The sequence below is a fragment of the Lissotriton vulgaris genome, chromosome 6, assembly GCF_964263255.1.
Source record: "Lissotriton vulgaris chromosome 6, aLisVul1.2, whole genome shotgun sequence".
NCBI classification, from domain to species: Eukaryota; Metazoa; Chordata; class Amphibia; order Caudata; family Salamandridae; genus Lissotriton; species Lissotriton vulgaris.
The window spans coordinates 394978905-395050993 of record NC_141694.1 but is presented as its reverse complement, the minus strand read 5'-3'; positions in this window follow the sequence as shown (position 1 = coordinate 395050993).

Sequence of the window (72089 nt, the reverse complement as noted above, 5' to 3'; positions counted from 1 at the left end):
TGTTACGTACCGGGCGACAGCAATTGAATTATCCGCTACGTACGGAATATCCATGATAGCATTCCACATAGAGAGAATAACCGGATTGTACTCATTTATATATTTTGATTCTTCACCTCTTCTCAAATTGTAGGTATTTTTGTGAAACTTTCTAGTGATGGTATGTCTCATAGATGACATAAAACTGTTTACTCTTCCCTTGGATATTGCAGGACGTGGAAATCCAAAACAACATTTTGTATAAAACTCTTCCCTAGGCTTGTACTTTCGTCGACAGTATTTTCCTCATTGGTGGCTTTGGAATCGTAAGACTTGTTGTCTTATGTCTTCAATGAAGGACAAAACAGTATTGTCGGAATCAGTTCCGAATTTGGGGGCATCCTTGATCCATATCAGCATATGTATATGAGGAACACCTCGAGCTTGATACTCCTTTCTCCAAAAGAAATCCACAAATTCTCCAAGAGGAGTATTCTTTTATTGCAAATAAAAGACATCATAGCTTCAAATCTATGATTAAAATGCCTGCATACATTAACAGGATCCAAAGAGCACATTTCTCCAGGTGTCTTGTATTCAATATTTTTTATATTCAAATTTGCCTCTCGAGGACATTCATATAAATCATCCCAAGCATATTCAGCACAGCTTAGGGTAAGGAACCACGTAGGAGTTCCTAAGTTCCTTAGCATACATTTAAGTTTTCCATGACGATGGTACCAATACTCATTAGTGCCACGCTGACATGCCATCAGAATAATCAGCTGAGACTCTAAATGATCAACTCTCTGATGTATTTTATCCATAAATTCTTTTGCAGAAACATTTTGAAGATGTACTCCTGTTTTCAATATGTGGTTGACTGCATATGAAAGTCCAGACAAGAATTCTTACAAACAAAAGATGAAATATGTATGGGATACATTGTTGGAATCTTGGATCTTCTGCATACAGTCTTGTTGTCTGATATTTAGATGCAGGAATCTGCATAGGTTGTTCATCATATCGTCCACCTTTTCCTGTTGAAAACAATTGCGGAAAATAACAAGCAAGCTTCCAAGCTTTATTCCCATACACTCATGGGACTTCCATTTGCTTTTTTCAATTGGAATAACTCAATAGTATTCCCCATCACTTCTTTTGAATGAAGTGGATGTACACTATAATGTTCATAGATTTCTATGAAGTAGGAACGCCATTAACTAGAATAATTAGTACTTCATTTTCGACATTTTCTACACCAATAGTTTCAATATTTTTCTTTAAATTTAGAGGTAAATATACAACTCTTCCTTTTAATCCTCTCTGTAAATCTGAAGGAGACAATTTACCTGTTTTAGGATCCATACAAACAATAGCCTGAAATTGGTGTACACATTGAATGAGAATAGACTCATAGGTATTCAAATCTATCAGTTCTGGAGGAATAGATACCAACTCTAGATTATTATGGACAGCTCTAGCGGGCATTTTATTTTCATCTAATTTATTATAACAATATTTACAAATAAGCTGATCAGAACTCAAATCAAAACAATTCTCTACCAACAAACAAGTTGAAAATTCCTTCCAATTATCATTATTTTCTCTTTTAATTTTTAAATACAGATCAACAGTCCTAGTCTGATTTTTATAGTGAGTTCGCCAACAACAATTACAAGAATAATTTGGCCTTTCACCCAAATCACCTTAAACTTTATAATTTGGTCTTCAAAATGTTTTGTAGTACTATGTTGCACATTCTCTTCAACATTTTCTTCTATTAATGTGTTAATTTCTGCACTCTCTTGTTCAGGACCAAAGTAACAAAACTCAATTTCATCACAAACCTTCTTCACATCTGATACTGATCCACACAAAAGAGCACTGTTCAACTCATTTAACATTAGTGCTGGACTTTTTGAATAATTCAATCTCTGACTAACTTCCACATTTGAGAATGATGTACTTCTAACATCCTGAAATGGTGAAAAACACTTTTACATACTTTTCTAGAAAGAGAAGCCAGAGAATGACCTTGCAAACCAGTATTTTTCTCACTCTGCAAGGGTTTAGTCCTTGCAATATCTTAATCTTTTGTTTAACACTTTTTTTACTATATGCTCGTCAGAAATTGAGTAAAATATCAATAGATTCTTGTTGTACACTACAAATACTACTGCAATCCCAAGTGTACACTAGGGCTTTAGGACGTCTCCCTAGAACTTCATCAGCTAACACTTCTTCTGCATTTCTGGGAAACATCTTCTCTTTCTGAATTGGACAACCATTTCTAACCTCATAAGCTCGACCACAAGTATTAACTGCATGAATTAAATTATTGGTATGAAAATAGCTCTCTTCATTAAAGAAAGGCTCTGAACTTGAACTATGTTTCCATTCACCCAAACAATATCACAAAAAATACTTCTGTTAATGACTCTTTTCTTCTTACTTTTTGCCTTCATTAAATGGATTGGTTTATCTAGTGATCGAATTCTGTTTTAAAAAAAAATGAATAGGTTCCTTTTTACTTCAAAAGCCTTTTGAACAATGGATTCAATATGATTCTTATTTTTATAAAATAGTGCTCTTTTTCTATATTTTTTCACATCTTTGAGCAAGTTAAAACCCACTCTATTATAAAAATAAATATGGATTTTTTATACTGATTTTGCCTTCTTTTGCCATATATCGAATCTCTTGAATATAATTTTTCTTTTTTTCCTTTCCTATTATTCATATTCTTTTTTCTGGTCGAACCATTCTCAGTAGATTGCACATTCTGATCACTATTTCTAGGCTTTTAAAGTTTTTTTATTAAATCTTTTGTTGTCTTACCGGAAGACTTCTTCTTTCTACCCACATGAAGTTGGTCATCCAATACTTGTTGAATTTTCTTCAAATGATTGTCCTTTTGCTGTCCTTTTCTCTTTCTTGATTTTTCAGGCATGATAACTTTATTTTAATGATGATAAACAATATCTGTAAACAATAAACATGGATAAATGTATTCAGCATAGAGACGTCCTGCAGCGGTCCGGCAGCAGAAGAATACGAGGCAAACCCAGGTATAGTGTTTAGTGATTTATTTAGCTCACCACCACTCCACCACGACGCGTTTCGGTGGCCGAAGCACCTTGATCACATGACAAACATTAATAAATTTATAAATTATATGTTTTTATTACTATACAAACACATTTTATATAAAAACCATTTAACCACTTTCTTTTGTCATCACTAATTGAAATTGTAATTTATGGTGTATACATAACTGTATAGGTGATTACAGGTCTGCATGTGCAATGGACAAGGGTTTGTACCAGTGTTTGTGTTAATCCCTGGGACATTAGTACTTAGGCACTGACTGAATGAGTACAGTCCTGCAAAGAGAATGCATGGATGAATGTATAAATGTTTGGGTTTTGGTGCAGTGTTTGGATTACTACATGATGCTGGGTGGCTGACTAGAGCAGTGCATAGGGAGTGACAGGGTGTTTGCAGGAGTGCATAGTTACTGTCTGAGTAATTAAAGATGTGAAAAATAAGTGTGTAGGTGGATAGATGACTACATGCATAGTGGACAGGATTTTGTACAAGTTTATGTGTTAAGGCCTAGCTAACTGTATGAGTACTTGGATACCACAACATTTATTAGAGTACTACAAGAGTGTGCCTGGGTGAATTTATAAGTGGTTTAGTTTTGTCACAGTGACACTGCTGGGTGAATTTATAATTGGTTGTATTTTACTGCAGTGAATGGATTAGTACATGGTGCTGAAAGGGTCACTAAAGGAGTGGATGAGGAGTAACAGGGTTTTTGCAGGAGTGTATGAAAATACTGACTGGAGAATTGTAGGCCTGAAACACAAGTGTGTAGGTGGTTAGAGGACTACATGCATAGTGCATACAAGTTTGTAGCAGTCCATGTGTTAAGGCCTTTGTATCACTGCGTGAGTACTTATATACTGATTGAATGATTACAGCACTACAAGGAGACACACTCAGTGAATTTATAGTTGGTTGTATATGACTGCAGTGAATGGATTAGTACATGGTGCTGAATGGGTCGCTAAAGGAGTGCAAGGGGAGTAACAGGGTGTTTGCCGCAGTGTATGGATACTGACTGGGGAAGTGTAGCTCTGAAACACAAGTGTGTAGGTGGTTAGAGGACTACATGCATAAAGCATAGGAGTTTGAATCAGTCCATGTGCTAAGACCCTGGATCGCTGCATGAGTACTTGGATACTGACTGAAAGATTAGAGTAGTACAAGAAGACACAGACTCACAGTGTGATTCTAGACACGCAACACTGTTCCTTGGAGTTTACCGAAACAAATTCACTAGTCTGGAAGGGGTAAGATGACTGCACAGATTTTACATAATTCACTACTGCAGTCTACTGTGAATGCCTGTTTCATTCTGCAAATGCATAAGCAGTGACTGGCTTCTAATACTACTAAAACTTAACAAGATGACAGGTTTTAAAGCAGTTATCTGAAAAGACGTGAAGTAAACACATGCTTCTCTCACAATGGTTCCCGAATGCACACAGACTCACAGTGTGATTCTAGACAAGCAACACTGTTCCTTGGACTATACCAAAATAAATTCACTAGTCTGGAAGGGGTAAGGTGACTGCACACATTTTACATAATTCACTACTGCAGTCTAGTCTGAATGCTTGTTTCATTCTGCAAATGCATAAGCAGTGACTGGCTTCTAATACTACTAACACTAGACAAAATGACAGATTTTTAAGCAGTTATGTGTCTGAAAAGACACATAGTAACCAAATGATGCTCTCACAATGAATCCTCAAATGCACACAGACTCACAGTGTGATTCTAGACAAGCAACACTATCCCTTGGATTTTACCAAAACACATTTACTAGTCTGGAAGGGGTAAGGCGACTACACACATTCCACATATTTTAGTACTGCAGTCTAGTGTGAATGCCTGTCTCATTCTGCAAATGCACAAACAATGACTGGCTTCTAATACTATTAAAACTTGACAACATGACAGGTTTTACAGCAGTTATCTGTCAGCAAGCACACAAAGTCACCAAATGCTTCTCTCACAATTGTTGCCCAAATGCAGACAGACTCACAATGTGATTATAGACAAGCAAGACTACTCCCCGGACTTTAGCAGGAGAAACACTTTACTCTTATTAGAAACAAAGGCACCACGTACAACCCCTCACAAATTAATAACTCACCTTTCAAATTGATTTGTAGATTAAGAATTATGTCAGTCACACACCAGATTTTCTTATACAGAATGTCTGTACTGCACTGCTCTTAGAAAAACCAAAAAATAACAAACTTTCCCTCTCATTCTGCACACATATACATGTAAATATCAAATCACATTGCTTCCCACATTATTTCAAAAGCTAACACACATTTCTATTGGTTACACATTTCAACCCTTTCCAATTTACATTAGTTTGAACCCTACCCCCCAATCTGCCTACTGCCTGTGAACATAGTAATAGTTCATGGAACACTAAACTGAGCACACAGGTCACAAGTTCAGCACACAATGTTGCTAATCCAAGAGCAAGTGTGCTTGATTTTTCAAAAGATCAGCTCATACTATCTAATGTTCCTTTCAAATACTTTTTACTAACCAATAAGAAACATGCCTTTAAAACACAGAAACATGCACCCTACTTTTCAGTCTATAATGTGCTCAAACAGCCAATCATTTTTCTTTTCTTTCTTCAAAACTGCATCTTATCCACCATTTTAGAAAAATCTTAGTTTTCAAACCGCCATTTCACATACAGACACCTTCTGAGTGCATCCAGACCTCCCTTCAAGATGCTTAGAGTGTGGATTGTCGGACACAGATATATTTTATGGAGCCAACGGTATGCAGAGAACAGAGGCATTGGCAAAGACCTGGCTTTGTCAAATGTCGACATTAAATGGATTGGACAGAGAGGATTAAAGTGGCACCAATTGATGCATTGTTTAAATCCTTTTTGCATCTCGAACACCCTGACCTCATAATTTTGCACTGTGGTGGCAATGACTTGGGCACTTTGACTGGGGTAGGTCTGGAAATGCTTATGAAGGACACCCTTGGAGAATTGATGTCACTTTTCCTCCAAACTGCCTTTGTCTATTCTAACATATGCCAAAGACAGAAATGGAACTGGTCCAATCAATCTTGTCCACAGATTGAGAAAAATATGAAACATGTCAATAAAGCGGTTTCTGCTTTTCTCCGAGATTATAGGATGGGGTCCATTTATCACCAACAATCAGCGTTTCAATATGGATGGCATCTATAGGAGAGATGTTGTACATTTTACATATGAGGGTAACAGAGTCTTCCTCATCAACTTTAGACTCCAAGGCATCCAGAACGCATCCGCCCGACTCATCCTGGACATCCCCCGATGCAGCCACATATCCGGCCACCTGAGGGACCTGCACTGGCTCCCCGTCAACAAGAGGATCACGTTCATGCTCCTCACCCACGCACACAAGTCTCTCCACGACCTGGGCCCCAAGTACCTCAACGACCGCCTGACCTTCTACGCGCCCACCCGCCAGCTACGGTCTACCAGCCTGGCCCTCGCCACCGTACCATGCATCCGAAGAGCCACCGCCGGAGGCAGATCTATCTCCTACCTGGCGGCCAAGACATGGAACTCCCTCCCCATCCACCTTCGGCTGACCCAGGACCACCTCGCCTTCAGGAGACAACTCAAGACCTGGCTGTTCGAGCAGAAGCGGACCCCTTCCCCCAAGCGCCCTGAGACCCTCCCGGGTGAGTAGTGCGCTATACAAGCGCTATGATTGATTGATTGATTGATTGCATAGGTACTTACTTTTGGGTACCAAAATCTCTCAATAAACACAATGGCTCTTTTTAGAGCCACCCAAGATCTAAACACATAAGCTTGAAGTATATCTGAAAAAAACAACTTTTTTTTGCTTGTAGTCGCTCACCCAACACGTTAGGAGTCATGCACCCAACGAGTTGGGAGTCGTGCACCCAATGCGTAGGAGTCACGTACCCAGCCCGTGCACACCAGGGGGCCACGCTGAGCCCTGGGCGGGGTGCGAGACTCCTAATTTGATATTAAAAATAGCATCCATCCCCTAGGGCCTATATCTAATATTGGGGACCGTGGGGGGAGCCCTAATGCCCCCTCTGTCCCAGCCAGCCCCCCAGGCCATCAGGAGCCGGCATCACTTTTCCACATGGAGAGCTGCAAACATGCAGCTCCCTGTGTGGAAAAGCAATATGGTTTGCATTTTGAAAGAGAGAGCATGTTTCCCTGCACTCTATTCCAAAATCCAAACCAGGTTTGCTATGACAGGGCTGGAGCCTCGGCCACCGCCCTGCCATAGCAAACAGCAGTGTCCTAGGGGTGGGCACCCCGAGACACTGCAGGAGCCTGCCCTGGGGGGTGCAGTCCCCAGGGCCCTTGACGGCTCCAGGAGGGGGCCAGGTGGCCCCCCTCCCACAATATAAAAAGCCTAGGGGGTGCTGGTCCCCAAGTCTTTGGGGACCTTTGAGCCCCCCAGCCATTATTTAGAAAGCTCCAGGGCTAGCTGTCCCCGGCTGGGGGTACCTTTGAACCCCCCACTCATGTATTTTGCAGAGGGGTGGCCTTGGAGCCCCCCAATCCATTTACTTTTAGCCCCGGGGTTTGGCAGACCCCGGGGTTGGGGGGCCCCTTTGGACCCCCATCAAATAATCCACACACCCTGCGCGCATTATGCCATTTAAAAAAATTCAATAAATACATTTTGGGGCCCTGGGGTCCTTGTGTGACCCCTTAAGCAGGTCTAGAGGGTCAGGGTAATTCTACCCTTCCCCCTTTATATGTTTTGCACACTTATGGCTGCCAACACTTCCTGGTTTAAAGTGTTGACAGCCAGTTGACAGCCAATTAGCATGCAGCTTATGATCAGAAGTGTGCTGGCAGGGTGCGCGTAGGGTGCGCGGATCCACCGCGCCCAAAGACATATATGTGATTTTACTTTCTCAGCAACTACTGAACGAATTTATACCATTTAACTAAAAGGTATGAGTCGGAACCAAGAGCTACCTCTTTGCCAAATTTGGTGTAATTCCGTTCAGCAGTTCAGGCTGCAGCTGCAAGTAAAGGTTCCTATGGGAAATTGCATGGAGAAAACACCTTTTGGGACCCCCCTTTTTTTTCAGCCTCCACTTGACGAATCACCCCGAGACTTTCAGGATAGGAGCGGACCGGAGTAAGTTTCAAACATTTTGCGAAGATTCGTCAATGGCACCAGAGTTATTCCAAATAGAATATTGCGGATTTCCTATGGATAATAGGTCTTAATTATAACAACCTACTGGCGACTGACAGTAGGTAATATATATATATATATATATATATATATATATATATATATATATATATAAAAAGGGCATTAACAACTTTGCTTAGGTAACAGTGGACTACTCTTACCAGCACACCTTGAGGGAGAGCCAGCCTTGCGAGGCCACCACCAGAGGGCAGAAACCCTCATTAACAATAAATAGTGCTGGTGCAGCTGCTTCACCTTAAACCACCCTGACATCCTACTCCTTTGATAAAGGTCAGAGAAATGACCGAAATGCATTAGGAAATGCTTTCTGCAAGTAGCAAATAAATGCTTTAAAATCCTGGAAGGTGAGCGACTCATTTTTCCTCTGGAGAGGAACTTGTTTCATGAAATGAGGCTTGGTCCCGCCTCGAGTTACGCTCCTCCACCAAGAGAGCCGAATACTGCCGGAACCTGGACCAACTCAGATGTCTGCGAAAGCTCAAATGGCAGTCGAGCAGCCTCCAGGGACTGGACCTTGGAATGGTCCCCACAGCCTGAAAAGCGGCGTGCGGGGATATCGTGACACTTCACTTGCAGTGGTATAAAAACGGCATTAACAACTTTGCTTAGGTAACAGCGGACTACACTTACCAGCACACCTTGAGGGAGAGCTAGCCTTGCGAGGCCACCACCAGCGGGCAGAAACCCTAATTTTTCCTCTGGAGAGGAACTTGTTTCACATATATATATATATATATATATATATATATATATATATATATATATATATATATATATATATATATATATATATATATATATATATATATATATATATATATATATATATATATTCAGTGAAAAAACCATAGGTTATAGACCATATATAGTTAGGAATTCGCATTTACAAAACCTTATTTTACTCACACAAAACCATTGAAATTCCATATATAGTTAGTTGCACTAACTATATATCGCGCACCCGCAATCCACTGCTGATGATGTCACATATTACATCATTCATGACATGGTCAGTGACATCACTGATGACATCTCAAATGACATCACTGATGACATCTCAAATGACATCACTGATGACATCACTGATGACATCTCAAATGACTTCACTGATGACATCACTGATGACATCTCATTTGACATTACTGATCACATCACTGATGATATCATTCATGTGATAATACGATGAACCTCTTCAGACTCTAATATAACCTTAGATACAATCAGTGTAAACAGACACTCACAGACTGTCACTCATCCATGGAGTTACTCACACACCTAGTCAGTCATGCAAAGAATCAATCACACCTCCATTTCCTCAACTATACAGTTATACAAACTTTACTTATTCAAACATATACTAACACATATTTACTCTCTTATACAATCCCTGATACAAGTTCACAATGATCCATACAGCCACTCACACATTCACTGGCTCTTATGCACAGTTATTTATATATGTCAACTCTCACATGTACTGTGTTTTACATATGTACTTACTTTGACATGTAGCACTGAGATATCCATTCACTCACCAATACACTCATGCACACAGTCAACCGCCCATACAGCTGTTTCCACATGCACTTTTGAAACCATACATCTAGTGAATCAACTGCTCACACATCTATGCACAGAGTCATACACCTCCCAGCCACCCACACACACACTCAGTCTCCCATACAAATACTTGGGCAACCAATCAATAACCCATATAGTTACTCATATAGCTACTTATCAACACATGCAACAGTTTACAGAACAACAGACATAATGATGCACAAATTAAGACAGTTTAGTCACTAACCCATGCACTCAGTGAGACACATTTAATCACTCACTCATACAGTCAGTCATGCACCTACTAAATCCTTCATCCAGACACTTATACATCCACTCATTCTTCAATATGTAAGACACATTTTAACTTTACAGAAACATACAGTCACTGGATGTTGTCATCAGTGATGTCATTTGAGATGTCATCAATGATGTCATCAGTGATGTCACTGACCATGTCATGAATGATGTAATATGTGACATCATCAGCAGTGGATTGCAGGTGCGGGATATATAGTTAGTGCAACTAACTATATATGGAATTTCAATGGTTTTGTGTGAGTAAAATAAGGTTTTGTAAATGCGAATTCCTAACTATATATGGTCTATAACCTATGGTTTTTTCAGTGAATTTTCAAGGTTTTGTAAATGCTAATTCCTAACTATATATGGTCTATAACCTATGGTTTTTTCAGTGAATTTTCAAGGTTTTGTAAATGCTAATTCCTAACTATATATGGTCTATAGCCTATGGTTTTTTCAGTGAATATATATATATACATACATATATAAACATATATCATCTGTATATCTATATAAATACAAACATAAATGCATGCATACATATACTTATGTGCATACAGATGCATGTTATTTACATGAAAGTTGAAAAAACACTAATAAAAGCAAAGCTAAAAAGCCACCTCATTACAAACAGAATGGCTTTAACTTAAACGAGGGCGAGATCTATTGCATTTTCAATGCTTGTTTACTTTGGTTCCATCAAGAAGGCATTCAGATGTGTCACACATTTGCCATAAATTCTGAATGTTAGCACTCTAGTTGCACATTAGATCACTGTAGTAAAGCTACTGCTCACCAGGGACGTCTGCTGCTGGTATTCAAAGTGCATGTTTCAGTCTGCATGTCAGAATTTTTTTAATGAAATAGAAGAGGATTTGAGAAGTCACTCAAAATGATCCCTAATTTTTCTTTCTAAAGCACTAATCATACTTTCTATGGCAAAATTAACCCCCTCATGTTGTTCCTTTTTAAATTGAGTGTTTTCAGACTTACCACTTCATTCCAATCAAGATGGCTTCTGGTGTGCCATACTTTTGTCATAAGTAAGACTGTTAGCGCTCTAGTTGTTCTTTAGAACACTCTGGGACATTCTGTCATTGGGCTATACTTGGGGTACATCTGGGTGATATTTGGGCTACATTTAGGCTCTTTTGTCTCTGGTGGCCATCTTGGGAGACTGTATGTCAGAATTTTTTTATGAAATTGAAGAGGGTTTGAGAAGTCACTCAAAATGTGCCCTAATTTTTCTTTCTGCAGCACTAATCATAATTCATGTGGCAAAATATACCCCCTCATTTTGTTCCTTTTTAAATTAAATGTTTTAAGAGTTACCACTTTATTCCAATCAAGATGGCTTCAGGTGTGCCATACCTTTGTAATAAGTAGGACTGTTAGCGCTCTAGTTGTTCTTTAGAACACTCTGGGACATTCTGTCATTGGGCTATACTTGGGCTACATCTGGGTGATATTTGGGCTACATTTGGGCTCTTTTGTCTCTGGTGGCCATTTTGGGAGACTGCATGTCAGAATTTTTTAATGAAATAGAAGAGGATTTGAAAAGTCACTCAAAATGTGCCCTAATTTTTCTTTCTGCAGCACTAATAATACCTTCTATTGCATAATATACCCCCTCATTTTGTTCCTTTTTAAATTAAATGTTTTAAGAGTTACCACTTTATTCCCATCACGATGGCTCCAGGTGTGCTATACCTTTGTAATAAGTAGGACTGTTAGCGCTCTAGTTGTTCTTTAGAACACTCTGGGACATTCTGTCATTGGGCTATACTTGGGCTACATCTGGGTGATATTTGGGCTACATTTGGGCTCTTTTGTCTCTGGTGGCCATTTTGGGAGACTGCATGTCAGAATGTTTTAATGAAATAGAAAAGGATTTGAGAAGTCACTCAAAATGTGCCCTAATTTTTCATTCTGCAGCACTAATCATACTTTCTATGGCAAAATATACCCCCTCATGTTGTTTCTTTTTAAATTAAATGTTTTAAGAGTTACCACTTTATTCCAATCAAGATGGCTTCAGGTGTGCCATACCTTTGTAATAAGTAGGACTGTTAGCGCTCTAGTTGTTCTTTAGAACACTCTGGGACATTCTGTCATTGGGCTATACTTGGGCTACATCTGGGTGATATTTGGGCTACATTTGGGCTCTTTTGTCTCTGGTGGCCATTTTGGGAGACTGCATGTCAGAATGTTTTAATGAAATAGGAAAGGATTTGAGAAGTCACTCAAAATGTGCCCTAATTTCTCATTCTGCAGCACTAATCATACTTTCTATGGCAAAATATACCCCCTCATGTTGTTTCTTTTTAAATTAAATGTTTTAAGAGTTACCACTTTATTCCAATCAAGATGGCTTCAGGTGTGCCATACCTTTGTAATAAGTAGGACTGTTAGCGCTCTAGTTGTTCTTTAGAACACTCTAGGAGGCTGCAGTAGAACACAAAGGAATCAACTGACAGTCTCTGTCCTTGTTGGATGTACATGTTTTACTGAGAATGTCAGACTTCATTTTCACATGACTGAGAAAGATAATGTGAATTTACAGAAAATATGCTTTCAGTTTAGCTTATAGATCCCCTTCCAAACCACTGTGGGAAAATCATGAGATATTAGTTTTCTTTCAAACAATATTCATGATATCACAGCAGAAGGTTTTTTCACATGGTAAAATCACCTTAGAACACACCACAATTCCTAAAATGAGTATGGTACCATCAACAAATGATTTATAATGTAACTAAAGTCCTAAAATCCTCTATTAACTACAATGCTTTTTAATGAGGTGCTATCATGTATATTGGTCCCAAGATGGCTGCCAACACTTCTTGGATGAAGTGCTGACAGCCAATCAGATCAGATGTGTGGTTAGGCTCCGCCCAGATATATATCTTTTTTTGAACCTAAATTACTCAAAATCCACTGGAGCACATATATTGAGACCTAGCAAAGGCACATCGGGCTAACAGTCCCTACAATTTTGCCAAGTTTCGTGCAAATCCATTCAGCCGTTCGAGCTAAAAGTGAGGCCAACCGCCCTATGGAAATTAACATGGGAAAAACGCGTTTTGGGACCCCCCTTTTTTCTCGGCCCCCCCTTGATGAAACCCCCCCAAATTGTCAGGGGCTGCTCAGAAACAAAATGTTCCATTTTCCTGAAAATGTCAGCCAATTCCGTCCACAAACGCCAAAGTTATTAGACATAGAATTTTCAAAAATCCCATAGAGAAAAAATCCTAACTATATATACCTACTGGCGATCGCCAGTAGGTAATATATATATATATATATATATATATATATATATATATATATATATATATATATATATATATATATATATATATGTATATATATATATATATTACCTACTGGTAATATATATATATATATATATATATATATATATATATATATATATATATATATATATATATATATATATGTATATGTATATATGTATATATATATATATATATTACCTACTGGCTATCGCCAGTAGGTATATATAGTTAGGATTTATTCCCTATGGGATTTTTGAAAATTCTATGTCTAATAACTTTGGCGTTTGTGAACGGAATCGGCTGAAATTGTCAGGAAAATAGCACATTTTGTTTCTGAGCAGCCCTTGAAAATTTGGGGGGGTTTCATCAAGGGGGGGCCGAGAAAAAAGGGGGGTCCCAAAACGCGTTTTTCCCATGTTAATTTCCATAGGGCGGTTGGACTCACTTTTAGCTCGAACGGCTGAATGGATTTGCACGAAACTTGGCAAAATTGTAGGGACTGTTAGCCCGATGTGCCTTTGCTAGGTCTCAATATATGTGCTCCAGTAGTTTTTGAGAAATTAACGTTCAAAACAAGATATATATCTGTAACAGCGCTCCAGGCTGCGCACCGGTTCGCTTACTTTTCGCGAAACGGAACTTTGCGTGCAGAAAGCTGATTGGCTCTCCGGTGTCTGTCAACATTCTAAACAGTCCGGAGCGGCCACCATCTTATCTCTCGGTAGGATCGAGAGAGAAGAAGAGGTGAAAAACGAAGGGGGAATTTAATGAAAGGGGGCAAGGTATACCCCTCTTGACTGCATACTATGTTTCTAGACAGTCTTTTATGCCCTATTAGGAACAACTTCAGTACTTCTTCATGTCCAATGAGATTAAGGGCACTTTAGCATTTGTGTCTCTTTTAATGTCCTAGGGACATCAATGTAGGCTTGTAAGGTTAAACAGTTGGGGCACTAGCACACGTCTGTTGGGTTCGTGTGTAGAGCGATTTGGCGTGGATACCATAGAGCTGTCACTCATGGTTCCCTTTTTTCTACACTATAGAGCGGGGCCTCATGTTCCCGAGCTGTCGCCGGGTGAGGTGAGGTCTTCACCCACACAACGCTGGGTGAGTAGCAGAATGAGGAAATGCCTCATGTTGCTTGAGCTATTAAGCTTCTTATATCATGCAGAATGTAAATCATTCTTGCGAGTGTGTTCTGACTGTGCGGCTTGTGTGTATATATGTGGATGTATTCTTGATACATGATGTTGTCGTAAAACAAATTTTGTTTCTTTAGGAAGAAGATATTCTCCTTTCCGTCCAGTGGGCACTCAACTGTGATGGTTTCTGGTAGATATGTACCTATTTTTCAGTACATTGTTTGTTGTAGTTTTTACACTTCATTCATGGCTGCAGTAGCATCTCTGTTTTTGGTCCTGAAGAAAGCCGGGGCAAAGCCCCTCTGGCTGAAACATGTCGACCGATTTTCACACACGCCATAGAGTAATCTTATTACCCGGCGGGTTTTTAACTCTTGACACATTGAGTGCGGATTGAATACTTTAGAACGCCCATGTAGTCAATTTTAGTTCACTATTATTATTTAAGCACTGCACTTTAGTTTATACCACTTCATGATGGATATCACGGCTGTTTTTCCTGACATCCACTTCCATATCGGCACTATATGGTCGGTTGAGTTTTGGAATGATCAGTTACATCCCACATGACGTTAAATCCACCATAAGGGTGGTCTGATGGGATTCATCCAGCCAGTGGTTTTCAGCATCTTGTGTTCATATATGCACCCCTTTAATGCACCCTTGTCAGTACAGCTACACACTTTTCTCTTGACCTGGTCTGCTCTTTTGTGTGTTGTATATCATATTCAGGGGTATGAGCAGACAGGTCATTAAATATTCCCCTTGACCCTCCACATACCTGTATTGTTTTTTAGATACCCCTCTTGACCCCCTAGGAATGTTGTTGGGGTTATTAAAGGGTCCCGTGGGGAAAATAAAAAAAAAAATGATTTTTCACGGTAGAAGCGCTTCACGGGCCGCGAACTGGGCCGCAAACTGGTAGCGAAACGGGAATTCGCCATTTTGTGCTTCGTTAATTAAATTACTAGGTATAAGGGGGTGCGGGAGACGTATCCTAATCCCCTATGTTTCCTGAGGGTGGCTGAGGAGGCTCATATATGTTGATACATCTCTTCCAGCGGCTGTGCGTGAGCTTTTTTTTTTTTTGCTGCGTGACAGTCCGGAGCGGCCGCCATCTTATCTCTCGGTAGGATCGAGAGAGAAGAAGAGGTGAAAAACGAAGGGGGAATTTAATGAAAGGGGGCAAGGTATACCCCTCTTGACCCCCTAGGAATGTTGTTGGGGTTATTAAAGGGTCCCGTGGGGAAAATAAAAAAAAAAATGATTTTTCACGGTAGAAGCGCTTCACGGGCCGCGAACTGGGCCGCAAACTGGTAGCGAAACGGGAATTCGCCATTTTGTGCTTCGTTAATTAAATTACTAGGTATAAGGGGGTGCGGGAGACGTATCCTAATCCCCTATGTTTCCTGAGGGTGGCTGAGGAGGCTCATATATGTTGATACATGTCTTCCAGCGGCTGCGCCATCTTGCCTTTTTTCCAATGCCACAATTTTGTCGTGCACGGCAGCCATTTTAGATGCCAGGCTGGTCCCAGGCTATCACCTACCCCTGCGGATGTAGTTTATGGCCCCAGCTGTAGAGAATCCAGACATGGCAACCCTCCCGATTCAGGCGTGAGACTACTGATTTCAGTGCTAGTCTCCCGCCTCCCGATTTCTGCAAGCAAAAACCCGGGGGCATATTACGAACAACTAGCGATAATTTTTGTCTCTAACTTGTTTAGAGACAAAAATTATCGCCGCACATCGGCGATTTTTATCGCAGATAAACCTTGCTATTATCGCAGAAAAGTCAGCGATATTCATGTATTATCGAGCAAATGCTCTTAGCCATGTTATCCACCTCCCATTGGATAACATGGCTAAGAACTGCTCAGGGCAGGTGTTAGCTTTTGGAGATATTCGCGCTTAGCGCGAATATCTCCAAAAGTTGGTAATAGGAGATAGCGATGTTAGGGACTGTTTCCAGTCGCTAACATCTTGGCACGCCCACTTTGCATGTCATTAGTGATAAGTATCACTGACATGCAAAGCGGGGCCCAAGATGGTCGCTATCTCCTTTTAGCTGTCACTAACTGGTGTTAGCGACAGCTTGGTAATAGGGAGATAATTTTATCTCCGCTTTCATGGCTTTTAAAGCCAAAAAAGCGGAGATAAACCCCCTTGATAATATGCCCCACGATTCCTCAGGGGTTTCAGCTGACAGGGCTTGGTATTGTGTTACGTGGTAATTTTTCCAGATAACGTCAGAGGGTCGATGCAGGGGTTCTAGAAGAGGTGATAAACCATTTAAGCCTCATGAACAACCGCATGGTCTTTTAAAGATTTGTGAAGTACTCGGGGCGGCGGTGTGTGTGTGCTCTCTTTCAGGAGCGGGCGGGGGGGGCACTGCCAGCAACTTGCCAGGTCAGGTAGTGTTCAACACGTGCATCACCCTTTCTCTGCCTGCTATTGCGCTCCATGCTTCGGAAAGGTAAGAAAAAGAACGTGCATTTGAGTTTGAAATGTCCGATCCTGCAGCAGTACACTTCCAAAGCCCACACATGACAATAACCCGATTCAAGGCCCCATTCACCAGTTTTTAAAAAAAATATATAACACTCCAACAAAGTAAGATTATAAAACTTTATTAACTTTTAAATATAATGAACGGAACAAAAACTGTAAAAACATTTAAACATTTTTCACCCAAAAAAGCAACAATGGTCAGAAGCTGTCTTTTGTGCGAATAGTCCCAAGGCAGCACAACGTGCAGAGTTCTGGACGGCACCCAGGTGATGTCGCCTGGGTGCCGCACTGGTTTTGGGATCCTACAATGCTGCTCCGAAAATTGGCGTGGGGCGTCCCGGGTGGTGCGGGGGGAGGCCTCGTCAGTAGCGGTCTGTTGTGCGAATAGTCCCAAGGCAGCAGAACGCGCTGAGATGTTGATGGCACCCAGGTGATGTCCAGTAAACTGCCGCACTGGTTTTGGTATCCTACAATGCTGCTCCGAAAATTGGCGTGGGGCGGCCCGGGGGGGGGGCGTGGCGGAGGCGGAGTGAACGGGCCTCCCCAGGTGGCGGCCATCCAGCTGAGTTGCGCCCGCTCTTGCGGCTACAGCGTCTCGCTCACCATGTTGTTGAGTTGCTCCCACTCTTGCAGTGCAGCGATAGGCGGCTGCCACATGACTCTTAAAATGGCGGACGGCTCTTCGGTTTTGGGCCTGGTCCACTGAAATGGCCCTGGGACACCTTGGAACTCGGACGCTTGCCTGCTAGGGCTTGGGCTCCATTCTCGAAAAGCGTCCCCTCAGCCGTGAAGATTCTACAAAAGTCTTGGGGGCCCCCGACTCCCGCAGGCTTCCGGTGGGGAGCGGCTGCCATGATTGCTCGCGGAATGACCACGACGGAGCCACGAGATGGTGGTGCTCTCATGCTGACGCCAGCTTCAGTCTGAATGATCCAGAAACAAGGTGGGGCTTTCATCGTTTGCGAAAAAAAAAATTTCTAAACCAATGAAAAGTGTTATTTTTAGGTCATATGACCAAGCCTTCCATGTTTAGGAAACGAAAAGTAAAATGAACCAATGAAAAGTTTTATAAACAAGTCACATGACCTGTTATGCGGCATAGGGCTACAAAAAGCGTAGAAAATCCGTTGGCACGTGAGGCGGCGTCAGTAGCGGACCGATGTGCGAAAAGGCCGAAGGCAGCACAACGCATCGAGATCCGGATGGCACCGAGGTGATGTCCAGCAAATTGCCGCACTGGTGTGGCCATCCTACAATGCTGCGCCGAAAGACGGCATGTCCAGCTGAGTTGCGGTCACTCTTGCGGTACAGTGACTCGAACGCGCCGAGATCCGGATGGCACCGAGGTGGTGTCCAGCAAGTTGCCGCACTGGTATGGCCATCCTACAATGCTGCGCCGAAAGACGGCGTGTCCAGCTGAGTTCCGGTCAGTTTTGCGGTACAGTGACTCGAACGCGCCGAGATCCGGATGGCACCGAGGTGGTGTCCAGCAAGTTGCCGCACTGGTGTGGCCATCCTACAATGCTGCGCCGAAAGTCGGCGTGGGGTGCCGCGTTGGCTTATGAGGTGATGTCAGTAGTGGACCGATGTGTGAATAGGTCGGAACCAGCAAAAGGCGCCCTGCACTGTTGAGCTTTTTTCAATGCCTGTTTTTTGTTGTTTCCCCTCCATCAAAAACAAAAAAAAATATAAAACTGTGCAAAAATACAAAAAAATGTTTAGAAAAGCAGTGCTTGTAAGACTGTCTGAAGCTCTTTTGCACCTGCTGCAGCTTCACTATTGCCCTGGTGTGGCCAAAGATCGCCCATGACATAGGCGGCCGGCTTCCGAGGTCCGGCTGAACTTTTTTCCTTTTCATTTCTGCTTCTTGTCCCACATTCCGTTTGACCTGAAGACACGACCAGGTTCCTGTATGTGTGCAGGGGGACGCGATTGATTGAATGAAAATGGCGGCTTGACACAAAGCTGACTCAAGCGTTGCTGTTGATGCTATACAGACAAAAATTGGTTTTCAGTTTGTACATTCTTCAGGATTTTTTTTTCCATCCAAGGCTGATTGAGAGTTTGTAGAAAAATGGCTTCAGATTTTCCACATATTACTCTTCAACATTCTTCCTAAATGTAACAATGTGAGACTCACTAGGAGAACGGCTGTTTATCTTTCCTTTCAAAATGCTGCCAACAATATTTTCTGAATGGAAGACACCATCTTGTAGCATAAAGGGCCGAAAGGCGTTCTGGTCTGGCCGATTGTTGGTGGAGACATTTTGATTATATCTTGGACCTGCCCGGCGTCGCCCAAAATGGCGCCGGTATAAATGGGACTCGTAACTCCTTGCCCGCAAATGTATATCTAGAAAATTTTATTGTAAGTGGTCCTGTCTTATTTTAATTACAAAATGTACGTCCACCGATTCCGCAACTGTTAGACACCTTAGTTCTTGCAACCTAATGGCCCGCTCGTTACGTTCCTCTACAGTGTAAATGTCTCCTCATCATATACGATTTCAGTTTGCTCCGTGGCCGGCCCACGTGGTTATAGGCCCGTATTTGTATACTGACATTTTCACAATAAAGGTTTTTAAAACAAAACACGGTAGTAGTATTTACATTGGTAAAGTTTTTACTTTTAGTCACTGTTTTCGAATCAGTAAAAGGCAAGTGAAATAAAGCAGTCCAATTACATGACGGATAAAAGGTATAATATGTAGGAACGCAGTAAAGATAAATGGTCAAGGGCAGTTGTGTTTTCCACTCCTGCAACATAAAGTGATCGATAAGAATCTGATAATCAGGCGTATCGGCGACTAAGACAGCAGGCCGAGTCTCTTTTACTCAACGGCTCCGTCATGGAACGAAGAAACGCCCTTTTTCTCGAAAAAGGAATATATTTTACTTGCAGGACAGTTGTACATTTTCCGGGAAAGTACATTAGCCTGGAATATTATAACATATGTTTTAAAAAAAATAATGTTCGAAAACAATAATATGGCTGAGATACCCGCCACCCCCTCTCAACACAATCCCCAAGGATGGGAAACCGGAAACGGTTCTGAACTTTTGGAAGGCGGGAGGGAGTGACCCTCCCGGCCGTATTTATTAAAATATGAAACAAAATCAAAACATTAAAATAACAGTTTCATATTATGTACAATTTCATTTCCACATTACGATGTTTGGCTAACCTTAACAGATCTCTAATACAAAGGTTCTCCTAGCCGATCTAACATCCTACAAAACATTTTGACTTGAAATTGTACATCCTAACGTTAAGGGCCAACGGCAAGGTCGTAACCGGTGTCAGATCCCTAAACCAGAAATACCACCCTCACTTGTGAGGGGAGCGACCGCACAGAGGCGTACCTCAAGTGCATCTACCAATTTCCCTTGGACTTGACGGGGGCCCCAATGAACTCGACGCCATTTAACGGTCGTCCGAGGACTCGTGTGAGGTGTCTAAAAGGTAGCGTAAACCCCCTCCCGAACCCCACACAACTTACCCATCTGCCGTCGCAGATGTCCTGGCCCCGGGAAATTCCCCAGGAGGGCCCGTAGCCCCTCCTATCCAGGAAGGGGCCTTGACCACCTTTCCTTTCCTTCCGGCGGCCTATCCTTAGACGGGACCGCCTCCCCGTTGAGGGGCCAATGGCCACCTCCCCCGAGCGTTCCCATCCGTAATGGGTGACGCCCCCCATAGGGATCTTCCAATTACTGCTCACCGATCATGACCTTACCGCCCGACCAAAATAAATACGACAATTCTACCTAAATTACTAAAAAACAATCATAATTTATTACAAGCATGATTACTGATCAACACTAGTGCAAAAATACTTTAGTTGCAAAACATACTGAAAATGACCATTCTTTATTGCATATTCAAAAATTATCACAACAATTATCACAACCTGCAAGAAATAGAGTTACCACATCAAAACTTTATTCAAAACAACTTGCTGTCCTCAGGGGTTGGTGGGTGGGTCAAAATTGGCTCTTCATTCCGTCTCGAGCTCACGTGCAGCGGGGAGGTGCAGCTTCAGAGCACAGGAACAAGAGGATGCTGTCTTGACTTGTTGCTCCTTTTATCCGTCTTCAGGGCGGGCGTAAACCCGCCCCCGCCTGCCTCCGAGGGCGTGGCCGGCCGCGTCAGTGTCTAGGACAACCCACTCCAGGGCGGGAAAAAGGCGCGCCCCGGCTACGCCGCTTCGGGCATACCAGCCGAGACTCGCCTCCCGCCCAAGATGGCTTCCCGGGGGGATCGTGGTACTCCACCATACGTTCGGGGGGACCGAATGGTCGCCCCTTTCCATATGGCTGAGATACCCGCCACCCCCTCTCAACACAATCCCCAAGGATGGGAAACCGGAAACGGTTCTGAACTTTTGGAAGGCGGGAGGGAGTGACCCTCCCGGCCGTATTTATTAAAATATGAAACAAAATCAAAACATTAAAAATAACAGTTTCATATTATGTACAATTTCATTTCCACATTACGATGTTTGGCTAACCTTAACAGATCTCTAATACAAAGGTTCTCCTAGCCGATCTAACATCCTACAAAACATTTTGACTTGAAATTGTACATCCTAACGTTAAGGGCCAACGGCAAGGTCATAACCGGTGTCAGATCCCTAAACCAGAAATACCACCCTCACTTGTGAGGGGAGCGACCGCACAGAGGCGTACCTCAAGTGCATCTACCAATTTCCCTTGGACTTGACGGGGGCCCCAATGAACTCGACGCCATTTAACGGTCGTCCGAGGACTCGTGTGAGGTGTCTAAAAGGTAGCGTAAACCCCCTCCCGAACCCCACACAACTTACCCATCTGCCGTCGCAGATGTCCTGGCCCCGGGAAATTCCCCAGGAGGGCCCGTAGCCCCTCCTATACAGGAAGGGGCCTTGACCACCTTTCCTTTCCTTCCGGCGGCCTATCCTTAGACGGGACCGCCTCCCCGTTGAGGGGCCAATGGCCACCTCCCCCGAACGTTCCCATCCGTAATGGGTGACGCCCCCCCATAGGGATCTTCCAATTACTGCTCACCGATCATGACCTTACCGCCACAGGCCGGATAGTTGACCGGCTATCCGGACCCCCCACAACCACTCCTGCCTAAAGGTCATGTTTTAAACTCTTTAACCAAGCTATGAGGTCTCCTATGAGTAACTCATTCCCCACCCGGGACAAATGAACCCCATCCCCCAAATACACACTGTCCCCTTTGATACAACCATGCGAAACAGAATGCAGTGTACTTGAACGAAACAATCTACTCACTTTGTTATTTATTTTCCTTACTGAATGATTCAGAGCAGAAACCGAAATGGCCCCCCGCCACACTTTCCGTGGGATCATATGGGACCATGCAATTGTGCACCCTGGAACTCTTCTTGCCAACCAACTTACTGTGGAAAGCATTGCCTCAAGAAGAAGTCGTCTACCAGTGGCCACCAAATCGTTGCCCCCAAGATGGACTATGATTATAGACGGCGGTGACCTTGTCCGCCCTAACAAACCCTCGAAAAAGGATTGAAACTGGTCAATACAGAGCCCGCCCTTTCCGTAGAAGGACACCCTGTACCCGTATTCCCCAGCCACGTGAATCATGTCACCTGCTTTGAATACGTCCGCGGCACGCCTCACGTATGAGTGGCCCACGACCACACCTCCTTTTTCGCAGCCGGTGATGTCTGACCGCTGGTCCCCAGGTGTCGGGTCGACTGCACAGTCCGCCCCGCCTCGTAGGCTTGCGCAACTGAAAACCAAACAAAGACAAGAAGCGTGAGTACATCATTACAGCTTCACAACATGTGCAACAGCACATACCTTTTATAACAGTTCGAGGACCAACGCCCCACACGTTTTACTTCCTCTACACTCAGACCCCTGGCTGTAGCCTCAGTAGCAGCCCCTATCCGAAAGGAATGGGTCCCGAACTCGCCGGGGTTCAAGCCCGCGGCCGAAATCGACATCGCAAGCACCCGCTGGAACTGAAACCTCGTCAGTGGGGTGGCGTCAGCGTGTCTCAACAAGGTCCCCCCCCATGATGCCACCCTCTGCGCTAAATATCTCTCTACGCAAACAACAGGGCACATGGAAGACCCGGGATTCTTCTGTATGATTATGCAGTCCCCAATCGCACCCTGATCGGTTTTGGACCTGACAAACGAGACAGTCATCGTCTCCCCCTTGACCTGAATGTGCTCTCGGCACAGTCCCCCCATCGTATCCTGCTTGTTCTTCGCCACTAGTTCGCTTACCCGCATAGCTCCATGGAATGCCAGCGCAAAAGCGGCTCGGAATAACACTGTTTCATACTGGGATGAACACGTTGCAGGGAGTACGGATAATAACAGGGCCAACCTATCCAGACCTATCGGGTGCCTCTCATCTGCTCTGCGACCCTCAAGGCGTTGCCACCCACGTAGCGCTTTCTGTACCACGAAAGACGCTGTCGGGTCCTGGATCCCATGAGCCTTTGCCATAAAGGAAATGGTGGCCCGATGCCTCTGGGCCGTCGCTACTGATTTGCCTGCCTGATGTAAAGACAGCAAAAATTTTACGACAAGCTCTTCCTGGCCCCAAAACTCCCCCCTAGCAGAACCCAAAAAGGACCAATAGGAACGGAACGCCCCTTCATATGCCTTCCTTGTCCTGGGTGCTAAACTCTCTCCCACGAGGTTTTGTAGTTCGGGGCACCGAGAGACCAGAGAGCTTCGGGAAAGGGTGCCGCCACCGGGTCCGCTGTGGGCAGAAAACCCCAGAAGGCCTGCATACGGAAACGAGAAAGCGCATCAGCCGCTTGATTCAATACCCCCGGGACATGTCTTGCCCTAAAGAGCACATTTAACTGCATGCACAATAACACAATTTCTTTAAGCAGTCTCAGCATCCATTTGCAACGTGCTGCCTGACTATTGATACACTCAACCACGGTCATGTTGTCAGACCAAAACACCACAGAGTGATCCCGGAACCCCTCGGGCAAAGTTTTCAGGGCCACCAAAATAGGGAAAAGTTCGAGAAAAGCAATGTTACTCGTCAGTCCGCACTCGTGACACCATGACGGCCATTTTTGAGCCGACCATTGTGTGCCGAATATGGCACCAAAACCTATACTCCCCGCCGAATCTGTCCACAGCCCCAGCTCCTCAGAGGACACCGCCGGTTTGATCCAGACAATTCGACCATTGAAATCCACCAGAAATGCCAACCAAATGCGCATGTCCTGGCGAACTTCTGCCGAGAGCCTTGTGCGGTGATGACCCTCCTTCAGGCCGACCATGGCTTGTGCAATCGAGCGGGAAAAGGGGCGGGCCATCGGCATTACTCTCAGGGCAAAATTCAACTGGCCCACCATTTGTTGCAATTGATGCAGTTTTACCTTAGTCTCACTAATACATGTTTCAAGGGATGCCCTGAATTTTAACACTTTTTCTCTTGGTAATCGAAAACAACCTTCTACCGAGTCGAGCTCGATCCCCAGAAACTCGAGGGCAGTCGAGGGACCCACGGTCTTACCTGGCGCCAGTGGCACACCAAAATGGTTCATTAAGACACAAAATTCATTTAGAGCCTGTCCACATTCTGGATCCCCGGCTGCCCCCAGGAACAGAAAGTCATCGAGATAATGCATAACATGTTGAAAACCCGTCTTCTTTGTGAAGACCCATTGCAGAAAACAACTGAACTTTTCAAAATAGGCACAAGATATAGAGCATCCCATTGGCATACATCTATCCATGTAATAGCGACCCTAAAACATGAAACCAAGGAGACGCTGATCGTCTGGGTGTACCGGGAGCAACCGGAACGCTGACTCGATGTCTGATTTTGCCATCAGCACCCCGGGCCCCAGGCGATTCAACATGGCGACGGCCTCATCGAAAGATGCGTACCGCACCGAACACACTTCCGGGTCTAACGCATCATTCACGGAAAGACCACGTGGGGCTGACAAGTTATGTATCAGCCGAAACTCACCCGGGTCCTTCTTGGGGACCACCGCTAGAGGGGAACAAACAAAGTTAGCAACCGGTGGCAAATCAAATGGACCGGCGACACGACCTCGAGTCACCTCTTTCCCAATCTTTACCTGTACCACGGCCGTATGCTGCAAGACCGATAGTTGATTCTTACAGTTTGCTACACCCTGAAAATCCCCCACTGGGATGCGGAAACCATATAAAAACCCGTTTCGCAACACCCCAGCGGAAGCATGATCCGGGTATTCGTTGAGCCAAGGAATCATTGCCATGGTATCAATCGGAGTAGGTAAAGGCGCCCCTCGGACTATTTCAGACCTGTTTGGCGCTTCCCCTACCACCGTTATCACCCGTTTTGGCTCTGCACATGGACTCAGGATGGGATGGCTGCCCACACCCCCCACATTCATGTCTGAACTTGCATGACCCCTGGGGCCTCGTACATTTCCCTCTGTTAAAATTCCAACAAATCCCCCTTTTTCCTGCGTTGCCACTCGGCTTCGAGTGATACTCGTTACCTGCACCCGTCCGAAAGGGTGTCCCAGAGTTTTGGCGGGAAGATTCGCCCCCGTTACTCCCTGACAATGGTACTTTCAACATTCCTGTACTCTCCATTTTTTGCCATGAAACGGAGTCGTAACAATCCCAAGTCAGAATTGGGTCGTGTTCTTTAGCTTTTTCTAAAAATATTGTCATAACAGAACCACTGATTGCCCCCGTATGCTACGGAATACTCCATGATCCGTGACTGATAAATAGGCAACTCGGTCAGCAACTCGGGCCTGCGCTCCCCCATGATGGAGGTAAAAATGCCCCATGCTCTGCCCCAAGGACCAATGTTCTCGTCGACCTTAAAGGCGGCCATTTTTGCGCGCCAAACACTCGGATGCATGAGCTCCTTTTGGCTCTTAACATGCTCCATCTCGTAATGATCGGTAAGCAAAGAAAAAATGTTCACATACTTATTTGCCCAAATCTTTTCCTTAATTTCCAGTGGAACATGCTGAGCCACCTTCTCCCTTCGTGAAGGTACAGACCCCTCCCCCGCGATCGGCAATGGCCGCTTACCTGAACCAGATACTGCATTTGCCGTCGAACTTGAGCCTGTTGCATTTTCCGCCGCCGGAACTGGCGGGGTAACAGAAGATGGTGCCTTCGCCACCTCTCTAGATTCCCGCAGTTGTCTCATTACTGCCCGGGCGTCGTCAGCCGTGGTGCCCTCGCTATCTTTTCCCAACCACGCTGCCAATTGCGCCGCTAACTCGGGAGGCATATCTTCCCCGGTCACGGGGGTGACCACTACGGGGATCGGATGCCCCTCCTTCGGAACCGGGGTTGGCTCCTCAAGTGGGGTATCGGGAACCGGGGTTTCCCCCTCAAGTGCCCCCCTTCTGGACCCCTTGCCTCTCCCACCAGGGACTACTCCTGGTAAAGGTCGCTTCGGTCCTCCCTCCCCGTCCTTAGCCGCCATCTGCTTCTTCAAATCGGCTATCTCCTTCATGAGCATGCGGAGCATCTGATCGGTACCGACCCGCTTTCCGACTTTCTTGCCTGGCATTCTCACACGAGATATCTGTAAGACAAAAAAGAAAGATTACCACGCTCAAAATTGGCTTTTCGTTCCGTCTCGAGCTCACGTGCAGCGGGGAGGTGCAGCTTCAGAGCACAGGAACAAGAGGATGCTTTCTTGACTTGTTGCTCCTTTTATCCGTCTTCAGGGCAGGCGTAAACCCGCCCCCGCCTGCCTCCGAGGGCGTGGCCGGCCGCGTCAGTGTCTAGGACAACCCACTCCAGGGCGGGAAAAAGGCGCGCCCCGGCTACGCCGCTTCGGGCATACCAGCCGAGACTCGCCTCCCGCCCAAGATGGCTTCCCGGGGGGATCGTGGTACTCCACCATACGTTCGGGGGGACCGAATGGTCGCCCCTTTCCAAAAGCGTAATTTTTAGGTCATATGACCAAGCTTTTCATCATTAAAATAACAAAAGTAAAATGAACCAATGAAAAGTTTTATTAACAAGTCACATGACCTGTTATGCTTACGTTACGCGCTGCGCGCCGCGCCTCGGATCACTTCCGGGTGCGCTAACGCGGCGTGTCATATAACGCATTACGCGACAACGTAGGTCAAGAATATAGTCAAAATGTCTCCACCAACCAGCGTTCGGAACACAACCCCTTTGAGCAGTCCAAAAAGTTATGTTAAATGACAACAGAGGGGACAGGCAACAAGAACCATCAGTCAAAGAGGGGAGGGCAAGTTCTTCTCTTCCGGGTCATGTTGGGGCGCTACCGGAACTGATCGAATTGGTAGTCTACAGTGTTTCTGGATGTTTCAGACTAAAGCTGGCGTCAGCATGAGAGCACTACCATCTTGTAGCTCCGTCGTGGCCATTCCACGAGCAGACATGGCAGCCGCTCCCCACCAGAAGCCTGCGGGAGTCGGGGGCCCCCAAGACTTTTGTAGAATCTTCACGGCTGAGGGGACGCTTTCGAGAATGGGACCCAAGCCCTATCAGGGAAGCGTCCGAGTTCAAAGGTGTCCCAGGGCCATTTTAGTGGACCAGGCCCAAAACCGAAGAGCCGGCCGCCATTTTGAGAGTCCTGTGGCAGCCGCCTATCGCTGCACCGCAAGAGCGGGAGCAACTCAACTACATGATGAGCGAGACGCTGTAGTCGCAAGAGCGGGCGGTAAACAGCTGAATGGCGGAGGAGGCACAGTGTAGCAAAAGCGGGCGGAATGGCAACTGAAATGGTAAAGGGGCGCCCCACTACAGCGTGTCTTCAGGTCAAACGGATTGTGGGACAAGGTCCAGAATTGAAGAGTCATCAAAAGGCAAAAAGTTCCGCCGGACCCCGGGAGCCGGCCGCCTATGTCGGGGGCGATCTCAGGCTACACCAGTGCTATAAGACTTGGGGAGGGTGTCGGAGCCAAGCGTCTTCTCCGAGTCCATGGCCATCACACCGCCCCTCAGGGGCCTCCGTCAAGCTGTTTAGGAAGGTAACATATCACATTGTTTTCAAATGTAGTCAGGTCCACAAACGACACTCACTTACTTTGAGAATAGTGAAGCTGCAGTAGGTGGAAATAAGCTTCAGACAGTGTTACAAGCACTGCTCAGAACTCTGAACTATGGCACCCAACATCCAGAACTTATGCCATTTGAGAATGGCAGTGACATTGAAGCAACTCAGGGACCAAAACCATTAACGTACTTTCACGTATGAAAATCTTACTTGGGGAGGGGGCAGGAGCGAAGCGCCCCCTCCCAGTCCGCGCCACCACACCGTATGTTGAAAATCTGAAGCCATCGTTCTACAAAGTCAACCAACCTTGGATGGAAAAATCTAGAAAGATGTACAAACTGAAAACCAGTTTTGGTCTGCATAGCATCAGTAGCAACGCTTGCTATCAGAGTGCATGAGTTTCATGCTCGATCGATTGAGCTAGCCGGATCAGGCAATAAAAAGTATAAAATAGTTATGTAAATAGTTATTTAATAAAATGTTTTACCCTGTTTCTTTGCTGGTGTGTTGTCTATATTTTTAATATTTGCATAGGGTTTGTCGTTATTTTGGGCGGGGTGGGTGACGGAGTCGAGCTGTCTTGCAGCCCTCATGGTGTGGAGCTCAGTTCATCTCACTATTTTCGTATTTCTCATGAAGGGTTGTTCCTAATATTTCTATTTTAGCGAGGTCAAAAAGAGATCCAATTAGTGGCCTACTGATTTTGCTCGATTACTTTTATTTTTTTACACGATTTTTCACTATCTGCAAAGACTAAACAGAGTATTGCGACTTTGTGCTTGTTTGTAAATAGAGAATGATCCAAAGAGAACCAATTCTAAAACAGTAAATGCTTGGATAACAATCAATCAAATGGAGAGACAAGCAGGCACGACGGATTACAACGGGGGTAAAAGGTCTGCGTTAACTACCGTTCACTATCTGCAAAGAGAGAGTACTACTAAGAGAAAAGAGGGGAGGGGGGGTGCAGCGTTCAAAGCACATCAGCGTGCATAAATACGAAAATGTTTTTATCTATCACGTACTTGACATTTTAAAGCTTTTCATATTTGCTATTAAAAAACCATTGAAATTCACTGAAAAAACAATAGGTTATAGTGGATATATAGTTAGGAATTTGCATTTACAAAACCTTGAAAATTCAATGAAAAAACCATTGGTTTTAGGCCATATATAGTTAGGGATTTGCATTTACAAAACCTTATTTTACTCGCATAAAACCATTGAAATTCCATATATAGTTAGATGCGCTAACTATATATCGCGCACCCGCAATCCACTGCTGATGATGTCACATATTACATCATTCATGACATGGTCAGTGACATCACTGATGACATCACTGATGACAACTCAAATGACATCACTGATGACATCTCAAATGACATCACTGATGACATCACTGATGACAACTCAAATGACATCACTGATGACATCTCAAATGACATCACTGATGACATCACTGATGACAACTCAAATGACATCACTGACAACATCACAGATGACATCATTCATGTGTTAATACGATGAACCTCTACAGACTCTGATATATCCTTAGATACACTCAGTGAAAACAGACACTCACAGACTGTCACTCATCCATGGAGTTACTCATACACCTAGACAGTCATGCAAAGAATCAAACACACCTCCAATTCCTCAACTATACAGTTATACACACCTTACTTATTGAAACATATTCTAACACATATTTACTCTCTTATACAATCCTTGATACATGTTCACAATGATCCATACAGCCACTCACACATTCACTGGCTCTTATGCACAGTTATTTATATATGTTAACTCTCACATGTACTGTGTTTTACATATGTACTTACTTTGACATGTAGCACTGAGATATCCATTCACTCACCAATACACTCATGCACACAGTCAACCGCCCATATAGCTGTTTCCACATGCACTCTTGAACTCATACACCTAGTGAATCAACTGCTCACACATCTATGCACAGAGTCACACACCTCCCAGCCACCCACACACACACTCAGTCTCCCACACAAATACTTGGGCAACCAATCAATAACCCATACAGTTACTCATATAGCTACTGATCAACACATGCAGCAGTTTACAGAACAACAGATATAATGATGCACAAATTAATACAGTTTAATCACTAACCCATGCACTCAGTGAGACACATTTAATCACTCCCTCATACAATCAGTCATGCACCTACTAAATCCTTCATCCAGACACTTATACATCCACTCATTCTTCAATATGTAAGACATATTTTAACTTTACAGAAACATACAGTCACTGGATGTTCTCATCAGTGATGTCATTTGAGTTGTCATCAGTGATGTCATCAGTGATGTCATTTGAGATGTCATCAGTGATGTCATTTGAGTTGTCATCAGTGATGTCATCAGTGATGTCACTGACCATGTCATGAATGATGTAATATGTGACATCATCAGCAGTGGATTGCGGGTGCGCGATATATAGTTAGCGCATCTAACTATATATGGAACTTCAATGGTTTTATGCGAGTAAAATAAGGTTTTGTAAATGCAAATCCCTAACTATATATGGCCTAAAACCAATGGTTTTTTCATTGAATTTTCAAGGTTTTGTAAATGCAAATTCCTAACTATATATCCACTATAACCTATGGTTTTTTCAGTGAATATACATATATATATATATATATATATATATATATATATATATATATATATATATATATATATATATATATATATATATATTACCTACTGGCGGTCGCCAGTAGGTATATATAGTTAGGATTTTTTCTCTATGGGACTTTTGAAAATTCTATGTCTAATAACTTTGGCGTTTGTGGACGGAATCGGCTGAAATTTTCAGGAAAATGGCACATTTTGTTTCTGAGCAGCAACAGTATTCCCTACGGGGAATTGCTGCGTGCCAAACGCAATTGCAGCTCACCAGGGGATTTTGAAAAAGAACAGCAAGTAATGATAGCTAGATTCAAGGATCGGGGATACAGCTTTTCAACTATTCAAGCAGCAGTTGATAAAGTTGCCCTATTGAAAAGAGAGGATTTGATCATTAACAAGGATACAGAACAGACTAGTGACAACAAAATGAGATTTATCACTACATACCATAACCAGGCATGGGAGGTACGTAGGAGTTTGAGAAAGTTCTGGGAGGTTCTTAGAACTGATGAAGATTTGAAAGAAAATGTGTCTGATCAGCCGTCTATAACATTTAGATGTAATAAATCACTTAAAGGTATATTAATGACAAGCGAAATTAGAGAAACTTAGAAAATAAATCCAGTACAAGGATTCTTTACATGCTCTAAATGTAAAGCCTGTCGTTATAGTCAAAATTGTAAAACAGTGAAATTGAACAAAGATCTACCTGCATTCAAAATATTGAAACACCTATCCTGTGACACAGAGTTTGCAGTTTATGCCTTGAGGTGCCCATGTGATCTGTTTTATATAGGTAGCACCATTACAAATGCTAAATTACGCATCTTAGAACATCTGCGGGCTATTACTAAACATGACAAGCAATACCCGGTTGCTCAACACTTTTTTGAAAAACACAACCAGAACCAAAACGTACTTAAATTCTGTGTGCTTGACACAATACCCTTGAGAGAGAGAGGAGGGAATCGCACACTAGTATTAAGGAAACTTGAGTCAAAGATAATCATAAAATATAACACCGTGATCCCTTATGGTTTGAATTTTGATAATGAAATTTCTATACACCTGAGATGAAGTAATTTCTGTATCCTCACCTCCTTCTTACTGTATGTCTTTTTAGATTTTTAAAGTTCTTGTTTTGTATTCTGTTGAACACTATAGGATTCAAACAGTTTTTAAAGATAGTTTTGCGTTTGTTCCATTGCAGACAAAAGACGAAACTTCCAAAGATGATTACCAAGAGACTGGGATTATATGCTCAATTGAGCTACATCACAGAAAGACTTTATTTGAGTGCTCAATGGATGTAATTTTGAAAAGTGTCACCAAGGTGTTATTATTTTTTACTATGACTATAATTGGATATCAATAGATGTAATAAGACCAGCCCACTTGGGCATGATGGTAGTGAATTGTCATGGACACTGATGGTTTTCAATTTATTTTAGGGCTACTTTGAAAATTATTATGTGTAATTTCTAAGAGTGTTTTCACTTTGTAATGTTTGTCAAATTGCATGGAAAAGAAAAAACGGAAGTATTTTTACCATGTCTATAAAATTTGAACCCTGCACCTTTAAATGTGTGTAATGCACTTTAACTAATCACCCTTGACAAAGCAGTGAGGTAACTGCGAAACGCGTCGGGTTTGCCCGAAAGCCTAAATAAATACCGTTTATGAAAGTGTGGCCACGGCACCAGTGGATTTATTTCTCCAAACAACTGGGTTACGTTAGAATATATATATATATATATATATATATATATATATATATATATATATATATATATATATATATATATATATATTATATATATATTTTCACTGAAAAAACCATAGGTTGTATACACGTTATAGTTAGGAAGTAGCATTTAAAAAACCTTTGAAATTCACTGAAAAAACCATAGGTTTTACACACGTTATAGTTTGGAAATAGCATTTACAAAACCTTTGAAATTCACTGACAAAACCATAGGTTTGACACATGTTATAGTTAGCTGGACATTTCACTCATATAAAACCATTGAAATTCCCCATTATAGTTACTTCAGCTAACTATAACTTGCGCGCCCGCAATGCACTGCTGATGACTTCACATATTACACATATTACATCACTCATGATATGGTCAGTGACATCACTCATGACATCACTGACATCACTGATGACATCATCCAGTGAATGGGTTAGTACTGAAAATTAAATATGTTTTATATATGTATATCTGAATTTTGATGGAAGAAGAATTGAGTATATAAGTGTATAAATGGCTGCTTTTTTGGTGAAAAATAGATTGTATAACTGACTGATTAAGTATATCTTAATGAGTACATGGGTTAGTGGGTAATGTTTAAATATATACATATCTGTATCAGTCTCTCAGTTTTTGTGTAAGTGGCTGCATGTGTTCCTGAGTAGATATATGAGTGATACATAATGTCTATGTAGGTTATTGTTTGTTTGATTATTAGTTGGAGTGTCTGAGTGTCTAAGTGTCAATAAGCTTCGTTGGGAGATCTTACACAAACTTGATGGTGCTTCGCATGCAGAGAGCTGGTTGCTAATGATGTGATCTCTAACCACTAGCATTTTCAGTTATGGTGGCTCTACTTAAAGTCAAAAGAGACCTTCTTAGATATAAAATAATATAATATACTTGCTCGGGAGGGTGTGGAATAAGTTTTTTTAAACCCTATTCATTTGGCATCATACTATGCTTGCACCGTTTGTGTTCTATGGACTAGTAACTATGCCGATTACTTTGTTTCTTATAATATGTTTGCTCATATTAGATAAGATACTGCGCTTGAAAGCACTGCATTAGTGAATAAACATTTCTAATATGCACGTTCCCTCTTTTAATCCATATTCTGGACTGAAATTGTATATTGAAAGAGTATTCATGTGTTCCACGTAACCTCAGCTGTACTAAGTTCATGTTGTGCTTTGTCGACCTGAGTTACTCATAGTACAACCCGCGGGCCTGTGACGGCCTGCCAAGCCTTTCTTGGCGGCTCGTGGAGCATGCAGACAATCGTACCTCTGCTAAAAAAATAATTTATTAGTGTTACCAAACACCGCCGCAGCAGTGCTTCACTCAGACTGATGATCACTGCTCCCCCGCTTCCACAGAGCAGAGGCGTTGTCGTATTTCACTTTTTATCGCCCTTGCATCTCCACTCTGACAATCACTTCTCCCCCGGCCACCACAGAACAGAGTGGAAATGCAGAGACACTAAGAAGTGAAGTACGACAAACCCTCTGCTCTGTGGAGCCGAGCGAGCGGTAATTGAGAAAGTGGAGATTCACTGGCGCTTCAACAAAGCATCTCAATTATATAAATGGTCTTTTATACACCTGCCAAGTACTTTGATGCGACTATCTATGTGTGCCCGCAGAGCAAACTGTCTCAGCCCGGACTGAAGGCAGACACAGACAGACACACACACACTAAGATAACACAGGGGGACGGAGACGGAAGGCAGGAGGGAGATAAAGATGGAGACAGACGGCAGGAGGGAGAGAGATCTATGTATACTCGGTCTGATACCTCAATGTATGAAGGCATCTACTCCACGGACCTGTGTACACCCTCATGGTCACAAGTTTTCATTTTACTTTACTCGGCCCCCTACGCCTCTCACCCCTCCCCCACCAGTGCAGTCCTTGGCCACAAACCACACTGTAAATGTATCCTCTGAGAGAAAGTTTATGAGTACCTTAAGCATTGACAGTTTATGATGACCAATAAGTCACTGAATGCTAGTCTGGTGGAGGATTTTTGGGTACTAAGGTGAGTTTTGGGACATCATAATTCACTGAGGTTCCATGCCTTCATGCACAGTTCTGTCTAAGCACGGAATCCCTGCGACAGTCTGTTAGACCTCTTACTTGCCAAAAAGAATTACCAGGTATCTTTTGACAACGACGAGGCCTAAGAAACATGCTGCTTAAGATTCTCAAGCAGTGCATACCATCTAGCCTAACTAAATTCAACAATTGATTTTTCAACACATCAACTAAGCAAACTATTTACCCAGATTCATTTAAAATCAAACTTCACTCACAGTTTCATCTAACACACATGACCAGGATGTTACATGTAATCCACCATGTCTCTGTCTATCTACACTATATGTATCTCTACTCATACCATCTCACTACCTTTACTAGCAAAAAATACACCATGTATATGTATGCAAGAAAAAACATTCCTTTCTCATTTCAACACCACACCCTTCCTCTTTTTGGCAAGTATCAGACCTAACAGACATGCTGCCTAACATTCTGTACCAGTACATTTCACGAAGAGTAACTTAATTCAAAAAGTGACTTTTTAAAACATCAACTGACATAATTATTCGTCCACATTCATTTAAAAATAAACTTAATTCACTATGTAATTTTAGACACATGACAACTGTATCATATGTAATCTACCATTTTTCTCTCTACCTGCACTATCTGTGTCTCTGCTAATACCATTTCTCCATCTCTAAACCAACTTTACAGATTACATAAAAACGCTTCCAAATCACTCAGATAATTACTGTCTGTTTTAAACACATTTTATATACCATTTATTCAGTATACCAAAAATAGTTGCAAAACTATAATTTACAGTTGAAAGAAAGAAACTGAAGAAAGAGAATAAGGAAAATGAACTGACAGCAGGCGCGCAACCCCCATTAAATTCAGAGGGCTTCAGCCCCCCCCCTCGGGTGTGGCAGCCCAAGATAAGATAGATCCCGGGTACACACAGAGCCGCACCTGAACGTTTCACATGTCTTTAAAGAACCATTTGAATGTTAATTAGGCCTTGCAGTAGTTTCACCCCTTCTAAGAGCCCCTGCAGCTTCACTCTGCCTACTGATTAAACGTTCAGGCCCCCCTAACAAAAATTTTTGTTAGCCCCCCCCCCCCCCGAAATTTCGCTCCAGTTCCGCCTCTGATTGACAGTGAATAAAAAGAACTAACAGTAAGGGATTACATAAGAAGATGACTGAAGAGCACTGAGCATAATCAAATTTATTAATAGAAATTTAAAACTAGTAACTGTGAACAGATAATGTATATAAAGAGTGAGGAAACGAAATGGAAGAGTAGTAGAAAAAATAGAAAACAGTGCCAAAGTCAAAAATGAGGTCAGTCAGAGACTGTGAGGGAAATGAACAATTATAGTGACTAAAGCACAATTTACGGTGAATCACAATAAAAAGAATTAGAGACTCACCTTTACCAATGCTTTATAAGATGTAAAACAGTGACAGTCACAAAACAGATATTCGTTTGAAGGAACTCTCAATGATGCTTCTATCACTGCAACCAAAGATTAATGGCACAGATTTCCTCTCAATACAGACTCATATATGTCTGTTAAACCAATCATATTTGTTCCAGCACAATTTAAAAATCAAATTAACATTTCAGTTGGTTGTCCCTTTCAATATTTTCAAAGTCACATAAAGGTCACCCATCACCCTCTGCCTTCTCTGGCTGTTACCATGGTAACACCTCATTCTGCACCTGGCTGAAGGCACAGGTCAAAAGTTCATATCTCAATGTTCCAAATCAAACCAACAAGCAACCTAGTCTTCAATCTTGAGTTATAAGAATCAACCAATCATTTTTAGTTTTTCAAGTACACCAAACCTCGTCCACTTTTTTATCCTAACTTTCAGCTTCTAACTGCCATTCCACTTCCAGAACCCATCGGAGTACTACTGCATCCGCCTTGAAAATGAAGGTTTGGCTTTTAGGACACAGCTACATTCACTGGAGTGAAAAATATGCAGCAAACAAACGAATTTTCAACCTTGATTTACCAAATGTGGACATTACGTGGATTGGCCAGAGAGGATTGAGATGTCACCAACTGATACCATTGGTGAAAACTTTTATGCATCTCCCAGAACCTGACCTTATAATTGTGTACTGTGGTGGAAATGATCCAGGCACATTGACTGGGGTAGATCTGGAAATGCTTCTAAAGGACACCTTTCGGCAATTGATGACACTTTTTCCTAAAACTGTCTTGGTGTATTCCAATATATGCCAAAGCCAGAAATGGAATTGGTCCAATCAACATTGTCCACAGATTGAGAAAGCAAGGAAACATGTAAATAAATCTGTTTCTGCTTTCCTCAGAGAATATAGCATGCGTTCTATATACCACAACAACTTGCGTTACAACATGCAACGCATCTATAGGAGAGATGGTGTTCATTTCACGGATGAGGGGAATAGAATCTTCCTCTGTAACATGAGACTCTGCATCGGTACTTACTTATAAGTACAAAAAAACTCAATTAACACAACGGCTCTTTTTAGAGCCACCTTACATCTAAACACTCAAACTTGCAATTTATCTCCATCTTTTTTTATTTTTTTGTTCGCCGTGAGCGACCGGTGCCCGCACCCCGCAACATTTTTGCAAAAAAAAAGCTACTTTTAGACTTTTGGGGTCCTTAATAAACCCCTTGAGAAAACCTACGGGATCAAAGAGTCTCCACCCTGCTCCCTTTCCATGCTCTCCACTATAGTTTTTCACACTCTTGTAAATAGCAGTGCGCGACTGGGTGCGCGCACCCTGCAACTTTTTTGCAAAAAAAAAAAAAGGGGGTTTTTCGCTTTCATGGTCCTTACTGCACCCCCTGAGAAAACCTACGGGGCCAGACAATCTCTACCTTGTCCCCTTTCCACGTTCTACCCCGTTGTTCTGTACAATATATTCACTCGCACTAACAAAATGGGGGTCAACACTTCCTGATTTCCTCCGAATCGAATGTTGACAGACGTCAAACAGCAAATCAGAATTCCGCTCACGCACAGCCGCATTAGTGCGCGCATCCGTGCGCGATTATAGATATATAATTGATTTCAACTTTAATTTTCTCAGCAACTACTGAAGGGATTTACACCATTCAAAGTAAAGCGTAATCTGCGAGCCGGACTCTACCTTTTTACCAAATTTCTAATAAATCCATTCAGCCGTTTGAGCTGTAGCCGTGTCCAAACGTCCTGTGGAAAGTAACATGGGGAAAACACGTTTTGGGACCCCCCTTTTATCTCAGCCCCCACTTGACGAATCCCCCCAAAACTTTCAGGGAAGAAGCGCAGCGGACCGAGCCATCTTCTTTCAGAAATTCGCAAAGATTCGTCCACCGGCGCCAAAGTTAATCCGAATAGAATGTTACGGATTTCCTATGCAAACTAGGTCCTAACTATAACTACCTACTGGCGACCGCCATATATATATATATATATATATATATATATATATATATATATATATATATATATATATATATAACCTACTGGCGATAGCCAGTAGGTATATATAGTTAGGATTGGCTACCATAGGAAATTCCGAACATTCTATTTGGAGTAACTTTGGTGCAGATCGAGGGATCTGCCTGTAATTTTCCTTAAAATGGTCTCGCTGCACTCCGCCCCCTTCCTGAAAGTTTCGGGGGGATTCGTGAAGTGGGGGCTGAGAAAAAAGGGAGGTCCCAAAATGTGTTTTCCCCATGTTAATTTCCATAGGACGGTCTGACAAGTCTACAGCCCGAACCGATGTACGGAATTAAGCCAAACTTAGCAAAATTGTAGGGACTGGTACGCAGATGTGCCTTTGCTATGTTTGGTGAAAATTGCTCCAATGGTTTTTTATGAAAATAAGGTTCAAAAACACATATATATCTATATGAGCTCATGGGTACGCGCACCGTACGCGTACGTGCGTGTACCCTTAAATGCGTGAGCGCAATCCTGATTGGCTAGCAGTCGACTGTCAACATTCCAAACTGTCCAAACCAGGAAGAGTTGGCCACCATCTTATTTTTCAGGAGAACTGAGGCACAAGAGAGCCCAAAACAAGAGTGGAAAACACAAAAAGGGGGCAGGGTAGAGACCCCCCACCCCCCTAGCCCTTCTCAGGGGGTCCCAGAAGGTCCCCCAAGGGCAAAAAAAAAATGTAAAAAAAAAATCACGGGATGCGCGCACGGTTCGCGTACAAGTCCGCTTACGTACGCGTACAGTGCGCGTACCGTGCGTGTACCCCGTGATGTCATAAAAAAAAATTGCCCTTGGGGGTCCTTCTGAGACAACCTGAGAAGGGCTATGGGGTCAGGGGGTCTCCTCTACCCTGCCCCCTTTTTGCGTTTTCCACTCTTGTTTTATGCTCTCTTGTGCCTCAGTTCTACTGAGAAATGAGGTGGCTTCTTAGGTGGTACCAGAATGATATTAACATATAAAAACGGTATTCGCTAATAGAATTTGCATTTACAAAACCTTTGAAGTTTTATGAAAAAAAATAGGTTTCACGCCAGATATAGTTAGTAATTAGCACTTAAAAAACCTTGCAAATTTACTGAAAATACATAGGTTTCAGGCCATATATAGTTAGGAATTAGCATTTAAAAAACCTTGCAAATTCAATGAAAAAAACTAAGGATTCAGGCCATATATAGTTAGGAATTAGCATTTAAAAAACCTTGCAAATTCACTTCAAAAACCATAGGTTTCAGGCCTTATATAATAAGGAATTAGCATTTAAAAAAACTTGCAAATTCCCTTAAAAAACCATAGGTTTTAGGCCTTACGCGATTTTATAAAAAATAAAAAAATTGTCCTTGGGGTCCTTCTGGGACAACCTGAGAAGGGCTAGGGGGTCAGGGGGTCTCTACCCTGCCCCCCTTTCCGCGTTTTCCATTCTTGTTTTGTGCCCTCTTGTGCCTCACTTCTCCTGAGAAACAAGATGGCTGCTCAGGTGGTCCCAGAAGAATAATAACATATATAAACATTATCCGCTAATAGAATTAGCATTTACAAAACCTTTGAAATTGATTGAAAAAAAATATAGGTTTCACGCTTGATATAGTTAAGAATTAGCATTAAAAAACCTTGCAAATTCACTGTAAAAACCATAAGTTTTAGGCCTAATATAGTTAGGAATTAGCCTTTAAAAAACGTTTCAAATTCACTTAAAAAACCATAGGTTTCAGGCCTTATATAGTTAGGAATTAGCCTTTAAAAAACCTTGCAAATTCACTTAAAAAAACATAGGTTTCAGGCCTTATGTAGTTAGGAATTAGCATTTAAAAAACCTTGCAAATTCACCTAAAAAACCATAGGTTTCAGGCCTTATATAGTTAGGAATTAGCATTTAAAAAACCTTTGAAATTCACTGAAAAAAACATAGGTTTCAGGCCTTATATAGTTAGGAATTAACTTTAAAAAAACCTATGAAATTCACTCATCAGTGATGTCATTTTCAGATCTCATCATGTATGTCACTGACCATGTCATGAATGATTTAATATGTGACATCATCAGCAGTGCATTGCGGGTGCGCGAAATATAGTTAGTCCAACTAACTATATAGGAGCAATTTCATTGGTTTTGTATGAGTGAAATGTCCAGCAAACTATAACACCCCTAAAACTTTTTTGGAGTGCATTTCAAAGGTTATTCATTCCGATCATATGATTGGAATTAAAAATCATAGAGTACCTGTGGTTCCATATATCTTTTTGGAGCTGCAGAGGTACAGCAGAACCAAAAAGTAATAAAAAAGTTATAAAAAATGATATAGATACATTTACAAAACATTATATATATTACATTAAGGACGTGATTCCAATGTCAATCAGACAGCATTCCGACTGACTCCTTGTCGAAATCAATTCTGACTGTCTTGGGTTCAGAGAGTCCAACTGACTAGGGAACATCCTTTACAACGCGGATGTTACCCCGCAATGCAGTTACGACACGTCTTTTACAACCCAAGTCGTAACCACGACTTGTGCTAGAGGGTGCTCTAGGCTAAGTAATAGTAGATTTACTATTCCTACACCTTCCCTACTGTAGGCTGGTGTTGGAATAGTAAATTTAACTATTCCTAAGCCCAGCACCCCTACAGCGCAAGTCGTGGTAACGTCTTGCATTGTAAAAGACGTGTTGTAAAGTACCGCAATGTAATAAATCCTGTGGTAACAACGTACATCCCAACTGACTGATTAAAATGTTTCCAAACAGCGTTCTGAAAGTCTCCCATTGACTTCAATGGGAGCCTGTTTTCCGACCTACAACACAGTCTCCCGTTGAAAAATGGCATTGTTTTGGAAAACCTAGCACCTTGTAGGGGACACCTCATGGTGCCTGCCACACTGTTCATGGAGAAGAAGAGGGGGTCCCATGGGTACAACCACGGGCCCCAACTGGAAGCCTCCTGGTAAAGAGAGGCCTGCTACCAGCCCACAATATTAGTTTCCGACAACCTTTTCATGTCAGACGTACCGATTTGGAAAGGCTGTTCGAATCCGACATTGTAATTCCTCGGTCGGAAACGCGGTCCAATCACCTATACAATTCGGCTCTGACCAACTCCGAGTCTCTGACTGCCAGTGGGAACTGAGTCAGAAAGACCTACCAGTTACTTTTCCATCATAATCGGTCAGTCAGAAAGGTTTCTGAGTCGGGGTCAGAAACATGGGTTCTGTTCACAGGTTAGGAAAATCCGAATGCTTTTACAGAACCTTTCCGACCGACATCATAACGAGGCCCCAAGCATGTATGCTATTTTTACCCTTTAAACTGTAGTACTAATATTAAAACCTAGAAATGATCTAAAAACATTGAAATTCACTAAAAAAACTAAAGTAACTGTGGTGTTATAGTAAAGAAATATTTTATTGATCGACCAATAACATGATCATAACCAACATAAAAAATAATCTCTAATACACTCATTATCACATAATATATTTAAGAAAATTAAAAAACCTTGCTGTAGAGCAACTGTCCGTTTAGACATAACAGGTGCAATTTTGCAATTCAAAAATGATAACACAAATATGAGACACATGCATTAAGACCGGTCTGTCCCCAGAACTTATTGTGACAAGGCTTTTGATCTTAGCCACCAAGCATATAACATGTTTCTGGTTATTGCAAAGACAAGCCACTTATAGTGTCTGACCGCAATATGCGTAGTGCTTCAGATGGGCATGAGAAGGAAAGCAGTCAACAGCCTGGAATAATCCAAGGTTTCCTTATACTTCTGTACGCAGGGCATATGAAGATAAAATGCTCTATGGACTCTTGTGCAGTCTGACATAATTGGCACAGAGAGATTATTGCATTTGCCAATCTATTTTTCCATGCATTTAGTGGAAGAAATAGATTTTGAAAAAAAATAAAAAATCCCTGAAAAAACAAAGGTTACACGGATTTTATAGTTAGGCTCAGATTTCACTTAAAAAAAACAAGTGAAATTCAGCAGTATTGGTTACCTTATGCCCCCACAATGCTCCGCTTATGACCTCACATTTTACATCACTCATAAAATGGTCAAAGACATCTCTGGTGACTTTACTGATAACATCTCAAATGACATTAACAAACTCCCAAGCGGCAAAGTATACAAAAAGTGCAAAAGTGGGTGTAAAAGTTTAGTGTAAAAAAGTGAATGTAAAAAATCAATAGGTAAAGGAGGAGGAGCAACGACTAATAAATACTTATGACCTCATTAAGATGTCAGTTGTAAGGGTTCCGAACAGTATTCAGATTTTCCTAACCCATGTCCAAACCCATATTTCCAACCAACTCAGAAAAACATCTGACCGACCAATTACAATAGAAGTTAACCATTCAGTCTGTCCGACTTGGTTCTGACCAGCATTCGGAGATTCCGAGTTGTTCGGAGCAAAATCCTACATCTCTATGGACCACATTTCTGAACGACACATTACGGTGTCTGATTCAGACATCCTTTCTGAATCGGGCTGTTCGACCCAGAAGGACTGTCGGAAACTGAATTCCCTTCATCCAGAGGCCTTCGGTTACGGGCCCGTGGGGGTTCCCATGGGACCCCTCTTTGCAACCATGCACAGTGTGGCAGGCACTATGGGGTGCCCACCACAGGTTCCACGTTTTCTGTAACCACCCATTCTTTCAATGGGAGTTTGTATTGTTGGTTAGAACACAGGACGGTGTTCAGAAACATCGTACTTGGTCAGTTGGACTCGCCAAAACAATCTTATTTGAGTGTTACACCAGCTCAAGAAAATGGTAGGCGGCTCCTGCCAGTTGGCCAGACTGCATCTCAGAAAATTCCCCTTCCTTTCCACTTGTGAAATAGCAAAAACATGAAATTATGCATTGCACAAATTCTAGGTAGGAGACAAGTCATCTAACCATCTCCTAAGTGTATGTTTGACTCTTCCTCAGTATTCTATCCTCGTGGTACTTTGGTTTCTAAATCTACTATGTGTCTGGTTTCCAGCCATCTAAGGGTCAGAGTTCTGTTACTATCACAACCAATAATACTCAAGAAACAACTGACAAGGCTAAACTTCTGTAATATTTTTCAGGGAACTTGAAGACATCCATCAAGCACTGCACCATACTTTCATGAAGAGAGCTGCCATCAACACAATAACTGTGTGCTTTCACTCAGCCATGATGGCAGTATTATGAAGTCTTACATGATCCAGAATCCGGCTTATGAATGAAAATGCACTTCTATTTGTAATGTCAGAACATATATAGTCTGAAGCTAAGGACATTTGTAATGACATATAACATGTCACCTCTTTTTTTAAAAATCAAACTTCTCTAAAACCTAATTGTCTGGCCATTTCAGACCCTCACTAATCTCCAAGGACATTCTTTAGATTGTTTGAGGACATTATACTCTGTGGAAATACCATCATTGCAATTGTATGAAATAAATCATGCTGTACATCACTCTATTGCAGCAAAAGTCAATAATATTAAGACTATATTCAATCTAAATACTTTGATAGACTCTCCAAACATTGCCTTTAGTTGGAATGAATCAGAAAATCCCTTAATTGCCTTAACAAAATAAAAAATGGATATTCTTGAAATATTTTCAGAAATACGTATTCAGGTTTGCATTTGATGCCAAAGAACACATTATAAGCACCAAGTACAAATTAATGATCTTCAAAGCAAAAAATGTAAATGAGGATAAATTTGAGGGGAGAAAAATAACTCTCTATTTGAAGAGGAAAGCTACAATCACAGTGAATACCATGTAATTTGCAATTAATGCCTTTAGTATATGAAAGCATTTTAATTCAAAACATGCATTATTTTCGAATCCATAGTTAGAATGCAATCAAAATCTGGGAAATTTCAGCCACATGAATTAGTATGGGCATGAAAGAAAATATTGTTTTACTCACAATAAATTTAAACAAAAACATATCCACTATTGGAATTGAACCCCAAATAGAGGTACCTTCAGTGGCTTTAGTCAATGTACCTACAAAAAATGGCAAAACTCATTTAGCATAGTAAAAGTTCAGAAATAACTACATTACCCTCAGAAAAAACAACATATGATATAAAGATTTTAATGTTGCACACTACATATCCTCTACATACTTATCATGTGGTAAAGCAATTCAAACCGGACAATATGAACAGATTAGCGAAGAGCAAGCTGAAGGGGATGATATTAGTGTGGGAAAACCACTAAAAGCAAGATGTTATCAACATTTATTCCCCACTGGAAAGATAGACAACATGATGACCATCTAGTCCAGATTGCAGTATGTGAGCACCAAACTACAAGATTATATTCAGAGAATACAACTAGATATTACTTCTATTTTCACACTACTATATGAAAGTGAACTTTCTGTCACTTTGTATGCTGTTGCACATGTTATGAGAGCTGGAACTGGTTTTACTAAAATAACAGCACAAGAGTTTGTTGAAAAGGTGCATGAAAAAGATGAAGAATATAACTCAACATGTCAACAAGGGATACATAAATATTGGTTTCAAAGACACAGAGAATGGAAATGTATGCTCAGAAATTTGGCATGGATAGGGTGATTTGTACACATTTCTTCTTGAACTAATGGTAATATTCCAAAAATTAACTGCAAAACACCTGCTGAATTATGTTCTTTGATTCCTTCCAATATACAGATACTTCAATTACAAATTTCAAACTATTCTTCACTACTTAACCAAGAAAAAAGAAAAATCAAGCAGTAGAATTACCTAATTACTTTTGCCGAAAAGAGTATCGAGCACGAGACATTCCACACATTCAAATGCTTCTCTTGATCAAAGATGCACATGAGTTTAGATCCAACTGTGATGATTCTTTTCTAAATTTCAATAAATATTATGTGACTTATGACATCCTATGTAAAGAGAACAGCAAGAAACTATGTAAACAAGTGTTTTATTCATACAAGTATGGCAAATACAGTTAAAAAAAATCTGAAAAAATCTAAATATTCCTTACAATATCACTTTGGATACTCCAGACTAATTCTACAGAAAGGAAGAGCCAACAATTTAATATAATCTACATCTGTAACACTTTTTAACTATTGTAAATAGATTTGTGAAAGGGATTATGGGACTGTTTTATTGTATGTTGCTTTAATGAATTTTATGCAATTCGAATAAAGGTCTTTTGAATTGAATTGAATATAATCTACAAGACATGAGGCTACCAGGAAAACACCTAAAATCACATAGATTCTCTGAAGATCACAATGAATAACTAACTATCAGCCACATGCATCATTGTAGGAATTTGCGATTCCTAAATTGCGAAAATTAAGGAATCACAATTTAGGAATTGCAAATTCCTATGCATCAAGAAATCGCAAAAGTTTTAGCGATTTCTTAATTTTCCTTATTTGCGATTCCTTAATTGCGAATCGCAAATAGGGAAACGCTTTACATTGATTCCTATGGGCCTAGAGGCCCATAGGAATCAATGGGAAGGCATTCTCATTTTGCGAATTCGCAATTAAGGAATCGCAAAATGAGAATGCAATTTCAAGGGTGCAGGGGGGGGTCCAAAGGACCCCCTTCTGCACCCCTGGAATGTCATGTAAGTACATTTTACTCACTCACATGTCCCAAGGGCATGTGTGTGTGTAACATGTAAGTTTCAAAAATGCATTTATTTGCATTTTTGAAACTTTTCGCAAATTACCATGAAGGTTTACTTCATGGTAATTTTTCCCTTCAAAATTGCGAATTTGCAAATTTAAATTAATCATGCATAGCATTTAAGGAATCCCAAAATCTGCGATTCCTTAAATGCTATCGCAATTTGAGAAATCGCAAAAAATTGCGAATTCTTAAATTGCGATACATGAGAAATAAATGATGCATCCCAAAAAGTGATTTTGGAATCGCAAACGGCCGAATTTTGCGATTGGCACCGTTTGCGATTCCAAAATTGCTTGATGCATGTGCCTGAATATCCCATTAATTCTATACATGTGGGATCCTAACACAAATATACAATTGATTGCAAACACCTCAACAGTGGTTGAACATCATTATTTATTTGTAAATTCTATATATCACTAGTCATACCTGAAGGTGTTGGACCACTTTACATGATTGTGAGCGAATCCGATGAAGCAGGAACACAATAAACATATGAGGTGAGACTCAATAGATAATAGTATACAACAACAGCAAAGTAACAGAAACCTTGATGATCAGTAGTTGAAGAGGATCAGTAGAGAACATACGCAAACAAGCAAATAGCCAACTTTGACAAAGGGTTCAGTTCTGAGCGCAAGGAAAGTAAACCAGGATCAGAGGTCTAAGAATTAAAGCTTTTGTTGAGGAGGAGGAGTTTTAGGTATCTTTTGAAGCCTGGGAAGGAGGGGTTGCACCGCTGGTCGCTAGGTAGAGAGTCCCATAGTCTCAGAGCATTTCCAGAAAAAGAGCAAGACTTGGTAGATGACTTCTTTCGATTGGGAGGTCGGAGCTTCTCAACAATCTAGAAATCCCTGTTTTTGTAAGCTTGTTCTCTAATAAGTTTGGTAAATGAGAGTGAAGGGCGTTGTGGATGATACAGGCTGTCTTGTAAGTACATCTTCCTTCCATAAGCAAGCCAATTGAGGCTCTTGAGAAAAGGGGTGATGTGTTCAAACCTTTTGACATCAAAAATGAGCCAGGCTGCCAACTTTAATACTGATCTAAGGGGTGCAAGGTGAGATTTTGGGTTTCAGTGAGAGTGGCATTGCCATAGTCAAGTTTTGATTGGACCAGAGATTGAACCACAATCTTGAAATCATCTGAGGAGATAAATAATTATTTCTGTTTTGTTGGGGTTTAGCTTTAAGTGATTAGAGTAAAACCAAGAATGTATCTTGCTCAGAGTGGCATTAAGATGTTGAATGTCACTGGGTGATTTGATTTGGAGTAAGTTTGAGTGTCATCAGAACAAAGGTGATATTTGATCTGTGCTTGCTTCAAGATGACCGCAAGGGGTTCCATGAAGAGATTGAAAAGGGAGGGGAAGAGAATAGAGCCCTGCGGCACACTAAGAGAGAGCAGTGTGGGTTTTGATAGACTTGAGATGATTTTGATCTGTTGCTAGCAGTTTTATAGGAAAGATGTGAACCATTTAAGGACAATTCCGTTGATACCAAAGCGAAACTTCAGAGATTCAAGTAGGGCTGGATGACTAACGGTATCCAAAGCCACAGATAGGTCAAGCAGTATAAGAAGGCAAGCATCTATCTCGTTTAAGGAACTGTGGATGTCATCCAATATATTGAGCATGGCAGTTTCAGTACTAAAGCCTTTCCTGAAACCGGATTGGAAGGTGTCAAAGACAAAGAATTTATGTATATGAGGATTGAGTTGTTGCAAGTCACATTTTTTCAACATTTTGGCTTTGAATGGGAGGTTGGAGATAGGTCTGAGGTTGTTGAAATCATTAGACTCAGCTTTGGGATTTTTGGGAATGGGTGTGATGTGTCCTAGTTGGAGGGAGATTGGTACACAGCCCATGGAGAGAGAAGCGTTGATGATTAGAGTCCAGAACAGGGCAATGCTGGGGTTGATATTTTTACCATCGTAGATAGAAGGGGGACCATGGCGTGAGATGAAGGCTTTAAAGTTGTAATTATATTGAAGACTTCCGATTCAGTAAAGGGCTTGAAGTCAGCCCAGTTGGCGTTATTTTTCAGTTTGGAGGGACTAAGGTAGCCTTTAGTTTCTTTGGAGGTTGTTTGGTCACAACTAGGATATGGCAGTGGAGCTGCCATGAGCAGAGGTGGGTTTCTGTAGGTGGTGAGGACATAGGGGAGAGTGGATACTTGTAAAAAGGATTGCTCAATTTTGGTGACTTTGCCAGGGAAAAAGCTAGCATTTGTGGGGATTGAAGGGGGTGAAGGTGTGATTTGGAATTTTACGATGTTAAAGAGCTCCTTGGGTTGATTCTTAGCAAGGTCCAATTGGTTGTGGAAGAAATAGGCTTTTTCTCTGAAGATGTGTTTCTTGTATGAGAGCCTGGTCTCTAAGTAATGCGTGGTGTTTTGTCGAGGGGTATAGTTTAACCATGTCCTTTCAGCTTGTCTGAGCAGTCTTCTTTTGGAGGTTGAAGAAAGCATTAATCCAGGCCTGGGCATAGTTCATGCAGTTTCGCCATGCGGAACTCCGCAAAGTGACAAAAAAACTCTGCAAAGTTCCACAAGTTGTGGACTGCAGTGCAAATTGCTGTTCACGCTAGTCTTCCTGCCACTCGAATAGATATTCTACCTGAGCGACAGCTTGCGCTTGTGAACTTACTGTGTGCGAGTTGGGAAAAAACTCTGCTGCACTACATGAAGCAGGGATTTCTGTACTCCGCAAGCTTTGTGGAGTGCAGAAAACTCAGCGAATGGAGCAGAGTTCACTGTCGAAGCCTACATTGAACAATCATTTGGATCTTGTAGACCTCAGTTGTTTTAGTTTAGGCGGGGCCAATTGATTGAGAACAAACAAGATTGATGTGTTGTAGTGTGTAGTGAGGTCTTAAGTGGTGTATTTGAGGGGGACGTTGTAGATGTTTGCAAATCTTAGATTCAAGTTCAAGGATAGGGGATTTTTTTAATATTTCTGGATAACTGTTTTGGTTTCTTAACACCATCAAGGAGGGGTTTGTTTTGGCATGGGGGTTGATATTGAAGAGGATTAGATGGTGGTCAGAAAAGTCAATAGGACAGATAGAGCTGATGGAGATCAGGTCATTATTAGTGGTAATCGCATCTAGAGTGGCACCTTTGGTGTGTGTTGCTTTATTGCAGAGTTGATTTAGATCGTGAATTTTAAGAAGGTTCGTAAGTAGTTGGACTAAGGTGTCATCTGGATTGTTCCAATAAATGTTAAAATTGCCCAATAACACATATTTTATGTCAGTTCAGATAAGAAGAACCTAGTAATCTGGTCAGATAACTCTTCTGTGAAGAGGGCTCGTTCACCCGGAGGGTGGCATATGGTGTGGAATTTGATAGCAGAGGAGTCTTTGCTTATGAGCAGAGTCCTAAGGTATTCAAAGGCCGAGTAATCTGTCTTTCTTAAAGTGGTGAGTTGAATTCCTAATTTGTGAATTATGTCAAGAACTCTACCTGATTTTTTAGGTCTGTCTTGTCTAATGATGATATACCCAGGAGGGGTTAGTAGGTCAAGTATAGGGGAGGCATGTTCATTTAGTCATGCCTCCAGGAGGAAAAGCGATATATATTTCTTCCCTAAGAATAGATTCCGCTATGTCTGTAGTATTTTTGGGAGCTGATCTACATTTTAGGAGCACGCAAGGGAGAGGGCCGAACTTTTCTTTAGAGGAAGGTAGTGCTTGGATGGTGGTGAATTGAGCTGGTGGTCTGGGCTTGGTTACATTTATGGGGATTCTATTTGAGATCACAATAACTGCAATTGTGGAGGGGGTATAGAAAACCTAGTTTGGGACTTAGTAAGGTAGGATTCGCTGAGAGTAGCAGTTTCAAGATTAGATAGGTTGCGGAGTACACAATGGGGTCTGTGGGATAGACGACATAAGGAAGTGTAGGGCTAGGGAATGTGATTAAAGGCTGTGGAAGGAGAGCCTGAATGTGGAGGTAACTTCTCACTCTCATATGAGAGAAAGCTGGAAAGCTTAGCCTGTCTTGCAATGTCAAGTCTAAGGAGTGTTCTGTCATTCACCAGGGAGTCAAGTTTCTGATCCATACATGACAAGATATGTGTGAGAGAGGTATTGCAGCTTCCTATATTGAGAGAGGGAGGGTGCAATTCCAGTCCTAGGTATAGAGGAGCAGGGTGTGTATTGATAGGGGAGAGTTCCTTTTCATTGGGACTATGTTGGTGTTGACCTGGGGGTTGCAAGACTAGCAATGGGGCGATAATAGCCAGGTTTGTGGTGACCACCATTGTGATTAGAGACCAAGAGACTGATGATTATGGTGGGTACAGGAGAGGTCCCACTTGTGATCGCTTGGGAGCTTTGTGTGATGGTGTGAGAGTTAAGGTTGCTATTCAGGGCAGGGGTGACTCTGAGCAGGAAGGTGAATTAGAGGGGGGTGGATCAGACCTGTGGTGAATGTCAAAGATTGTGAGGATAAAGGCATTATGGGTAGATAACTCTGAGTAGTGAGGTGATTGAAAAACAACAGAAAGTGTTGCTCAAAGAAGGAGAGGTGAGGGTTGGTTGCTTGTATAACAATGTTTCCTGTCTTGAAAATAGATATATCAATGTCACCTCCAAAAGATGAAGAGGGGGGTGTTGTTAGTTCTGTTCCATATGTATCTTGATAGACTTGATCTCCTGAAGGAGGAGAAGGAAGAATTATTTTCCATTTTTTCAAGTGTTTTGAATAGAAGACACAATTTGTTTTCTTGGTGCCATTTGTCAAGTTATGGTAGTGATCAGCCATTAGAGTCTCTGAGTGCTGTTGGTGTTTAAGATAATTTTTGTTTGTGGAGTATGGGGTGCATTAAGGGCTAAAATCTGGAGTGGTGAGAGAGTGTAACGGAGAGTAGAGTGCAGAGAGAAGTGGAGTATTTAAGCTGTAGCAGACGCCTTTATGGGACGATTGAAGAACAGAGATAAAACTACTGGAGGTAACTTCAGGCAGAAAAAACAGATAGAAGGAAGAGTAGGAAGACATATTTGTTGAGAAATCCTTAACTACAAGATTAAATAGATTTAACTTATAAAAGTGATTACACTGTGATGTTTTTAGCTATGAAGTAGCCCATCATGCCGGCTGTTGGGCTGTAATCACTACAATGGGGCGGTGCCTACGCAGCCAGGGATTATTTGGGATTCCGCTATACATTTCCCACTGTCCTTTGATGGTGGTTCCACTGCCAAGAAAAGGCTGATGGAAAGGGACTTTGGAGCCCTTATCAGGGCCCCCATAGCCTCTGCGATGTGGCCAGGGGGGCACATGTGATGATCCCCCAAGCTTCCATGCAACTTATGCCAGGAACCATATGGTGCCGGGCACACATTACATGGATGTTTAAAAGCATCTCTTTTTCTATTATGGCTTGAGTGTTAGGGTTTCCACAGGAAACATGGCTCAGCCTTATACTGTGCTTTAATCTGGGCTGCATAGGCTAATTATTGTGTATTCCTTTGGTTTTCTTTTGATATTTTCAATGGTACTGGGTGTATATTCATGAGAACTTCTGTTAATTCCTGCAGCTCATGAATTAACTTTGAGCAAAGCATGGACACACAGGAAATACCACAGTTGACATGTGCCTGAGTTCCGTTATTAATTTACATAGGCTGCACGTGAACTCTGTTTTTGTTGAGCCATGTGAAGCACAATCTCGCCACCCCACCCAAATTGGAACACCACCCTACCTGCAACTATAAAAGGCTTATGAGTTTAACAAGATGCAATTGCGCTCATTATTACAGTCCCCAGTCACCTGAGATGCTCCTTTGAAGCTCCCACGCAATCCAATCTTCTCTTTGGTTCCCGAGGTCCTCATCAGTCTCCATGGCAATGCAGTGACTCTGCAGCTTCCTGGGTTTCAGTCCGGCTCCAAAAGCGTTCCGACCTGAAAAAGATATAAAAATTAGTACAAGTAAAACAATTGCGATTCTCCTATTAACATGACCAGAGAATCTGGATTTCATTAAAGACACGGAGGCTGACATTATGCATTTATCCTTTAATAGCAACTCACACAGCCGCACTACATCACAAAGGATAAAGTTCTAGAGTCATAACAAAGGATGTATCTAGGAGATGATCTGCCTCTTTTAAAAGAATCGCAGCAGGAAGAACTTCAAAAGGAACTGAGAGATCCGGTAACGGGAAACAACTTCATGAGATGAAACATCAAGGAAGGAACTTCAGCAAGTCAAAGGCCAGCCGGTTAAACGGAGTTGCCTGAAAGAAAGAAATGAGTAAGAACCAAGAGCCTGAAGAGTAAATTCATCACATGGTCATAGGTCAAAGATTAAAAACCAATAGAAGCAATTCATAAAGTCATGCAAAATACAATACATCAAAGATGTAAATAAAATAAGTAGACACCCTTCAAGTTGTGAAAGGGAGGAGGGAGGGATAATGTCAGCCTCCGTGTCTTTAATGAAATCCAGATTCTCTGGTCATGTTAATAGGAGAATCGCAATTTCATTACAAGACCGGAGGCTACATTATGCATGTTCGTAGCCCCGAAGGACAACCTCAGACATATGCTCGATAGGCTTACAGTAATGACGAGCAAAGGTATTAGCATTTGACCAGTCAGCAGCTTTCAGAATATCATCCAACTTACCACCTGACCAGAAGGACTTACTGGCCATAGCTCCTCTGACAGAATGAGCTTGGAACTTAGAGAGGTCAACACCAGCGAGCTTCATGGTAGACTTAACCCATCTAGCAATGGAGGTGGAAGAAACAGGTTTGAAAGGTTTCACAAAGGAAACTAAGAGTTGATTTGCGCCATTGGGGCGCAGGAGAGACATCCTAGAGTCATATTCTTTCATGCAAGCAACCACACAGAGTTTAGGTAAGGTGTCAAAACGAGGGTAGAAGATAAAATCTGACATCGTTTTGGTTCTTCTAAGTAATTCGAATTTGACACCAAACATATCATAACATCTATTAGAAATGTCTAAACTTCTGATGTCAGAAACCCTCCTACAGGAAATTAAGCACAAGAGTGTAGCAAGCTTAAAGGAGAGAAACTTTCTATTAAGGGAAGAATTGTCTGGCCAGGAACAAAAAAGGTCTAAAATGCACTTGACATCCCAAAGGGTCTGGTATTTAGGCCTAGGGGGTCTCCTAAGTCTTATACTCTTGAGGACCCTACAAATGATAGGATTTTTACCTACCGATTTACCGTTGATAGGAGCGTGACCAGCGGAGATTGCGGATCTGAAGCAGTTAATAGAGCGATAGGAAAGGCCTCTGTCAAATTGTTCGACCAGAAAATTAACGATATTCACGACAGGAGTCTCCACGGGATCCAGACTCCTTTCCAGGCACCAATGAAACCATTTCTTCCAAATGCTGTTGTATCTAAGGTGTGTCCCAGGTGCCCAAGATTCTCCGAGGAGAGAGAGAGCTGTTGACGAAAGTCCAGACAGCTCGTTAGATTGCCTGACACTTTCCAGGCAAGAAGGTTCAAATTCCCCTCGAGAATAAGACGGTGATCTTCCCCGTCTGCGTTTGAAACCAGGCCTGGAGAGGCTGGGATCAGAAAGGGAATGTCGCATGCTAGTTCCAGGGCTGTCGGGAACCAGGCTTGGGACGGCCAAAAGGGAGTTATCAGGATCAGGGAGCATTGCTCCGATCTGACCTTCTGAAGGACTCTCTGAATCATGGAGAAAGGAGGAAAGGCGTAACCCAGGAAGTGGGACCAGGGTTGGAGAAACGCGTTCACAGCAAGAGCGCCCGGGTCTGGCATCCAACTGAAGTAGTTGGGAAGTTGGAAGGTGAGCCTGCTGGCGAATAGATCCACGTCTATGGGACCCCAAAAGTGGGAGAGGGAATAGAAGACGTTCATGTCGAGTTTCCAGTCCGAGAAGTCTATAAGGAATCTCGAATTCCAGTCTGCTGAAATGTTCGATTTCCCGGGGAGATATTCCGCCCTGAGGGAGATTTTGTGTTCCAGACAGAACATCCAAAGTTTCTTGGCAAGGTTGGAGAGATCCGCAGATCTCGTCCCTCCAAGGCGATTGATATAGGCCACAGCGGAGACGTTGTCCATCTTCAGAACAACGGACCTCCCTTGGATGGAGTGTTTGAAGCTCATAAGAGCGTATAAGCCAGCCGTTAATTCCAGAAAATTTATGTGTTGGGAGGATTCCGATAGGGTCCAAACCCCACCGGTGTCCTGGTCCCCCAAACGAGCACCCCAGGCATGAAGACTGGCGTCTGATTCTAGGACAAAATCCGGGGATGAGCCGAAGATAGCTTTGCCATTCCAGGCGTCTAAGTTCTCCAGCCACCAAAAAAGTTCTGTTCTCGCATCCGGATCCAGAGAGACAAGGTCCCCATACCACAGACCTGAATTGAGAGCATTCCTCTTTATTCTCTGAAGTGCACGGTAGTTCAGAGGGCCGGGAAAAATGGCCTGGATGGACGAGGAAAGGAGCCCGAGTAGTCTGGCTAGTTCGCGGAGAGTTAAAGACTCTTGTTTCAGAACAGATCTGATCTCCTTTCGGATCTTGGCAATCTTCTTGGCCGGAAGAAGGAGGAGACATTTCGTGGTGTCTAGAGTGAAGCCGAGGAATTCTATAGTTCTGCAGGGAGAGAGTATGGATTTGTCTCTGTTGATGATGAAGCCAAGGCTCTCTATCAGGTTCATGGAGGTTTCTAGGTCTCTTAGGAGGTCTGAACGGGATTGGGACATGATAAGAATATCGTCCAAGTAAATGATGAGGCGGATACCCCTCTCTCTTAGTATTGTAACGACACACTTCATGATCTTGGTAAAGCACCAAGGGGCAGAAGAGAGGCCGAAGGGAAGAGCTTGGAACTGGTAAAGATGTTCCTTCCAAGCAAATTGAAGGAAGGGTTGATGTTCCTTGTACATGGGAATCGTGAAGTAAGCGTCCTTCAGGTCTAGCTTGGCCATCCAGTCCCCTTCCAGAAGGAGATCCCTCAGGAGGTGGATACCCTCCATTTTGAAATGGCGATAAACTAGGAATTTGTTGACTTCTCGAAGGTTTATTACGGGTCTCCAACCCTTGTCCTTTTTTTGAACGAGAAACAGAGTGCTTATGAACCTTGCACTGGACCAGGGAACCTCTACTATTGCATCTTTTTTGAGCATGGAAGCGATTTCTTCCTCCACGATCTTTTCTTGATCTTCTGAGAGGACAAAGGGGCGGGGTAAGTGTGACTGGACGGGAATCTGTAAGAAATCTATCTTGAAACCCATGACGGTCTCTAAAACCCATGGGTCTTGGGTAATTGAATCCCAAACATGATAAAACTGTTTTAGCCTGCCCCCTACTATGGGAGGGGTAGAAGAAGGAGGAGTAGTACTTACTTGTAGAGTTGGAGGTGTTGGGAGTGCCTCGGCCTCTTGAACCACGGTTTCTCGGGCCTCTTCCTCTTTGGGGGAAGAAGGGTTGTCTAGGGGGGTAGAAGCCCCTTCCTGTGCCTCTGAAGGATGAGTAGGGTCGTTGGTTGCCTCGGCCGGAAGAGCGACCCCTTCTGCCGGCCTGGCCAAAAAGGTTGGTGTTGAAGACCCGTCTCAGGTTGTTCTGGGCCCTATCAAGGGCAGTAAAGGTGGATACGTATTTGCCAATTTCCTTGATTATGTCCTCTCCGAAAAGGAGGCCTTTGGGGTTCTGGGAGGGTTCTTTCTCCGCCATGTCACCTAATTTAGGGTTGATTTTGTTCAGGATAGATCTCCTCCTCTCAGTGTTCAAACTAGAATTGGCGTTGCCAAGGAGGACGATAGCCCTTTGGCTCCAACCTCGAACGAGGTCGACGTTCAAGGGGGTAGAGGAGAGGTGGGACTGTTCCGCCATATCTAGGATTCTAACCAAGGGTCCTAGAACGTCTAGGAGACGGTCTTGGCAGCCCTTGAGGGCCCTCTCCAAACCTTTTCTGGGGTCACGTCCTAATTTAAATAGGAATTTAATGAGGCTAGGGTGTAGGTTTGGAGTTTGACAGACTCTGTCGTCAATGGTAGGTCTGGGGGATTCAGACCTCATTGTGTTTCTGGTGTTACTATCCAGAAGGTTTCTCAACCAGCGTGCAACAAATTTGGAAACATGATCCTGCGGGAACCATTTAGAGCTGTTGGGGTGAGAAATGTTTAGGGGGGAAAACATTTCCTCCCCAATAGGGTTTAAAATAATATTCTTTGGAGTAGGTTCCGGATCGAAATGGGAATTGAGATCATGTTGGACCTCGTCCAGATCAAAGACGAACTCGTCTGAGGGGTCCTTGGAGGAGTTGTCATCCAAGGAGGAGGGAGAGGAGTCAAGACCAACATTTCTATTTGTTTGATTAGCACTAGTCCAAAGTGTGCCGCGAGGGGCACCGTACACGTTTGTGCCGCCATGGGCACCGGTCAAAAGAGTGTCCCGAGGGACATCAGGTTCAAGTGAGGCGTGGTGGCCTCCCATCCAAAGTGAGGTGCTAGGACCTCCTATGTTTTGAGAGGCGCTAGGGCCTGTAGTGCTTTCGCAATGTTTGGTCTTTTTGGGTCTCTTACCGTGTAAGGGGAGATCCTGGGGGTCACCAGGTCTTTTGGAGAGCATGACATCTCTAAGGGAGGCCATCATGCAAGATTTAATTTCTTGTTGCAGAAATTTTTTAAGCGAATCGTCAATGTGGGCAGGTGAGCTAGCAGTAGCGTCATCAGAATCCACGTCAGACATCGTGTGGTGAAGAAAGAACTATTAACAGGTAAGATAATCAGATCCCCCTTTTTACTCCTCTTTTTTTTTTTTTTTTTTTTTAATTGGTTTTTTTTTTTTTTTGCAGGTGAAGCCTCAGGTTATTCCCCCTTTTTTTTTTTTTTTGGTAATTAAAAGGTAATTTTATATAGGTAAAGGGGGGTATAATTATGGTGAACAGCGTAATCAGAATGAAGTAATGGGAAGAAGTTAAGGGAAGTATTAATGAAATGAAGGGACGCTTATTATAAGGAAAGCGTGTTTGGACGCTTATTATAAGGTGTTTGGAAATGTTCTTAGATGAGTCAGGGAGACGAGCGCAGTGGTCGTAGGTCCCCGGCGGGTGAAGCAGAGCAACTGACAAGCTAAATCAGTCGTGCTCGAGCTCAGCCGCCGGAGGAAAGGAAAGTAGCTTGGCAGGGAAGGCACGCAACGCGGTTATCGCGAGCGTGCTTTCCTCTAATCCAAAAGGCAGGAAATGGAGTCGGAGACGTGCCTCTGCTGAGTGAAGCGGAGATCCGCGATTAAGGCGGCGGAAAGAGAGGAAAGAAGCGGTCAGGACGGTATGAAGGGAAGCGCGGTCGCGCGTTTTATAGGGAAGAAGGGGAGTGGACTACCATATATTGGAAGTCCATAGTAGGGAGGGTGGGATGGGAGGGGGGAAGCCTGCGCCACCCACCACTAAGATCTGTGTTGAGACACAGAGTTAAAGGAAGAACATGGCGAGGTTACAGGTTTAAAACGCTGAAAAAAGCTTCAAATAGGCATAAAGGTACCTGGGTTGAAAGGGTAATACAATACAATGAAAGTAGGGCGACATAGAGATATAGAGTAGAACAAAATACAAGTCTAGGCTTAAAAAACAAGGAGCAAGTAATAGTAGTGACTTATCTGCTGGCGAGCCGCTTTTAAAAGAGGCAGATCATCTCCTAGATACATCCTTTGTTATGACTCTAGAACTTTATCCTTTGTGATGTAGTGCGGCTGTGTGAGTTGCTATTAAAGGATAAATGCATAATGTAGCCTCCGGTCTTGTAATGAAATTTGATTTCTGGTGCTTGTAGAGAAAGCACATACAAGACAAAGCAGGTATTTGACATTCGCTATTTTATTTTAACATATCTTTGTTTCTTGAATTTGTGAAAGAAGCGATTCAGATACCGATGCCAGTTTCATGAGAACAGGGACTTCTAAATAAAAGAAAAAAAGAGAAAGAGTTACAGACTTCAAAGGAAAACAAAGACTCATTTGAACATTTTTTTCAATGTACACTTTCTGATTTTTTTAAAAATTCATTCTGTTATCATTTTAGGAGGCACAAGTGTTATTGCAAAGTAAGTGAGATGTAATATAATGGATAAGTTCTAGTTGGTTCTAGTTGGTGTTTATGCAAGAGAGTGACCAATCATATTTTATTTCTGCTGAAAAAAATACATTCCAGTATAAGCATCAATCAAACCAGTATAAGCATCACTCAATCATCTGATTAAGAGAAAAGTATTCCTATGGTTAATAAAACAACGCATTTAATCACTGGTATAATGTTGTGTGTAATATAAGAAAAAAAAGAAGCAAATGACAACATTATAGCCTAGTCAATGTAATGTTATTATCATTTACATATAGATGTTTGATCATTAAAGACACAAACCTCAAGCGGGGAAAAAGTGGCATCGATCCAGAGCTGAATCTTGCAAAGGGTTTTCTTTCTGTTCTTTTTTATTTTGTCACATTTTCCACCTTACCCCAGAGGTCTGTTCTTGTCAAACTGTGTTTTACATACGGTTTGGACAGGCGTAGATTTCAAGAGGCATAGAGAACAATTGTCTCATCTCTCAAGTTGAACATCCTGGATTTCAGGTGAGTGGGGACTTGACATTGAGCAGTTGCACTTTTCAGGGCAATAGCACAAGCTGCAATAGAAACAGGGATGTTTCCCACTGCCTACATGGCAGTCGCATCATAATCTGGTAGGTGGAACTGCTGACTACATGTCTTGCGGTCTCCTTCCAGCAATTGTAATAAGGTCCTTAGTATGTCAATTAAATAGAAACCAACTAGAAATGTATAAATGCATAAAAATGAACAGTAGTGCATAGAATTGCACAGGAAAATGGAATATATGAATGTATTCCTTATGAACATACATTTGAATATGTAAGTAGACAAGTAGACACAATAAGAAAAGCTTACTTATTACTTAAGTAGTTACTGCCCCTATTGGCTTAGCAGCATATAACATTAAATTACGTTGTCTACTCCAACTAGCATTTGTGGAGCATTAGAACAAACTAGAATACATACATTTAGATATTAATACAGGTCAGGATTTTTGTAAAGTGCTTAAAAATGAAAAGTATTGATGAAAGCTGAAGTTAGTATGGTTTCTTACATAATGATGGCATTTGTTCAACTTTGTATGAAGGTGGCACTTAAAACATCTTTTGATGGGCTGTTTGGAGGCAACCATGTGATTTTCTGTGGAGACTTAATACAACTAACACCTGTAAAATGTCAATAAATTCTCAACAAATTTTTGCAAGACCATACTTGAAATGTTTTGGCAAGTATAGGTAAATGTCAACATTTGGTTGTAGTTCACATACATCCAATTAACCCAAAATAGGCAAGCTAACAGTGAAGAATATGCTAAGATATAGAAAAACATTAAGGCTAAGGATGCGAAATATAAAAATATTATTTCCTAACCTTCATTTACATTCTTAAGTTATGCATTACCTTCTTTTAAAATCTGAAGCTACTGTTTGTTTAATGTTAACTGTAGGAGAATGTTCACAAATAAAGTATCATAAGCAGCACTGTCCCCCACTTGCAGTCAAGAAAAGCATTTCATCAAGCTTGTAAAAAAGTTCTGAAAATGTTTGAAATTGTCAAATCAATTTTTTATTAATATTTTTTGCTTCCAAAAAGACTTCTTCCCTTATCTTTGTGATAATCTCATTGTATACATTGTAGGGGTACAATTCGTACATAATCTCCATTATGTACCTGGTTATCCAATGCATTTCGGGACCCAGCCCTTCTTCAAGGGTAAAAAATCTGTAATTATTTAGGAAAAAACATTCGGTCAGTCATCCCATAAGATCTGTTATAGGTTAAGTCATTGCATTTAAGTATATGCTAAATTTTACTTAGTGATAGCATGTTGCATTATTTCTATGAAGTGACATGGATGAGAAATGGTTTATCCAATGAAATAGCATGGATAGAACATCGTAATCAAGTTCTACCATACATCATAAATAATATTGATGTGTTCGTTATTTTGACAATACCTGTGAATTCCTGACTATAAAAAGTTGAACGAAGAAGGACCAAAAATTGTGTGTGTGAAAAATGTCACAGTGGTAGATTACAATCAAGGTGCTCAAGTACAAGAACTGCAATCAACAATACGAACGCCGAGTGAGTGTGTATACACTTACCCAGTGTACGAGTATCATGTATATTCCGAGATCGTTCTGTTAAGAAAAAATGACACACGTTTGATATAGAACCCCGTAACATCCATGTACAAAATCATGTCTTACTTAAAAATGGTCAATCGTGTAGAGAGCAGGTTGCGGTCACGTTTGCCGGTTCTAGTTATAAACGGAGGGATTCTGAATAATGCGTGCAAAATATCAGTAAATATACTACAAGCATATTATGAAAAATCGGTACGAAGAAATATGAACAAGATGGCTTACCAACTGGTGACAATTCAACTGAAGTCGAAAGGGTGACTACATGTCTAAAGTTTGCAGAGTAATGAGACGCCACGAAACAAGGCACCATGATTTGAAAGCGTGGTATGTCTCACGGTCACCTGACATGTGAAAATATGAGTTTGTAGTTTCAACATGCCTGCAAACTACTGTCTAAGAAAAATAATCCATTCCCACCATGCATCAACTGAAACTAATGTAGCATTTTTCCAATTACAAGTAATAGATTCGATTGCTCTAGAAATAAGGAAATCAAACAATGTACTATTCATAGGGGATAATGTAGATTTAAAGAGAGAAGATTTAAGGATTAGAATATGAAAAGATAGAGTTGTTTGGATCTTATGATACTGGGTTATAATATTCCATATGTCGGATAAAAACTGATGAATAATAGAACAATTGAAAAATAACTGTTGTAAATCACTAGTTGTAGACTGACAATGCCAACAAGTTGGAGTATCTAGAAGTTTAGCTTTAAATAATTTGTCTAGAGACCTAAAGCATTAGTAAAACAGACTAATACTAGTTTGTATGAGAGTAGCCGGGAGATAAATAGCCATATTGGACTTCCAAATATCCTTCCAGGATACAATAGGGAATTGAAGATTTATGTGTGGTGATCATTTTTGATTAAGATGTGTGAAGGAGGAATTCAGAGTGGGAAGTTTTTTATATACTTTAGAGGCTATATGTCCTGAATGTCCGAACACAGAAATACAAAAGTCCATACCAGAGGATTGAGACATAGAAAGTAGTTGCGGAAGGAATTAAGAACAGTATTACATAACCCTCGCATGTGCCTATTCTGCGGAGACCCCTAGCCTCCATACTTACCGGACCCCGCATTCTGCTGCTGCCAAAGGTGGGAAATAATGTCAGCCAACAAAGCCTGGTATCAGTAGTGGTCGTTGTTGGCCGCAGTTTATTAATAACCAAAGACATATTAATAACACAAACTGGTTTCAAGCAATCTTCCATTTTGCGAACATTACTCATCAATCATAATTGGCATATTACACATTATGACACCCTCTTCTAATAGCAGGTGTCAGTCTCTTTGTGCCCTCCTTAGTTCGAAAATGGGGCTTGTACACAAACCAGTTTGTTGCCAGTCTATTGGTGCTCCAGTGGTTGGTTGCCCATGCCTTCTGCGTGTTGCGGAGGGGAGCTTTCCAGTCAGGAGTTAGGTCCCCAGCTCGCTATCAAATTGCGCCCTGCCGTCCGGCCGGGTCTGGGCCGCGAGTGCCGTCTCCTCCTGTTACTCCCCTCCTTTATGCCGCCACGTCACCCTGCCATGCGGCATTCAAAAGTGAGTGGCCATCCTCTTACACACCGCCCGCCGGTGTGTTTTCTTAGCCAACCAGTGTAGGATTTCCGCTAACGCCCCTTCCCTTATCCAGCACTGCAACTTTTGCTGTTCCTTAGGTGTGTGGGCTTCAGTCGTTGTTGCTGTCGCGCCGTTCTCCCAGCTCCTCGAATGCGATGTGCTTCTGCTGGGAGGGCGGCGTCGCTTAAATCCTCCTGAGCCCTCCATGCAGGCCTCAGGTGAGTCCCCCCGATTGGGGGGTTCAAACAAAGCCAGGTTGACCATTGGACGCCCTTTGGGGGGCGCCAGGTCAACAGGTCACTTCCGGTCGGGTGGCTGGTGCGCACCCAATTTCCGCTGGTTCCTGTGCGCATCGAAGCGCCCAGAACCACTTTTTCCCCGCTGGTGGCACCACAAGGGTTATGGCGCCGGCCTTCGAGCCTCCCCCACCCTTCGGGCGGGTGCGGCGGCCTCTGCAATAACCCTCGCATGTGCCTATTCTGCGGAGACCCCTAGCCTCCATACTTACCGGCCCCCGCCTTCTGCTGCTGCCAAAGGTGGGAAATAATGTCAGCCAACAAAGCCTGGTATCAGTAGTGGTCGTTGTTGGCCGCAGTTTATTAATAACCAAAGACATATTAATAACACAAACTGGTTTCAAGCAATCTTCCATTTTGCGAACATTACTCATCAATCATAATTGGCATATTACACATTATGACACCCTCTTCTAATAGCAGGTGTCAGTCTCTTTGTGCCCTCCTTAGTTCGAAAATGGGGCTTGTACACAAACCAGTTTGTTGCCAGTCTATTGGTGCTCCAGTGGTTGGTTGCCCACGCCTTCTGCATGTTGCGGAGGGGAGCTTTCTAGTCGGGAGTTAGGTCCCCAGCTCGCTACCAAATTGCGCCCTGCCGTCCGGCCGGGTCTGGGCCGCGAGTGCCGTCTCCTCCTGTTACTCCCCTCCTTTATGCCGCCACGTCACCCTGCCGTGCGGCATTCAAAAGTGAGTGGCCATCCTCTTACACACCGCCCGCCGGTGTGTTTTCTTAGCCAACCAGTGTAGGATTTCCGCCACGCCGCAAGGAGGCCCACGTCTCACTGCGGCTCCCCCCCCTGCACCTGGTTCGTGGCTCCCACCTTTCTCCATATTTTCTTTTTTTTTCAGTTGCAACCTGCGAGTGACATTGCACCCCACAAGTTATCCCAAAACACCTTCATCCCCTTTTCGGATAGGTGTACCCCGTCTTGCCCATAGAGTTCTGGGCGGCCCGGGTGGATGAGGCCGTGCCGAACTGATTCCAGGCCATTAGCGAGGCAAAACTTGTGCATTGCCACATTTAGCTTCCTTCTTGCGTTGTCGACGGCCTTGTTGGAATCGGCACCTCTCCAATGTTTCCTGCTGATCATTTCGGACCAGACCACCGTCGTGGGTCCCAGCCACGCTGCTGTCTTGGTGAGATCCCGTTGGATGGCTTGCCCGACTGCTTTTCGCCCTAGCCGGGTCAGGTCATTGCCCCCGAGGTGGATGATCAGGACGTCGGGCAACCAGGCCGAATCTGCCATGAGGCCGTCCAGCGTCGGCAGTAGCTGCTCCCATCTCATACCTGGCTGCCCTATCCACCGGATGTACGTAGCTTTGGGCCTGTTTATGCTGCGGCCCCCCTGCCGCCACCAAGACTCCATCCGGGACACGAATGAGTGCCCCACCACCCAGACCAGCTGCGGGCGTCCCCCTGTCGAGAGAAAGCATTCTGTTAGGTGGCTTTACTGCGCACCGTGTGCATTTAAGAGAGGGAGGGGGGTGTGTTGTCACCCGGCCGTGCGGCATCCCATGGCGACTCCCTCTCCTCCCCCCCCCCCCCTTGGCGGCTTTCTCTCTCTTTTGTTTTTTTTTTTTTTTTTGTGTCTTTTCTCTTCCCCCTTTTTTTTTTTTTTTTTTTTTTACGAGGTGAGGGCGTATGTACGACTTGTACGACCTGGAGCGCCATCTGCCCACTGCCTGGATCCTGTCCTCTGGCATGCCATGCTGCGCTGCCGAGGTCGCTGCGCCGATCCTGAAAGAGTGAGAGGCAAACGAAGCCGCGCAATACCCGGCTTTACTAAGGCCTTGGCGCATTATGGATGTAAACTGGAACTTACTCAGGTTCCTCCCGTCCTTATGTATGAAGAGAGGGCCCTCACCAGCTGGTCGAGCCCCCATGTACCTGAACAACCAGCATACCGCGCAGAGCCCCGACTCTGGGATGCAATGGAGACGTATCGTCGTCCCCCTCCTTGCCCTGTCCGTTTTGGACTGTCTCAGCGTTAACTCCACTGCCCTCTCCATTCGTTTAATGTCTCTTGCCTGCAGGCATTTGCTGCGCTGGGCCCGACTTGCTGGGGGCTACCAATTTCGTGACACGGAATGCTCCGAAGAACGCCGTCGTGAAAGCCGCCCTAAATAGCAGCAGCTCGTATTTATCCGATATTAAGCCTGTGAGGGCTCCAAGGAGCTGCCCCAGTTTGGCAAAATCGATGGGACGCCTGTTGTCCCTCTTTCTACCTTCAACCCTCCTCCAGCCTTTCAAGGCCGTCTTTAGATAGGCCGAGGTAGTGGGGTCCTCGCCTGTGTAAAGCCTGGCAAAATGGGCAATGGCGGACAAATGCGCCTGGGCCCACGATCTCGTTTTTCTCGACTCGAATGCCCATTGCACGAATTTCTCGACTGCTGTGCGAGTCTTTGCCCTGTCTTCCAGTGATTTTAGGCCCCCAACTCTCATTACTGTGCCCGCGTATGTCCTGTATCTTCTGTTAGCTTCTGCGGTAAGTGATTGCCCTATTAGCCATGATAAGTCTACTCCCCCAGGTCCCAAAGGGACGATGGAAAGGGGGTCATCTCCTTGTCCGCCCCGGGCACCAGTTCTCTGAAACGCTTCATTTGGGACCGTGAGAGTGCGTCTGCTGCTGAGTTCTCTGCCCCTGGCACGTGGCGCGCTTTCAGCTCCAGGTTCCCTTCCAGCTGTAATTTAATTAACTGTCGCATTAGCCTCAGCATGTCCGGGCATCTCGCTGCGCCTCTGTTAATGGCCTGCACCACTCCCATGTTATCTGACCAAAGGGTGAGTTTCAGGTTTTTTATTTTCTCGCTCCAAATGGTCAGTGCCACAATGATTGGGAACAGCTCGAGAAACGTGATGTTCCTGGTGAGCCCCTGCGCATGCCACTCGTCTGGCCACTGGCTGGCGCACCAGCTGTTTCCCAGGACCGCGCCGAAGCCAAGGCTTCCGGCCGCGTCTGTGTAAAGGGCTATCTGTTCGGCCGTTACCCAACCTGCTCTCCAAATCAGCACCCCGTTGAAATCTTGTAGGAACTCGTCCCACACCTGCAGGTCCTGTTTCACGTCTGCGCTCAGCCTGATGTGGTGGTGCTTGTGGGTGACGCCGGCCGTTAGCCCTGTTAGGCGCCTTGAAAATACCCTGGCGGGCGGGATTACCTGAGCCGCGAAGTTGAGTCTACCTATCACTCGTTGGATCTCCCTCAGGGTGGCCTTGTTCCGACCCCGTAGCTTCGATACTTCCTCGCGAAATTCCTTTACTTTGCCTGGAGGCAGCCTGGCCGTTCCTGCTATAGAGTCCAATTCTATGCCCAGGAACGTGAGACTTGTGGTCGGGCTTGTAGTTTTTTCTTTTGCGAGGGGGACCCCTAGGGACCTGGCTAGCTCCTCGAAGGCTGCCAATGTGCTTGCGCACACTGCGGAACCTGCCGGGCCTGTGAACAGGAAATCGTCTAAGTAGTGCAGTTTTCCACCTTCCTGGTGCCGGTCATGCAGCGCCCATTCTAAGAAGGTGGCAAACTGCTCAAAATATGCGCATGATATCGCGCATCCCATGGGCATGGCTTTGTCAATAAACACGTCCTCGCCCCATTGGAAACCCAGTAAGTGGAAACTGGAAGGGTGGACCGGCAATAGTCGGAACGCAGATTCAATATCGGCTTTCGCCATGAGGGCTCCTCTGCCCGTCGCCTTCACCAGCTCGATTGCGTCGTCGACTGACGCATAGCCCACTGAGCAAGCTTCGGGGTCGATACCGTCGTTCACGGAGGAACCTTCCGGAAACGAAAGGTGGTGTATCAGCCTGAATTGACCTTGTTCTTTCTTGGGGACCACGCCTAGCGGGGAGATGACTATGCCTCCTTGCAATTCCTTTGGGAGAGGGCCCTCAACTCTACCCAGTTTCAATTCTTTCTCTATCTTGGCGCTAACCACTTCGGGGTGTTGGCTTGCCGACTTCAGGTTGCTCGCCCCCGCCGAGGGGAGCGGGCCCTGGAATGGAATAACAAAGCCTTGCTCGAAGCCCTCTACCAGTGACCTGGCCTCGGCTTTGTTCGGGTATTTGTTTGTTAATCTGCGCAGCTGTTGTGTAATAATGGGGGATCTGGCCAGCTGGCGCCTACAAATGTCCGCCAGTCCCCTCCTTTCCCTTGCGTTGGGGCTAACGCTTCTTGCTCTTTTCTCTCTTCTCCCTTTTTGCTTTGTGTTTGGAACCTTTGCATGCAACGGTGGCGTGCTTGCCCCCGCAGCTAGCGCATGCGTGTTGAAACTTACAAGACGAGCCCCATGAGCAGTCCCCCGCCTCGTTTCTCCAACAAATCGCCTTACTTGCGGTTGGGGAGTACGATCTACCGTTCGACCGCCTTTGATAAGAACCACTCTTCCCCTTTTGGTATGAGCTCCGAAAGGGCTGGTCGCCTTTTCCCGCCCAGGCCCTAACATCTTTGGCTGTGAGCATCTTGTGGATGAACCCCGAGACATCTTCCTCATTCCACTCCATTTCGGGGTGCCTCTGCATTTTTAATCTAAACCCTTTATCGTATTCTAACCAGGCATCCCCCGGGAACTGCCTCTGTGCTAGGTGGATATTGGCCTCGTACAGCCACAAGTCGGCCGCGCAATTGGGGAACCTCTCCACTATAATGCATGCCATAATTCTGAAAGCGTCTAACCAATTGTCGAAGCTGCGCTCTTTTCTGGCCCCACGCCTTTCTCTCCTGTCCTCCTCCTTCCTGTCGCACGTGGTTAGATCAAGTCCCTCTAGCTGTATTTCAAGCAGCGAAAATATGTCTATGAATTCCTTGCGCCATATCCTCTCCTTTACCGCTAGGGGGATGAGACATGCCAAGCCGGTGGCTTTCGTAGTCAGGGACGCTGTACCGGGGGATGGCCTGATGTAATGATCGTTGACTACCCCACTCGGAGGTGGGCTTCCTGAAACGGGGCCGTAACCCCAACCGGGTAGTGGGGAAATTTGTTCCCCCTGAGCGGACAAGCTTACCTGCTCTTGCACTCTTGTCTGACGGGCCCACCCCGGGTCGACCATATGCCACGTGAGACCTGCCGCTTCCTCCGCGCGCTGCTCCCTAGGCCCTGGTACCCCTTGCCCTGTGCCATTAAGTAGCCCCGGCGCCAGCGATTTTAGACATTCTTTTACGATGTTGCTAATATGCTCACCCTTTTTCTTTTTGCCGGTCGTCTCGCCCTGTTCGCTGCCCTCTGGCCTCGGCGGAAGAGGTTTCTGCCGCACTTTCCTCGGAGGGTTCCTCTTCGATGTTCTCTTCATCAGCGTGTTTTTCAGCTTCTTGGGTGCGGAAGGCCCTGGTTCTTCACCACCTGTTCCACCGGTCTGTTCTCTTTCCCTTTGCCCAGGTGAGGGTGAAGCCAGTCGTCGCCGTGGATGGCCGATAACTCGCGAATCTTCATCAGTACCTCTGCCATCTCGTCCGGCTGGCCTTCCGACATGTCGTGAGTCTCTGCGCACTTGTGTGTGGCTTCTTGGTTTCTAGCGTCTGCGTCAGGCCGTCTGCTGTGGGCACAGCTAACTGCGTGTGCTTATCCCGGGCCCTGAGCTTGCCGCGGTTTTTTACCTGTTGTTGCTTCGGGGGAGCTGGCACGGCGCGCCGCGCTCCGTAAGGCGTCCTCGGCGATGATGACCTGGATCTTCCACCGGAGCCTCGCCGTCTTCCGCTTCGTCCTTCGCCGCGTCGCCTCTCCTCCTTCAGTCGTTGTTGCTGTAGCGCCGTTCTCCCAGCTCCTCGAATGCGATGTGCTTCTGCTGGGAGGGCGGCGTCGCTTAAATCCTCCTGAGCCCTCCATGCAGGCCTCAGGTGAGTCCCCCCGATTGGGGGGTTCAAACAAAGCCAGGTTGACCATTGGACGCCCTTTGGGGGGCGCCAGGTCAACAGGTCACTTCCGGTCGGGTGGCTGGTGCGCACCCCGTTTCCGCTGGTTCCTGTGCGCATCGAAGCGCCCAGAACCAGTTTTTCCCCGCTGGTGGCAACACGAGGGTTAGGGCGCCTGCCTTCGAGCCTCCCCCACCCTTCGGGCGGGTGCGGCGGCCTCTGCAATAGTAATGTATATTTGGACAACTCAGATAAAGCTAGTTTGTATTTAGCTTGAATAACTTCAAATGTGTAAAACATATCATACTGACATATGTTAGCAACAAAGAAAATACCAGTAATCCATATGGTCCAGAAAGAAACTTTTTTAGTGGGAACCATGGTAATAGAAAAGCTACTAGCAAAGGATAAAAGGGCGAGTTTAGGGTTTGCAATAATGGGGGAAATGTTTATTAAAGGAGTCATTTGCCCTGGTGAGGAAAGCAGGTAATGGATATGGAGCTAAAATATTTTTCTCCAGGATAAGCCATTTAGGTGCATTAGAAGGAGAAATAACATGAAACCAAAAGGAACATTCTGCCACAAGGAATGCAAAATTATATTTTTTTATCTGGAAGACCAACCCCACCTTCACATTTGGGCAGTTGACCATTTTTAAGACTGATTCGTGCGGGTTTATTATTCCAGATGAACTTAGTAAAAAACCTATATTATTCAACATAAAAAGTGGACGGGAAAGAAAAGGGTATCATGAACAATAGGTAAAGAATTTGTGGAGGTATAGACATTTTAATTGCCGCAATAGGTCCCCGCCAATTTAAATGAAGATTAGACCATCTATCCAGTTTGTCTTTGGTCTCATCTAAAATTGTGGAACAATTGGTTTCAACTGTATCTTTAAACAAATCAGTAAATGTTATTCCCAAATATTTGAGTTTTTTTGGAGACCATACTATATCAGTATTTGCCAACATTGTAAAATTTCAAAAAACATTTAATGGAAAAAGTTCTGTCTTATTAGTATTCAGGGATTAACCAGAAACATCAGCATACTTATGAATAATATCGAGAATAATAGGTATAGAGGAAAGGGGATCATTAACATATAATAACACATCATCAGCGTATGCAGAAAGGTTAATGTTAGTATTTTTCAAAACAACACCTATACATATCTATTACTAATACGGAAACAGCAGAAGTGGGGCTCTATTGCAGTAAGTAAAGGAGAAAAATGACATCCTTGGCTAGTGCCTCTATAAAAACAAAATGAGGAAGAGCACACACTATTGATAAAAATGGCGACTGAGGGCGCCGAATACAATGTTCTAATCATATTAATTAAAAAAGGACTAAAACAAAATACTTCTAAAGTTTTAAATAAAAATTGCCAATTAACCTTCTCAAATGCCTTTTCTGCATATGCGGCCATTACACCAATTGGATAGCTGGATTCTTTAGCAAGGGATAACACAAGACAGAGCAAACGGGTATTATGAGTGGATAATCTACCTTTCATAAAGCCAATTTGATCAGTTTGTATAATATTGGACAATAAGGGTAATAATCAATGTTCTAGAATTTTTGGCATATATTTTACAGTTCTGATTAATTGGAGATATGGGACACAAATTTGATACTAAAGTAGGGTCTTTATTAGGCTTGGGAAGAACAATTATAGTGGCTTCATTAAAAGATCCCTCCATCATGGAGGTACGCTGAAACTCTGTAAAATGGGAAAGTAAGATAGGGGATACTTGGTCCTGATAACATTTATAGAATTCAGCCAGAACGCCATCTGGGACAGGAGATTTTTGGGAGTTGAATGCATTAATTGCTGCAATAATTTATTTAACGCTGATAGGATTATCTAAGGTTTATCAGTCAGTATCAGAAATCTGGGGCAATTGACAAGAATTAAGTAAATCAAAGATAACATTGTTATGAGAGGCAGGAAGTTCATGATATAAAGAAGAGTAGAAGAAAAGGAACTCTTTCAGTTTATCCTCAACATCTTTCACCAATGTACCATTATTTGTTTTGATGGCTGGTATTTGAATTCTGTCTTGCTTGAATGTGTATATAATTAGCTAATAGTCAACCAGATTTGTTAAAATAAAAATGAAAATCAGATTTTTCTTTTGAAATAAGTAAACCTGCTCTTGTACTAAGCATACAATTATATTCGTATCTGTATTTCTGAAGGTGGATTTTATATTATGGATCTCTAGATGTAATAAAAAGTCTTTCTACAGATGAGATCTGTTCCTCTAATTTGGTGAGGTGGGAGTAAAAAGATTTGTTTCATGCAACCTAATAGAAATTGAAACTCCACGAATGTAATCTTTAAAAGCATCCCAATATATAATTCTGGAGGTGTCACACGAATTGTTATTAAAAAATTAATCACTAATAGCTAAGACCATTTTTTTAGAATTAGTTGGGTTAAGAACTATTTCAGAGTTCAGTCCTCATCTTTTATTAAGAGTGTGGGGGTCAGAAATGCCTAAAGAAAAGGAAATTAGCGCATGGTCTGAAATCCTAATAGGGTGTATAACTGACTCACTAATTATGTGGGATAAATTACATTAAGTCAGTAAATAATCAAATCAATTCTAGAAAAAGAAGAGTGAGCATTAGAATAAAAAGTAAATGATTTCTGGGTAGGATGCTCCAATCTCAAAAAATAAACCAATTTTATAACAGAAAGGAAAGATTTCAAAGCAGAGAATGTTTTGTTAGGCCGGAATTTAAAAACAAAAGACCGGTCCAATAAAGGATCTCTGATGAGATTAAAATCACCACCCACTAAAAGGGACATATTACCAATTTTGAGTATTTCAGCAGAGACGTAAGCCCAGAAAGCATGATTATCATATGTAGGAGTGTATATATTGAACAAACTTAAAATTAGTTTGTCAATGTTAATTTGAGCATAAACAAATCTACCATCTGCATCATGACGATGAGACAATATTTGTACATGAGCTCTGTGCGAGAAAATCATAGCTACACCATTTTTACATTTTGCAGCAGGAGATGAAACTATAAGCCCTACCCAACCTTTGGACATGGTATGTAATATGTTATCATCCACATGGTTTTCATGTAAAAAACAGATATCTAGACTAGATTTTTCAGATATTCTAAAATGTTACTTTGTTTGACTGGGTCTCAGACCCTTCACATTTAATGAAGCAACAACTAAATTTTGTGGCCTGGACATATTATCCTATAAGTAATAGAAGAGAATTAAAAAAAAAGACAGCAGCCAATATAAAAAAGGCAAAACAAGACAAACAACGTATAGAAAGGTCTGTCTCTAAGACCTCATACAGACAGAAAATTGCGGACGGAAGTACAAAGCAAGAAAACCACCATTATATGCACCTGCATAGAGAAAGAAAAACAACCTTCAGTAAGGGGTAATAAAAATTAGCCTGCAGAACCAGATGTTTGAGAATCCATGAGAATAGGATTATGCTGATCCAAGAATACGATTAAATCTGCAGAAGCTGAAAAAGCCTTGGATACATAATTTTTCGTGATGAGCATAACCGAAGGGTCAAAAAGGCCATATTTGTATCCAGCTTCTCTTAAACGATGCCTCAATTCTGAAAATTGCTGTCGTATTTGAACTGTCTCCTTTGAAAAATCCTAATAAATAAAGACTTTATTGTCTTCAATTAGGATAGAAGAGATCTCTCGGGTAGCTTTTCGTAGGAGGTGATGGTGCCTCAGAACTTTAAAAATAATTTGTCTCGGTTTGACTTGATGAGGTTTACAAATTGAGGGTATTCTGTGAGCCTTATCAATCTCAAAACATTCTGGAAGTGTGATATTTAATAGTTTAGGTAGGTTTTCCCAGAAAAGACAACAACTTTATCCCTCAACTCCCTCTGGGACATTAAATATGCGTAAATTGTATTGTCTGTTTCCATTTTCCAAATCAAGTAAGTAACGTTGGAGAGAACCAACCTGAGGAATAAATGGAGCCATAGTTGTAATGGCTTTAGTAGTATCAGAAATTGTAATCTTATTATTTGCAACTCTCATCAATAGTGAAGCCATATCCCCCTGAATACTTTTGATATCTGAAGAAATTATGTCAGCATTAATGTGAATAGCTTGAATTTCCTCCAAATGTTTTGACAATTAATCATCTTGTGAATCAATAGCTTTAGATTTAGAAGTAGGAGGTGAAACAGCTTATTTACAATCATTTTACACCATTCTGGACTCCATACTGTGAAACAGAGAGCAGGCAAGTAACAGAAAATAAATTACACTACAAAGAGCAGAGATTTTGAAATGTCAAGACAGTATAATTAATGAGGCAACAACAGCTCCATAACAATATCTCAATAAAGCTTCAATGAAGAATAAAAAGGACAAAATCCCTTTA